The following is a 72,089-nucleotide window of genomic DNA, read 5'->3' as shown; positions in this document are numbered from 1 at the left end:
TGGTGACTTTAATTGGTAAACATCTAAGGAAAACTTGGGCTAATAGCTCTCAGTCCTTCCCAATTAAACATGGCTGAGAGGATGTCAGCTGGGAATGTGGCTTGGTCATGAGTTTTGAGCTCCTTTATCTCTCTGGAAATCTGATCTGGAACTATCTGGTTTTATTTCTTCATTTCACCATGTCTCCCCACCTTCTAAAGTAGAGAACAATAACACAAGAATCTCTTCAGTTAACATTAACTAGATCAGCTTGATCTCTATTTAGTGAGCAAACAAAAATCAAAGTCTTATTTGGGTGGGGCCCAAGCCAAACTCATTAAGGAACAAATATCTTGACTGGCCTCTTCCAGAATGTGATCTTGACAAAAATAGGAGGAATATGAATGAACCACAAACTAATAATTGGTTATTGATATAATAAGATAATATTGATTTACTCACTATGATCAATGCTCCTTTTACCTTTCAACATTGGACATACATTGTAACATTTTACCAAACTGATTGTGCTTAGGGGTGTTTTTCTCTCCTTTCATAGAAGAAACATTATCCTATTGAAAAGGTGTCCTTTCAGCCCTTTTAGCACAGTGCTGATTTAAACATAACATATATACATGTTGCTTTAGCCCCTGGAAATAACTGTCTGTTAACCTATCAATCACTAGAATTTATTTAGTCTTGGCAATACATGTCACCATCAGGAACTAGAATTCTTTCTCTGATATAATTTTTTGTCATTTTCTCAGGTACAATTTGTAGTTTCAAAAATTTAAAAATCCCATATCACATGGGACCGATAACCATGAAATGATTGCACACGTTTTTTGATAAAGTTCAGAGTGGGAATCATGGAAAAGAAATAGAAGTATTATGAAGAGAAATAGAGTAATGTTGTGATGCTACCCCTGCTTCATTGTAGTCCAGAAGAAGCAGCATATGCTTTGCAAAGACCAATACATATTTACAAGCTAAAGCCTTATTAATAGAAAACAGGCTGGGTAGCCAAATGTTTGTCAAAAAGAAGGCCTGATTTGGGATAGTGGATTGAAAAAATAAGAAAAGTTCAGTTGAAACAATAGATATAGTCTAGCTGTTAAGGGCTTCCATCTACCCTATTTGTGCCAGTACAGGCTAGGCAACTTCTATCTGGTATTGTCAAGTCAGTCTCCCATCTGGGATATACAGAAAGTCTGGTACTAAGAAGAGCAAGTCTCTCTTGGGCATCAGATCTTCTATGGTCTCTGTTTTTGAAAGCTGAGCAATGATTTCCCCCACTCACTGATGAACCACTGATTATGTACATATATGTATGTATATAGGTTTATGTGTATATAGTGTATATAGAATGGGTATATATATATATATATATATATATATATGTATATCTTAGTTTAAGTGTTCCCTCAAATTATTTTTGTACCATATCTGGTTTAGAAGTCTTAAAATTCAAATGAAGAAATTTAGTTGTCACATGATGAAAATAAATTGTTATCAAAATCAATAGATCTGTGCCATAAGTAACGTATTTGTTATCATTTATCAGTTTTATCAATATTTTTAGTAAGAAGATAAGGTTTAGACAGCAATTATATAAATCTTTTGTTAGACATAATTTCTCTTCAACTCTTTTTGTTATTTTATGAAACAAATATTTTCCATAATTTTCTAATACTTTACAAGTCTATTTATTTTTGAAAATCTTGTTATTCTTGACTGCTATGTCTTCCTGTTTGGAAGTTAGGTTATGTGTTTGGAAGTTACAGGATTCTCTAGTTTTTTTGGTCTCTCTGTTGTAGAGATAGTTTTACCTAATTTAAACTTTTTCAATAAATGATGATATTCAAGGTCATTTTTCCCCCCTTTTTCTATTTATCTATTTTGGAGGTGTCAGTAGTTTATTTGAACTGGCAAGGTTGCAACTTTTGTAATGGTAAATAATTTCTTTTGGCCAGCATTCACTTTGATTTTGGTTTTTAATTCATTCATTGCCTTGAAACATAGAGCTAAATCTAATATGACATCATCAGCAATTAGCCTTTTTGCTGCTTTAGTCAATGGTAAACATCAGCTACTAAAGAAAAATGGATAAGCCAGTGGCCAAAAAAAAATCATACCCTAACAAACCCAGGGAGGAAGTAAGATCAAACTGAGAAAAACTTGTGTTTGCCTTTTCAGAAAGGAGGGAGTCAAAAAGATTGGATACTGTCCTGCCAAAATATTGGCCAAGGACTCTATGGTAATATTCAAAGTTTTATATAAGAATAAAAATGTGAGAGATAATGTGTATGTGTGGTGTGTGTGTGTGTGTGTGTTTGTGTATGTGTGTGTGTGTGTGTGTGTGTGTGTGTGATTTCTTAGGTCCAGAGACTGAGTAATGATTTTAATATTTTGAGCAGAAGTAATCTTTTATAAGAGATATTTGTCATAAGTTGAACAGGTAAAGGCTATCTCATATTTCACAATTTGTTCCATGTTTCAACAAATAAAATTATTAGGAGTTTTCCTCCCTTTACTTCCAAAGCAATGTTGCTTCTATTTAGCTCTATCTTTTTGAAATCAGCTCTCTTATTGAAATTAAAAGCAAACAATACCTCTTCCATGATAATCTTTCAAATGTTGGAAAGAAGCTGCCAAGTTCTCTTTTTACTTTCCTTCAACTACTTCTCAAATAGCCATATTAAAATTTTTGATTTTCCCTATTCCATGTTCCAAATTATTGAATTGATGTTCTTCCTAAAATACAGTGTCTAGAAATGAATACAACACTACAATTATGGTATGACCATAACAAACACTATCAGGTAATTTTCTTCCTTATTCTGAACATTTAATTTTAAAATTTAAATATAATCAAACATAAAATATAAATCAAATATACATTATAAAAATAGTATTAAATTAATGTAAATTAAGTTAGATATAAAAATACCTTTTAAACCTATGATTCTTAAGATTTCATTAGGTATATTTTCTAAAATATTATATTACCAGCTTAAGGAATTTGTGATTCATGAGAACTCTGAGATTTTTTTTAGAAAAAACTGTTCTATTTAACTTGTGCTATTAGGTTTTTAAAATATTGATTATATTAAATTCTGTCGTACAATATATTAGCTACCTCTCCTAATTTTGTGTTGTACAAAAATTGATTTTTAACAGTAAATTATGCCAAATGAATATGATAATATTCTTTATCAAAAAAAATGCAGTGTCAGAACTTCTGATTGAAACCTAGAACTTCTACTTCTGATATAAAAAAGACAAAGTTTACTAGCCTCAATTCCTCATCTTTAAACCAGGGTATTAAACTAGGAACCTCTAAAATCCTTTTAATGACTAACTTTTATATCTTCTATGATATCATTGTCATACTACACTAAGAGTTCATCCTTTGGCTTTACAACAAAGTTAGATTTAACTTGACAAAATATCCATAAACAAATTAAATTGATATTTCTATTCTCCTTATAAGAATGTTTTTATTAAATTCTTTATTGAAATTGCAGTTATGCAATATTATCAGATCATAAATTTGCTATTATTTGCCAATTTAGTAAACTTGCTAAAAAAGGAATTGAGGTCAGTCTAGGATTATGCAACCTTAATTGATCCATACTAATCATTTCCTACCTTTCTAAGTTCTCCAAAAGCTCTTACCTTGTTATGGAAATCAAGGGAGAAAGTGGTACCAGCAAAAAGAAGGCGGTCAGGGCTATCATATGTTATAAAATGGCCAAGGAGAACGAACACTTAAATTGCCTTTTGGATTTGGTGACTAAGTCGGTCATTGGAGAGAACAATTTTGGAATCATTCTCTCAGATTCTATCTGATTATTTTACAGAGCCATGATAAAAACTCAACTTCCCTAATTCATTTATTTTCTACTCTCTATACCACTCTATTTGTCTATTGTTGTAGAAGTATTTCAATATTTAACTGAATTCACAGTTTATTCTTAATATAAATGTTTAATGAGCCCAGTTGTCTTGTTTATGGAAAAGAATTTACTGTGAAAATTGTATGCAAGGTGCTTAAATAATTCTCACTTGACTCATCATAGGGTTATGGCAGATTGTACTTAGTGTAGGAATTAGTGATTATAATGTTTTTTTTTTCCTTTATTGCAAAATTCAATTCAATTAAAAAAATTTGCATTCAATGACTACTATGTGTCAGGCAATGTGTTATGCTCTGGAATTAACTGTGGGGGAAAAAAAAAAAAAAGAGTCAGTCCCTGAGTTCAAGGAACTGAAAGCCACTGATAGAATATGGAAAGTTAATTGAACATATGATCTGAGAATTTTATAAATGACAGTTTTAGAAGGGGTTTATTGCTCAACCTTCCAGCCCTCCCATGAGAGGGGAAAGGAAACAGGGAGTATCAAAAACTGAGTCAGTCAGCATGGAATTGAGATTTCAGGTGATCAGTTTATCCTGGGTAAAGCCTAATATTCCTAACATAAGTACTGATGGAAAAAAAATGTATCACATATATACATATATATATATATATATATATATATATATATATATACATATATATATATATATTTACTAAATTTGATGAATGTAGTCATGGATTCATGGATATTTATTTCACTAAAAATACAATGATACTATTGCTTCCTACACCTCACTTCCTAAAAATTTAAATATAATTTGCACAATTCTACACATTGCACTTATAAAATCCTCAATACAAGAAAATATAAAATAAAATAATGTAATTCACTGCAATATTTTACAGTTATTTTCATATACAGGATATAGTCAAACTTAAGATAAAACATCATCTCTTTTCCTCTCTATTCCTATCACCAAACTAGTTCAGGACCATTATACAATTTTTTAAAAGCCTATCTCTCCTAAAAGACTGACCATTTGCATTCCCTACACATAACCTCCAATACAGACTGATGTCTGGATTCCTGAAAGATATTCCATTACCATACAAGCTCTACCAGGGTCTACCAAGCTACCTAGACTTCTATTATAGATGAAATAATGGGCTATTGTCTCAGCCTGGCAAGCTAAATAAAAAGAGATTAACAGTTTGGGTTCTGAAAAAGACCTTAGAGAGCATATACTCAAGAATGTGTTGCGAAATGCCTGGTAAATAGTCCTTGGTAAAGGAAAGATGACTATAAATAGAGAGATAGGTAGATAGATAGATAAATAGATAGATAGATAGATAGATAGATAGATAGATAGATAATGACACACACTTTTAACAAATCTGAATATTTAACATTTTCTTCATCATTTTTTAAGTCTAGCTAGAAAACAAAATACTAAATTAAGCTTTGATTAGTTGCATATTTTAATTGCTAAGATATAAATACTCAAACTGAAAATGTAAAAAAAGTGCTCTTGCACAGTGTTTTGAGCTGACTCCAGCACACCTCTACATCTAATTCAACACTATCTCTTTCAAACACACAATTTTATAGATGGGGAATTCAAAGCTCAAAAAGGTAAACATCTATATGTAAGATCACACCTTGTGTAAGTAACAGGTTGCATTTTTAACCTAAGTCCCATGACCCCCAAAATGTGGATATTCACATGGTAAAAAAAAAAAATAGTCCAGAAACTTTGCAATAATTATCTTTGAATTGTAGCTGAAAATAAGAGCTGCTGAAGGGAAAGATTCCTTTTTCTTGCTCATTCAAATGTAGGCTTGACTTTTTATGGGGAAATAAAAATGAAGTCAGAGATATAGTTGAAACACTGTGCCTGCATTCCCATTACAGTTTCCATCTTGGTAATGAATTTGGAAACTGGTGTAACAACTACTTATGTCTTTGATCTGATCCCCTTCTGGAGGCTCCAGGCCATTATCTTCCCTTATTCTCCTAGAAAATCTTTAAAAGGAAAGGACAATTAAATTTTTGTATATGTCCCTAGGGCCCTGCACATGGTAGGAATGAATAGCCATGGATTGAATATCAATCTTTTGTTTAATGACATATATTAAAATATTCATAGAATTGAAAATAGGTTTATCGTCCCAATTTAGCTCTTTTTACTGAAGCTATACAGATCAAAGTATCCAGTAATTGAGATGAAAGACATTATTTTGCCAAATTCTTAAAAAATAAAGAAAGATTCATTTGAGATTATTATGCTGACATTTATAACTCTTTAAGTGATCTGGGCTATTTATTTATTGATAGATCTTTTGGTAAGTGACTAGTATGAGTGGTAACACACAATGCCATTTATACATACAATTTTGGAACTGAACACAGTCTTCCTTTGACTGGTTTCTATTAATCACTGGAAGTTTACTTTGTGGTATGGTTTTGTTGTTTTCCATTGTGAAGTCATGGAAAGAACAGGAAGTACTTCATGAAGCTTTTTATTCATTCTCTCATTCATTCTGCATGTCTATTGTCTGTCTTTGTGTAATGTAATGGAATATCCTAAAGTATGCTTTGTGCCATAGATGAAATAGTCTTTCCACATTGCTTACTAATTTCTGACAGGTGAATTGGAAAGTCAACATGGAAAAAATGTCAGCATCACCAATATCAAGATATTAGTACAGTTTCATTGACTTGATCATGTCTGACAAATTCAATATATTCAGAAACAGCCCAGTTTTGTTGGGTAATTAACAACTGCATTTCATATTTTTAAAGTCAATTATTCAGGAACTGATTCAACATGAATATTGCTGTTTATTTTCATAGAGTCAAGAAAAAGGAGGGATAAATCTCCTATTTAACAACACAGTCCATATTCTACTACTTTCAATAGTTACTCTGCAAATGCACCCCAAAAAGTATATTTCTTTGTCATCTATGTATAAAAATAGTAACATTCACACTCTAAAATATTTCTGATTCTAGGACACCTTGAAACTAGATTAAGAGGGGAAAGTGGCCAATATTTAAACCAATTATATAAATTCTGTCATAGATTTTAAAAAAAAATCTAATGTTTGGCTATGTTTTTGGCACAATTTTTGCACAACCACTTTATCGTGGATTGGTTTACAGACTTGTTTTTCACTAGGCCTATAAAAGAGCTATGGTAACCCTTTTGCACAAAAATCAAATAACTGTCTTCCTAAAGATTTTTTTATTCAACTTTGTCAGACTCTTCATTACCCCATTTGGGATTCTCTTGGCAGAGAGATTGTAAAGCTTTGCCATTTCCTTTTCTAGCTCATTTTATTGATGAGGAAAATGAAAGCAAACAAGGATATGTGATACACCTAGATTCACACAGCTAGTGCCTGAGGTCTCATTTAAACTTTTCTTCCTGATTCCAGTGCTGGTATTCTATCTACTGTTTCACCTCAATTTCCTGGGAACCAAGAGAGAATAAAATAGACAAAATTACCATTGAATGCTAATGAATCTTTGAGATTATTGCATTCAATCCTCTCATTTTACTGATCAGTTCAGCCACTTTTCCAAAGTTATATAGCTAGAAAATGCATAAGGTCATTTCAAATCCAGATCTTCCTGACTTGATCTCCTATAGTCTCTTATTTAGTATTGTTATTGTTATTGTTGTTGTTGCTGTTGTTGTTGTTAGCCACCATTTATACACCATTTCAAGGTTTACAAAGTATTACTTTTTTTTCACTATATCACTCTACCTTTTGTATGTGTATATATATATATATGTGCATGTATACACACAGGCATACATATGTCTATATATTATATCTATGGATATATTTATACATGTAAATAATTTTTATACATATAAATAATTGGATATCTATGTTAGAGATACACACACACATAAAATAAGATGGATATGAAGGTCTTAACATAAAAAAGCCTTGCTTTTTACATACATTTACTATATAACCCTGGGCAAATCATTTTCCCTAGCATTTCTTATAAGTGTGTTGCAGAAAAGTTGACCCTCTTCGTGAATGAAAAGATTTTCCCACAAAAATTATCAGAAAATATATTTAAAAATGCAACTTGTAAAATTAATATCCATTTTATTATTTTTTTTAATTGATGCCTTATCTTCTATATGGGGAGAAGTTTCTGCTTAATGAGTTGTGTTCAATTACATCTGAAGCCCAAGCAGGAGCTTTAAGTTTAACCTCCAGGTAAATGAAGAAGTCTTATTGTAATGATAATTTTTTGTCATTTTCTCCACTAGCCTGTATTTAACCTGTGAAATGGTAATCTGTTAGCTGCTCACAGAGATTACAGCGGGGTGAGGCAGAACAGTTTAGGTCCTGCTACCCTGGCAGGCAGCCTGCATGGATTTTGCAGGCTCTAAATCTACCTGTCAGGAAATGGGACAGAGGTAACAACTGCTAGTTAAATCAAATTGCCTACAGTAAATTGGACAAATTGTGTTAGCCTTTCTCCTACCCCAGTCTTGGTTCGTGTCAGCAAGGACAATGATGTTAAAATAGGAACTAAACTTATGATTGAACAAAATTAATTTTCAAGATGCCACAAGCAACAGGATCTGTGCTCAATTAAAAGCAGCTCAATGACCAACTCTAATTGCTTTATATGGATGTATATGGCTTGTCTCCTAACTAGATAGTAAGAACCTCAGGGCAGGAATCAGGTTCCATAGTACCTTAGATCTCCCAATAGTCTATTACAGATCTGTGTATATAGTATCTCATAATAAAATCCCTAACAAACTGATATTAATGTTTTATTAAGCGTGAGCATGCAAGGGAACACTACACATTTCTCCTTCACTGCTACCTTTCTGAATCTCTGGTAATAAGAAGCACTGCCTTATGTGTTCTGGGTCACTTATCAATTTTTATTTGTCATTTATAGTTAAATATTTAGCAATTATTCTAGTTGGATAGAATAGAAGATCCTAGAAAATAAGATGCAGAATGAGACAGCTATGTTTTAGAAATAGCCATTCTGGAAATTGGTCTTGCTTGACTGTGCATATTTATTTTAAGTGTTTAATTTCTGTTTTTATTATTATCATTGTTATTTTTCTATTGGAAGGACTATGAGGAAGAAAAAGTAAGTGCTTATTAATTGAACAAATAAAATTATATGTGTATTTATTTATATATTTAACTATGTATACATAGACAGACACATATATGCATACTCAATATGAATTTACATGTGCACATGTATATACATATGAATGAATGATGCAGAACACACATGCCAGAATATATGTTGGAGTTTTGTCATAAATGGAAGTAATTTCAGAAGTCAGTCAGCCTCATTCCCTAATTTCAAAGGTGAAAATGATGACTCACGTATAGATTTTTAAAGATGGTAAGAAAATGTTATACATTCTGCTTCCTTTGACTTTCTCAGTAGCTACTCTGAGACTTGAGATAGCTAAAATGGGGTATAAAACAAATGTAATATGTATTATAATATATGTTATATGAAGATATTTGTATATATCATATAATTGAATCATATAAAAGAAAATAATATATTAATAATTCTTTCGATTTTGTATTAATAACATTGCTTATATTAAATGCAATATATAATTATGTATTATTACAATGCATGATTATATATTATGGTTTGATTTGTAATTATATATTTATATATCATAACAATGCATTTTGCATATAACAGTTATGTTATACATTACATCAATGTTAGTTATAAAAGATTGAATGTAATTATATTGTTATATATAATTATGTATAATCCATATAATATATGCAATAAATTATCATGCATAATTATTTGTTGTTATTCACCTATATGAATTGTTTTCCTGATTTTACAAATGCATTCTGAATTAGTTCCTGCAATTCTTCTCAGATTTCTGTAAATCATTACCTTTCTTAATTTCTTATAACACAAGAGTATTTTGTCACAATAATATATTAAACTTTATTCAGCAATTTCTTTATAAATATATTCTGTCCTTTGTTTTTATTAAAGAAATCTTTTATCAATATTCTTATCCACATGAAGATTGGAGATATTTTGACTGAATTTAATAATTCGATAAAAAGTTAAATTAGTTTTAAACATCATCAGTTTCCCATTTCGCAGCATGGAAAGACAAGTTAAAAATGTGAAACCATCCTTTTTCCTAGAAGCTTGCAATGTTACTCTCTTTAATTGTTTTCTTATCCTTGCCTCTTGCCTCCAGATATTCCATTTTTATAATCATCAGCTTCCTTGGTTTAATGCTTCTAGGTGCAGAAGCATCCTAAGGCCTCAATGAAGGTCAGGACTATGTGTTTTTTCAGAGCAAGAGGATGAAAAAGAGTATAGACAGTGCTGAGAGAAGTTACCAACATAGATTTTACAGTGCTCACAGGCAGACTATGGTGTTAGCTCATAATTGAAATCCCATTCTGGAGGGAAAGAATTAAGGGAATGTCTAGGAGAAGATGGGGAAAGGACATTTCTTTAGAAAGAAAGCTTTGGATAGAATTGATTTGAATTCTCCTGCTGTCTTAGATATTATCTATGACTTAAGCATTTTGCTTACCCATTCCAGGACTTGTTTTCCTTATTAGTAAAATGAGGAAATTCAATTTGTTTGTTTCACACAGAAATGCAAATGTTATGTTTTTATTTTCCAGCAAGATGGGGGGGGGAGATGAGTTGAAAGAGATGATAATTGATGTCCTTTTCTATTGAATGATTATCCTCAGTTTTTGTACTTCCTACAGCATTTCATACAATTGAACTTCTCCTTCAGCTACATAAATTTAGTTTTAGTTCTGATTCTGTCATTTTACTATCTTTTATAACTGCTTAATCTATTACAGCCTCTTTGCTCATTCTTAAATTTGAAGAGTTTGGACCAGCAAACCTCTAAGATTTCTTCCAATTTGTGATAAAATGAAGTATCTCTGAGAAATTGGGGGTGTGAACAACAGCCTCACATTCAATTAATCCCTAGGTGATGAGAAATTATGTGTTACTCTAAGGGGTGGGTCCTGCTCTAATCTTTAGTCAGTGATTACAAAGACTGTGGAGTGAGTAACAGCACACAGCTGGCATAAGGAGGCTTTCTAATTAACTTGAATTGGGAAAGAGAATTTTACATCTTCCAATTGGGGAAAAATCAGGAAGCCAGATGGTATGTAAAGTCAATTCAAGGAAGAGAATGCTGTAGAGAAGATGCCAGGTCGAGAACAGGGAGAGTGAAAATTATCACCAAAGTTCTAATCTTAGGAAGCAAATAGGATCTTGATGTTGGTCCTATAAAAATCAATACAGAAGGTAGGAAGGAGTTGTTAAGTGTTTAATGGGGAAGTGGAACAGTCAATTTATTATTATTATTATTATTATTATTATTATTATGCCACCTCATTTATGATAACATTATTTAAAATAATTTCTACTTTTAGTTTCACTTTCTTACTTTGCAAGTTATCATTTTATGAAGATAACTTTATTGTTCTTCTAATTCTTTGCTTGAAATAATTTTGTTGGATGGCATAGCAATTGAACTATTTTTTTTTTTTTTTACTGGTCCTTAATCATGAAGCCAAAAGACAGGTGTGTTTACATGTTTGAAGGGACTTGCTAGTTGGATTTTAGTCTCTGGTGAGAAGTTATTCTGTTTTGGTTTTTGACCTATATAGCCCTTTTCTTTTGTTCCCATCCTGTTTCCTTTTTGCTGGCATATGCTGAATTCCTTTGAGAAAGACTTTGTTGATATTTTCATAAAATCATTCCTATTTTTAACATTCAAAAATAGTTATGGTACTTAATTTTTTAAAGTATATATACATTTAAACATCTGGTTTAAATTGACTTTACAATAAAAGAAATAAAGAATTATAAAAATCCTGCAGAAAAAAACATATAGGTCTTATTGTTTTATTTTAACTTTTTTTACTTTCTGAATGTTTGTGTATTCCCAAAATGTAACCAAACTTTTTAAATCAAAATTTAAGATTAGAAAGAAAATTCTACATAATGGCTATTGTTTTTAAGGTGATGATTCATTAAGTAAAGAGGATGTAATAACTTGCTGGAGGAAAGAGGTAGAGTGGATTGATGACTAGGTTTGGAGTCAGGAAGTTGCAATTTCAGATTTGATTCTATATCTTTACTAGTTATGTGACATATGGCAAGTCACTTGAACTCTTTGCTCAGTGTTCTTTTAAATAGGAATAATAGCATATATCTCTTAAATTTGTTATGAAGATAAAATGGAATAATAATTATAAATTACTCAGCATAGTGTCTGGCACATAATAGGTATCATATAAGTGCTAGTTATTATGATCATTATCATTGCAATGATGGTTATTATTTTGAGTAAGGATGGATTTTCAGAGCCTTGTTAAAATATTATACAAATATTGAATAATTCTTCATTTTGGAAAAAGAAGAAATACAAGCAAAGTATTCATGAATCATATTCTCTAACTTTCCAAGTAAGAATCATCTTTTTAAAATTCTATATTGACAAGTGTTCTTATTAAATTAATTCATTTTAATCTGATTGTAGTAGCTATCCCAATTTAATGCATAATCTTAAGGGTAAACCTTTTGAAATAATAAATAGTTATACAATGTGGATTTTCAAATGTAGGCAATATCTACTTCTAATAATCTATGATTTCAAATCCTACATAATAAAGTTATTAATTCAAAAAAGGCCAGGGAACTCATTAGCATTGCTTTATATGATAGGAAATTGGAATACACAGATATAAATCTTATATATACTTAGATAACGTGTAGAAAATTTGTATTTCTTTAAAAATACATCAGTTTAAGAAAGAATACTTTGAAGGCATAGCTTTTTGTTATATTCTATCATATAATTATATTGATCATAATAATCATTGGAATTTAATTATGGAATATTATTGTTCTATAAGAAATAATCAAGAGGATGACTCCTGGAGAGACTCACATGAACTGATGCTAAGTGAAATGAGTAGAACCTGGAGATCAGTGTAAATGGCAAAAATCAGATTATATGATGATCAGTTCTGATGGATGTGACTATTTGCAGCAATGAGATGATTCAGGCCGGTTCCAACATTCTTGTGATTGAGATATCTGCACCCAGAGAGAGGACTGTGGGAATTGAGTATGGATCACAATGTAGAATTTTCCCACTTTTTTTTTTTTATTCTTTGATTGCATTTCTTTTTTTTTTTTTCTTTTTGATCTGATTTTTCTTGTGCAGCAAGATAATTGTATGTATGTTTATGCATATATTGGATTTAACATATATTTTATTGTGATGTTTGAGCTAGCTTTCTGAAGGTCCTCTGGAAGGGCCTTGGTCTCAGCAGGATAGACACCATGAGAACGGCTAAGAATAGAGTCAAAGTCTTTATTGTCTCTTACACAATCTGTGTCTGTGATTGTCTGATCCAGTTTCCTCCATCAGTCTGCTAGTCTTAACCAGTCTCCCCCTCAGTCTGACTTGGTCTCTAGTTTAAATACCCTATTATAATTACATCATTACAGTATACTAAATATGTATGAACTAGAGAACCATTGCATCACCATACTAAATACTATGTATATGTGAACTAGTCAATTCCACTGAGTTAACACCTTGATTTAAGTATACTTCTCCAGAATTCAGGCTCTCTACATTTTATCATGTTTAACATATATTGGATAACTTGCCATTTAGGGAAGGGGGTGGAGGTAAGGGGAGAAAATTGGACAAGGTTTTGCAAGGGTAAATATTGAAAAATTATCCATGCATATGTTTTGAATATAAAAAGCTTTAAAAAAGAAAGTAATAATTATTGATATTTATATAAAATGATAACATTTTCATAATTCTTAACATTATTTCAACTGAATCACTGAATTTCCTGTAAAGTAAGTTGAATATTAGTATTCCCATTGAATAAATGAGGGCCTGAGATCCAGAGAAACTTAATGATTTGCCATTGAGTTGAGTATCTCAGAAAGGATTTGAAATTAGATATTTAAAATATCAAATCCACTATTTTGTATAATATCAATGAAAACATGTTACATGAAACAAATATATTCATAAATTCAATGCTTAAAATGTTAACTATGAATAATTCAGCTGGAATTGCTTATAATGTATTTAAAACAAAAGTAGAAGAAAATCTTGGCACAGAACCCATTATTTAGTATAAAAGTATTAAAAAAGGGGATAATTTACTTCAATATTGTTATTAAGTTTTCACTTCTTTTCCAATTTAGTTTTTCATTGTTTTCAGTGTTTTTCTTTTTTTTTTTCATTGTTCTTTCTTCTCCTTTTAACTATTACTTCATAGTTATGGCCAATACCTATGCCACCGTATTTCTCCTTCTTTCTCCTTTCTCCTTCTAAGATTCCCTAAAATACCAAGCATTTGTATGGGCTTTGTACGTAAATACTTCTCTTTGTTATTTCATTGGACTGTGAGATTTATTTTATCCTTTTTTGCTTATGGTTGACTGTTTCAACTATTTCTCTCCAATTTTTATATTTCAAAGACCATTTATACCATACAAGTCCCAGAAATATTAATTGATCTAGGTGTCACTATTATTAAGTGGAAAGTTTGATTCTAAGTATCAAAAGTAACTATTGGACTAGAAAAATTATCTAGAAGAATTACATATCACCATGGCCTCCTTTCTCCCTTGTCCAAGATAGGACTACAACATTCTGAAGTGTGGATTAATGAGCTGCCAAGATCTCTGCTGTTTATATTCCCACATCTTCTTTTAGGGGGGTTGTTCCTTATAATTACTTGATGGATCGAAGAAAGTGTGTATAGTGTGTGTGTGGCATGAGTGTTTATGTGCTGTGGTTTGATAAATGGCCCCACAACTATTATATACATTGTACTTATTTTGAATAGTCTTTTCACTTCTATCTGAAATGATATTTTTTAATAATATATAGAAAAATAAAAGTTTTTTGACTATTTCATATTCTACTACTTTAAGTAAAAGTTTCAGATAACAAAAAATTAATACTCTAGAATTGTTTATGTGCCTATCTTATTCTCATCCACACCAAAAAGTGATTGTATTCCTAACACTTTGCTTATATTATTTTGTCAAAAAATTTCTTATATTATTGCAATATATATCATTTCTAGAATTGTGTCAAAATAAAATAGTAATTATTGACATCTTTTCTTTATCCCTTATTTTAGTGGAAAAATGTCTATGTGATTTTAATTGTTTGTTATTTAGATCTTTGTTTTTAAATCAGTAGTTTGCCACATTAAGAAAACTTTCAATTGTTATCTTTTTTATTATATACAAAATAATGGCTTTTACATTTCTGAGAAGTATTTTGTGTCCTATACATCTATATATAATATTGAGAAGTATTAAGGGGGAGGAACATCATAAATAGAATTGTTGGTAACTTTTTATAGTCATGAAATATATTTAAATGTTACATAATTAAAAAATATTACTAATATAAATCCAGTTCTTTCACCATATTTAATCTTTTTGATGCATTGGCCTAACTTCTTTAACAGTATATATTGGCCTAACTTCTTTAACAGTATACATATATATATATATATATATGTTATCATTCATTAGCAATACTTTTTGCTATTTGTTGTCCTCTATCTTATCTCTCTGTGCTCAAGGTTTTGAGATCATATCTGTTATCTGAAAAAAAAATTGATAGTATTCCTTATTTTATATAATTTGCAAAAAAATATTTAAATAGCATTTGCTTAAATTTTGCCTTGAATATTTAATGGAATTCATTTGTATATTTATCTGGGTGTATTTTCTGTGCATTTGGAGATACATTTATGACATTTTCTATATTTTTTATGGGTTACTTAACTGCTCTATTTTTTCATACTATTCTTACTGTTATATATATATATATTATTTTTTAAATTGCATTAAGTTTATTTTTTATTTAATTCATAATTGCTTTATGAATCATGTTGGGAGAGAAAAAATATAGAAAAAGAGAAAAGACATGTCAGAAATAAAATTAAAAAAAAAAAACAGAAAAAAAAAGAAGTGAACATAATCTATGTTAATATATATTACGTCTCCTTAGATCATTTTCTGGATGCAGATGGCATTTTCTGTCCAGAATACATAGGAATTGTTTTGGATCACTGAATGGCTTAGAAGAACCAAGCCTTTCATATTTGATCATCACACATTATTGCTGTTATTGTATACAATGTAATACAGATTCTGCTTGTTTTGTTCAGTATCAGTTCAGGCCTTTCTATAATTAGCTTGTTCTTCATTATTTTAAAATAGAAAAATAGTATTCCATTATATTTGTGTACCACAGCTTGTTTAGCCATTCTTTAATTGCTGAGCATCCATTCTTTTTCAAATTCTTTGTTACCATAAAAGAGATGCTACAAACATTTTTGCACATTTGAGTCCTTTTCTCTCTTTATGTTTTCCCTAGGGCACAGACTCAATAATGGCACTGCTGGGTGAAAGGGGATACATAGTTAAATAGCCCTTTGGAACTAGTTCCAGAGTGCTCTCTAGAATGCCTGGATTGTTTCACAACTCCACCAACAATGCATTAGTGTACCAGTTTTTAGTATACCATTTTCATCTGTCATTTTAGATAATCTGAGAAATGTGAATTTCAGAATTTCAAAACAATCAGAATTTTAATTTATGTTTCTCTAATCAGTAGTGATTTAGAGCACTTTTCACATAACTATAAATGGTTTTAATTTCATCATCTAAAAATTATCATATCCTTTGACCATTTATCAAGTAGGGAATGAATTGTATTATAAATTTGGCACAGTTCTTTATGTATTTTAGAAATGAGATTTTTATCAGAAATACTGTCGCTAAGGATTATTTTGCTAGGTTTGTACTTACTTTTTAATCTCGTTTCTGTTGATTTTGTTTGTGCAAAACCTTTTTTTTTTATTTTAATGTAATCAAAGTAGTTCATTTTGCCTTTCATAATGGGCTCTAGTTCTTCTTTGGTCATATATTCCTCCCTTCTCCAAAGATCTGATAGGTAAATATTCCTTTTTTCTCCTAAATTGTCTATGGTATTATTCCTTATGGCCAAATCACATATCCATTTTGACCTTATTTAGGTATGGTGTGACATGTAGATCTATGCTGATTTTCTGACATATTATCCAATTTTCCCAGCAATATTTTTCAAATAGTGAATTCTTTTTCCAGAAACTGGAATTTGAAGATTTACCAAATTCCAGATTATTGTAGCCCTTGATTATTGTGTCATGTGTATCTAATTTAGTCCACTAATGCACCGTTCTATTTCTTAGCCAGTACCAAATGGTTTTGATTACTGGTGCTTTATAATGTAATTTTAGGTTTGGTACTTTTAAGCCACCATGCTTTGAAATAATTTTTCATTAATTCCTTTGATAATCTTGACATTTTGTTCTTCCAGATGGATTTTGCTGTTATATTTTCTAGCTCTATAAAATAATGTTGTGGCAGTTTGATGTGGCACTGAACCAGTACTCCAATTTTTAAACAGAATTGTCATTTTTATTATGTTAACTCAGCCTAGACATGAGCAATTGATATTTTTCCACTTGTGTAGATCTGATTTTATTTGTGTGAGGAGCATTTTGAATTTTATTTGTGTTGTTCTTAGGTTTCTCTTGGCAGGTAGACCCCAGTTATTTTATTTTGTCCATAGCAATTTTAAATTAAATTTCTCTTTCTATCTTCTTCTGATGGGCTTTGTCAGTAATATAGTGAATTGCTGATGATTTGTTTGAGTGTATTTTATATCCCATATTATTTTACCTCTCTTATTTGCCTTTTGAAGTCTTTTATGAACATTTCCAAGTGGCTTCTTTGGCCTTGAGAACAATTTTTCTCACTCTGAGATTTCTTCTCTGAACATTTTGTCTTCATCTGAGTTTGTGTTTTTGGTCTGCTTTGTCACCATAGTAGCTTTCTATGGTCAAAGTTATTTTCTATTTCTTGCTTGTTTCCTTTTCTTTTTATTTCCTCTTTTTTTTTTTTTAACTTTTTATGGTTGAGCTCTTTTTTTAGAGAAAGGGGGCACTGAACCAACCTTCCTGTGCAGCTCTGAACCTTGGCTTTGAGTACAGGGGCCTTTTGGGTTTGTATCAAGTAGCTTTACATACTTTGTTCAGGAAACAGCTTAATTTCCCAAAGTTTGTCTTCTGAGCTAGCTCTGGAAACTGCCCCACTTATCTGCTCCACTACTGAACCATGACTGAGGGTCTCAGTTACTGATTTTCTGTGGTTAAACCCCTCTCATTAACTTTCCCAGAATCTATCTGAACTGAGCTGTACATGCTTTTCACCCCAGGAAGGCTCATCTTTCGTGAACTTTTTTCTATCTATCTTGAGCTGAAGAGTGGTTTCATTCCATCAGACTCTCTTCAAAACTTGGTTTCGTATGGTTTTTGAGGGAAACAGAGAACTCAAAAAGCTTCCTGACTTTATTCTGCAATCTTAACTCTATTCAAAATCCATTCTATTTTATGTTTTAAAAAGTTCATCTATGTCAACAAAATTCTGTTTGTATGTATGAATATATGTATCTATATTTGTAGATATAATTTTTGACAAATTGATTTCTTTGTTCCATAGTCATATATTCTGAATTCAAATAAATTCTAAGAGACTTGCCATTATTTTTTTAGATCTAAATCTCATGCTTGATCAATTTTATTTTAAAATATGATTGTTATCCTTTCTGTTTGTTTATGACAAATATGAATCTTCCTTTTTTTTTTCCAAATTTGTTCTTTATGCAGCAAATTTTCAAATTACTTTCTTATCCATTCTGCTAACTGTTTAAATGGGTAGTTTCATTGAACCTATATTAATACTTATGATTTTAATTGAGCCTCTCCACTGTTTTTTCTTTCTCCCTCTCCTAACTTTATTAATATATAAAAGAGGATCTTGAGTTAAAAGAAGACCAAAAAAAAGTGCTAAAATCCCTAGTGCATTATATTTGATGAAAATTGCTTCTACTCTACTTTTCTTTGTTTCTTAAATGACGTTCATTTATTATTCTATTGGGTATTTTTTTTTCATTTTTCATTTTTGATTTCAGAATTAGAACTTAGTCTGAGGGCCAGGTTCATTATGGTCTATGAGGTAATTAGGTTTATTTTGTTGTTAAACTGAGGTTTTCATAAAGAGTTCATTTTTCTTTAAGACTTTGAGTAATGGTTCAAGTCACTGCACTGTATCGTGGTGGACAGGGGATATGCTGGGAATTTCCTTAATAATTCAAGTTCTATGGCTTTTCAAATGCCAGTTGATCATTAGAGGGAAATTCTCCAAAGCTCCAAGCATTCTTAGCTAGTCCATTGCCTGGGCATCCAGGCAGAAAATAAACATCCAGGTTTTCTTTGCTTTCCAGTAATTCCACCTTTTGTTCCTCATCAAACTTTCTGTGAGCTACATTTTCATACCAGGCTTTTCTTCTCCTTTGCCCTTATTTGATGCTTCTTATGTAGGTCACCACAATCTGCTATGGGCAACGGGACTGCCCAAATCCTTTGTATTTTTAAAGTCATTATTCACTATGAAATAGTTTTCATCATTAAGAGAGATTAGCTCTTCCATTTTTCATCACTCTAATATTTCGAGGAGACCCCCCCTTCCATTTCCTTTCAAAGAAAAAAATATTATTAAAACAATGCAAAAAGTTATTAGCTGCTTTGCTTTTTACACCAGATGAGCTTGGAAGTTGGGAGAGATCTGCCTTTTCAGTCTTATGACAAGGAACTAGGCAGGAATACAATAAATTTTTGAAAGTATGGTAATTTTCTGTGGAAGAAATGACAATATTATATTTGATAATATTATTGTTTGTTTTAAAATAATTCAGCAATCATTCTCTTTAATTTTAGATAGAGTAAAATATAGAGGCTATATTTCAAACCAGGATATTCTTAATACAGATAGAGAATACCCATCTGAAAAAAAAAAAGGATAAATATGTATGTGTATATTTTATTAACTTTATGTTCCAGAGTAAAATCTATTAATATATAACATGTATATGGTCACACATTCTTCATTGTAAAATTTCTGCAGTTTACTAAAATTTACAAAGTATAATAAAAATTTAGGTAAATATGGTAAAATCTTTATTTTAAAATATCTCTTTAAAAGTAAGCAAATTATTTATGGAAAATTCAAAATGACTAGTAAAATAATGAAGGAAACAGGCATGGTTCTATCTAGGAAACCCTTAGAAGGTAATATTTATAAATATTATAAATATAAATAAATAAAATAATCTGAGTTTATATAATTTTGATCAGTTCACAGAAGAACAAAAATGTACTAAAATCCTAAAATCCTAAAATGAACCAGAAGTAGGTAGTCCAGCCAAACTGTACCACATATAATTAATTGCAGTGATGTTTTAATCCACATATTCTAATGGAACTGCAATTTATTGTCACTAATAACTCAAAATTTAAAGGAGAATCCAAAAAATAAACAGAGCTTTATTTATTTGCTTGTTTTGTTATTCTTCTTACCTTTCCTAATTCATATTGTAGGCATCCCATAGCTGAATAACAGTCAGAGATCCAATCAGTTTGGTTGTAATGAGAATTTATTATTTATAGTTTAATAAGCAGGATTTTTCTATTTTCCAAATTCTTAGATTTCACATACAGAGAACAATGAAAAATGCAAGGAAAAATAGACACATTATGAAACAGTACAACCCAAAGAATTCAATGTAACTCATGAAATCTTTTATATTTAATATAGTTTACTCCCAGATACTCTACAGCTTCAAACCCTCTCATAAAATAATGATACTAATAAGTCACAATTCCCATTTATCTAACATTTAAAACTTTATAACATACTTTACTCACAACAATTCTATGAGGCACATAATTATCCAATTTTCTTTCCTAATAAAAAATCTACTTCTGACTCCCTGTTACTTTTACTTTTGGATGACCATGTCTTCTCTTGTTCTTACATAGTTGCTTCACTCTCCATTATCAAAATCATTTTATCTTCTACTTTGAATTGTTTCTCATTTATTAATCTAGTTAATCTCATTAATTAATTGATCTATTAATTCATGGATTTAACTTGGCCCGCCTTGGACTGAACAAGACTAGTTATTTAGCCTCTTTTTATTCCAGTGGAATATACAGATTGTTGCTGTCATATTTCTACAAAATTCATTGGGTTTCATTAGTTCAAACATTGGATATTATTTTTTTTCATTCATTATTTGAGTCCTCTCAAAATTTCAGGAGTGATAACTAGTTTCATAACAATCATTAGCATATTATGCATAATTAAATACATTCTTAATTAAATGATAAATGCAAACTTTGGTGGTATTGTAATACCTCTTCATATTAGTGTCTCTCAGGTATTAGCATGTACTTAAAGCTTTTTAAACCAAGAGTTTCATCTGATTGGGATTTTTATTTATTTCTTCCTCATATTAACGTGATTTTTCCACTCATGGATGGTAATCAGGGCTTGAATTGGTACCTTACCCATGTCAACATTCCAGCCATTGAAAACTTTTTTTCAAAAAGTGGTAGTACCATAAGAAAGTAGCAGGATGCCCTAGGCATACCCTCTTCCTTCTCTCAAGATCACAGGGGGTCCTAGACCCCTTCAAAAGGAATAGTATGCTGACCTGTATCTTGGGCAAAGGGGATGATGGTCACTCATATAGAATAACTGAATTTGATATAAATGTTGATGACACTGAGCTTTACACTCAAAGTTGAGAAAATAGGACTCAAAAGTCCTATTCATTCAAGCAGAGATATATTCAATGTAAGTTAATTTAGGAACAACTTTTAGCAAACAAGTATGCTTCAGTCATGCTTGTGGCAGAACAAGGTTTGCAAGTGCTTAAGTTCATGCTGCTAAGATTCCAGGTTAACTTAATTTTTATTCATATATGTATTTCTTTATATACATTAAAGTTTACAAGAGCAAATTCACCATAATTAATTTCTTCACACATAATGCTGTTTTTTTCTCTTAAAGTTCCCCTTACATTTTGCCTTATATTTTGAGATGTCACTCATTTATTCTTTACTGGACTCCAGAAATATTTATTTTCTGTTTTTCTGGTTTTTTTTGTTTTTGTTTTTGGTGTATGTGTGTTCATTTTTATTTTTCATTTCTCTAGGGCTCTTGCCTTTACTGCCATTGAGAATGATATGGTATATTTTCATTCAAGATAGTTTTGATTTGTCTTCCATCTTATACTGTCTTTTCTATAGTTTATCTCTATGTAGCCTTATAAAATTTCCTTAAACTTTTTCACCTTAGTTCTTTTACCCACTATACACTTTCTCTTTTTCATGTCACTTTCAATATAAATTTGCATAATTTTATAATAATTGTTTTCATTCAAAGCTTCTAATTTCAACTTCCTTTTATTTTCACATACAAAAATATACAATATGGCACATATTATCAAAACAGCATACCATTACCCTATCTCATTAACTACATCCCACGTACCAGCATCTACATCCCACATATCATCATATTCAAAAACAAATAAACCATAGTATTCAATATTACCATGTTCTATGTTCAGATCCAACTTACCACCATATACATCATTCTCCATGCCATTGTTTGTGCCCATGGTATCACTTACATTTCACATATGGTCACTCAAACCATTCCACTTTCCATAATACAAAACATACTTTATACCATTATCTACATTCTCCACTTCAATATCTCAACCCCTTAATCCCTATATTGTGTTTATAATTTCATAATCAAAATGCATAATATTCCATATAACATAATCCATTATATCTACTTTTATTATAAATTGCCCTTTGTAGACCATATACATCATTCAACATAATATAATCTACATTCCCCCTCCCATCTTCAACATCCCATATACAATTATGTTTAAAACCTCTAATAATAAAATGTATATTATTTTACATTTTATTACCATAGACATACACCATATCAAAATGTATAACATCATTCCCCATTAGATACATCTCCTTACAATCATCTACTTGCCAAAATCATTTTTGGTCATTCTACATACCATTATCTCTCATGTGTTCCACAATACTTAGTACATAACATCATAGTCAATACCCAACATGCCATTATTTATAATATCCCTATACCATAATGTCAAATATTCTACATGCTATATTCTTTCTATCACATTCTATCATCTGAATATTATTCCAAATCAAATTCCAAATATCACAAAGCATTATATAAAATACCATATATCATAATTTGTTATATCCTGTATGCTAGAAACATATTATGCATACTGTGAAGCCTAGGTTAGCTCTCTGGAGGCCTCAGAATCAACCAGAGTCAGAATAAGCAAAAGTCCTTGGTCTTTAGGGGGAGAAGTAAAAGGGATGGACATAACTGCCACAAGCTCTCCACCAACATCCTTCTCCTCATCCTCCTCCAAAGTGAGTCTGGCTTGTCTCACTGCATCCTCTAATCCCTTAAAATTATCTGTATACACCAAAAGATCGAGCCAGCATGGAATAAAGAAGGGCCATTTTTCCTATATGCTAATAGAGTCATTGTCCAATAGGTAATTAGCCTTAAGTGCTCTGTTATCTGATTCAAGTGTACCTATTCAGAGTTTCAGCCCTTTATAGGATACCATCATATATAATTTTATATCTAATATGTTTTTTTCTTATATAATAATACTAAATAATAATTTAAAATGAATTATATAATATGGAAGATGAGGAAACAAAATTTTCATTGACTTTTAATGTTTTCATAGACTTTTTCACTTAAAAGATATTTCACTGTATATTTTTGATATTACATTTGATGATGAATTACTCATAATTTAGAAGATGTGGAATTAGTTTTTTTTTTCATATTTCTCAAACAAATATCTTTAAATACTTATATTTAGCTCTCTCTATGATGATTTCCTCACAACAACCCTGTGAGGTAGGTAATAAATATGTAATTATTCTAATTTGACAAATAAAGGAGCTAAAGCTTAAACATAATTTTTTTTCTGAGGTCACCTAACTATAGTAGTAGAGTCCAAGATTTCAGATTAAATATATTGACTTGTCCAGAGATCATTTTTCTCATTCATCTATGCTGCTTCATTAAGCAGAAAAGCAGGTTAACAATTCAAAAAAAATATTTCTTCATGCATTAAAGTTCATGTAACTTCCAAAATAATGACTGGGTCATTGATAAACATCATAAAGACATCATTATCTGAGAGCACTGATGATTACTTACATAGAATCTTTTAAATGGTAAGTTTTTTTTTTCTTTTCTTTCCAGAAAGGTAATTTAAGTCAATAAGATATATCTCAAAACTGGTACTGCCCTTTTAAATATCAACCCACATAGTCCCCAATTTCACATTTAAGTTACATCCCAGACATTCTTATTAGTCTCATGATTAATGTGTTCCACAATACTTAGTACACACCATCATAGTCAACACCCAACATGCTTGATTTGGATCATGTTTCTTTCTATTTAAATTACCTTTGTTTAGCTTTCCAGCTATATAACTAAATTAGAATCACTTAAAGGCTTTTTTTGTTCTTAACTACATTAAAACTCTGCTACATACTGCTATTTATAGATGAAGAAATTGAGGTTCATAGATATGAAATTATTTCTCTCAGTTCATTAGATAGTTATGAAGTCAATATTTGATTTCAGATCTCTCTTCAAATATTACATCATCACCTATTATAATCCCATCAGATTTGACTGATCCTTGAAAAGGGAAACTTGCAATGATTGGCTTCCAAGGTTTCACTAAATGCTGATAAAAATTGAATTATGTTAAATTTAGAAGAATAATATAATACCTCCTCGTGAGGTGGATAAATTTGAAAGGATCAGTGATGATAGCTTACAGATTTGGATGTGTAAAATATTCTTTAATAGATTCTGGCACCCTAATTTCTTCTACTTGACTTTAAGAATTTTAGAAATAAAGTATAGAAGAGTAAGCCAAAGTCCCCATAAGGAGGCTGATTTTGTATTCTGAAAATTCATCCTTTATGCAACTAATTAATATTCCTTCCATCTCCATGGTCAATTATGTTACTTCTCTCCCTGGGATGAAACTCATCCCTAACAAATTTAACCCATTGCTTCTAGAAAAATATAGCTATTATTCAATATGCACCAATTTACTTGTTTCCATCAGTATAGCTCTATCTTATATTTTATAGGGTATTATATCATCTATGCAACTTTTGGCAAGACAGCCCAATAAAAATGTTTCCAAGACCAGTCTCATCAAAAGTGTGAGGAATGGAGGCTCAAAAATCTTGTGGAAAGGGGAAAACAATTAATCACATAGAAAATCTTACAAAAAAGTATGCTGTGAATCGTAAAAAATAAGGGACCCTCAGTACAATAAAGAAATTCAGTGAGTAGAAAATAAGGCACCATTTACAAGGAGAGAAAGATAATTTTGCAACAATTATTATACTATCTAAAATAATTGTAGAAAGGCAGAAAATATTTTCATAAAATGAAGATACAAAATCAAAAATAGTTTAGTCTTTAAAGAACAAATGAAAAAAGGCAAACTATCAAATTTCAAATAAAGGATATGAAATTTCAACTGCATATATTATGAGAAAGAGACTGATAAATCTTGCATTCAAATATGGTTGCAGTGGAAGAAAGAATATTTTAATACAATCTGAGAAAAGGAAAATTAGAGAAATATGGTTTTCTCTTTAATTCAAAGAAATGGACCTTGAAGACAAATTGTCATAATGTTATCTGAGAACACGATGTAACTCGAATAGTTTTTCAAGACATCATAAAAAAATTATCAGAACAATTTGGAAAAGAGAGGAAAATACAGAATGATAGAATGTGTAGTTCATTTCATGTTCAACATCCTCAGAAATGTAGTCACTATATATCAGAAATTAACTATTAAAAGATGAAAAGTATAAATATGGAAAAGTTATCTTTTTTCTAATATAAAATTAAAGTCAGAATCCACTTCTTTCCATATCTAAATGAAAGAAATAACTGAATTATGGCCCTCAAATCCATAAAATATTATTTTGTACTGCCCCTAATTAAAAAAAAAATCCACATCGTAATAAGTTGTGCTTAGCCAAAAATGGGGGAGGGAGGGAAGGATTTCTAGCATAGGTAAAATTTGAGTACATATATACACAGAGAAACAAACACACACATGCAAACACACGTTATTGAAGAAAAAAAATGAGTTAGACATTTAATATGTAAATTCATCAGTTGAAAGGTAAAATAGTATGTGAAACTATCAATAAAACCAGATTTTATATATTATATACATATATATATGCATATACATATGCACACATAGTAATATAGATAAGTATGAGTATTTGTACTATATATTTATATGTCTATTTCTCTCTGTGTATGTTTCTATGCCTCTTTGTGCATGTGTGTCTGTGCATGTGTGGATATATATAGAGAGAGTGATAGATATAGATATATAGATATAGATAAGTAAATATCTATATATCTATATATAAAACTATCTCTCTATATAGATAGATACATACATACATACATAAACCCATTTCAAGCCATTTAACCTGTCAGTGACATGAATACCAAATATTCCTCTGCATTGAGATATTTGTGCAACCAAATATCTTTACTTGGAACCCCACTATAACCAAGCCTTTAAAAAAGTGGGCACCTTGATTTTTTATGCATGTATAAATATAATATATGGGCATTATATAGAAAGAGATGTGTGAAATTATCTCCTTTTGTTGGTTATTTATAAAAAGAAACCATGCTGTCAAAACTAGGTGTCTGAAAAATAATAAACAAATTTTCATGCTGCATATTACCATAAATTAATTCCCTCAATTTAAAATTTTCTTTTCAAAATCACGATCAATTTAATAGTACTGAGAAGGCTCTTTTTTTTTTCTTTTAGAGTGAGCTCTGCATATAATTAATATCCATATATCTATAACAGTTCTTCCTAAAGCTAACACACTGTGATTCTCTCTGAATTGTCTGGAACTGAATTCATCTGAAACTTCACACTTCCTTCCTATTTAATTTCTCTCAAGGTACAAGGTTATTCTGACACTAACAATCCATTTTACAAGAGAGGAATTTTAAAAGGCAATTTGCATATTTTCTGACTTACCTTAGAGTTAGAGGTTCCCTACTGTTAGTCATTTAGAGAGTAGTTGTACTTATTCAAAAAAAAAAAAAAAAGACACTTTTCCTCTCCATAATACTTTTCAAGTATATATATATATATATATTTTAAGGTTTTTCATTAAGGGTGAACTACCTCTTGATTACACATTTTAGCTGATAAAGTATAGATTGGTAATGGAGGGAATACTCCTGAGAGAAAAATCAGAGAAGACCAACAATATTACACTCTAGAGAGATATAGCTCTTGACTCTTCTAAGAAGAATAACTTAGATTTCCACTTAGTGTAGCTGAAAATCTCAATATGATGGTAATACTTCTATCCTATATACTAGTGGCCATTGTAGTATCCCCTGCTATTTTTCTTAAAAGCAAATGATGTGAAAGCATTTGAGAGGCAGTACACCATAGTGAACAGAGGGCTTAACGTTGCAATCAGGCTGACTTGGGTGACATCCTTCTTGCAACAGGTAAGACTTATGCGACTACATGTCCATCGTTTATCATTCTAGGGACCCAGAGAACCCTCTTAAACTAGAAATTGTAAAGCAGATGCTAATCTTCATTAGGAATGGGGATTTTCTCCACAGCAATTTCCTACAGTAATGAAATCACATATCTGGAATAAGGGGTTAAGAAAACAGCATTGTGGTCATATAGTCAGCTGTACCAGCTAAACTTTTGTTAGGGGCTATTGGACGCCATACTGTATACTACATGGTGAGAATTGTGGTGAAATGTTTTGAAATGATATTTAAAGAGGAAAATATCAGCACACATAAGAGATATTCAAAAATAAATGAATAAGCTTTTGTTAAGTTCCAAGTATATTGCAGACCATGAGGAAAGAATAAAACCATTCCTCTTCAAGCAGTGAGGTTAGTTATATTGACTAGAGGAAATGACATAAGCAAATAACAGAGTAATTACAAGGTGATTATCTGTGTGTGTTGGGTGGGAGGAATAGATTCTATCAGGATGATCACAAAGGGCTTTATGGAAGACGTGGAGCATTGAGTGAAGTTAAGGATTTTAAAAGTCAAGGGAGGAAGTAAATTCCCTCCTAAGGGAAGGATGGGGAATATTCTATAGAAAGATAGAGAGTAAATACAAGGAGGAATATCCTAAGCAAGGCATTTAATGAATCCACAAAAAAAAGATATATTATAATCTTGATAGGTAGGTTGGCCAAGATTTTGAAGGGCTTTAAGGGACAAAGAAAATTTTGTATTTTATTTGAGTGTCAAAAGAGAGACACTGTAACTTTTTGAACATAGAAATAATATGCTTATACTAAGAGTATTTGGTACACATTAATTCTAAGTAACAGACAGAATAGGGACAATTAATTAAATAAAGCTTAACCTTTTTTGGTTTTAACATATATACGTCTGAGAAATAGACATTTCTGGAAAATGACTCCTTTTAGCCAATGTGCCTACTTCTATGCAAAAGTGCTGGGAGGATTGTCAAAGAAACATATGGCATCATTCTTGCCAGGAAAGCTATTTTTGGAGCTAGAACTTATATCCATCAAATATGCAAATAATAGGGGGAGGAGATCATTAAAATGAAGGTAGAACACAAGAGAAACACTTAAAGTCAAAGGAGAAGTGGATCAATTATATATGCTAGTGACCAGAAGAAAGAGGGTTCCTGCCATATCCAAAGCTATCATTATTCTGTTTGGAAACTGATGTGACTTGCCTAGGTTCACACAGCTAGTATGTATAAGAGACAAAATTTAGATTCAGATATTTCTGACTCTAAGCCCAGTATTCAGTTCACTGAGCCTCAAGATGCGCTAGAGTGAGCTAACTACTTTCATTGGTGAAAGCAGCGAAGAAATAATAGTCTAGCTGGGTTTTACCCAGAACAGAGTACATGAGGAACAGCATTATCTAATCCTAGCTGTTAAGACTATATTTGAAGAGAAATGCTAATGAGTTAGAAGAGAGTCAGCAATAAAATGAAGAATAGACAAATTGCAGGACCAGTGATAACTTTTTTTTTTTTTTTTTTTTTTTTTTTTTTTTAGAAATTTGAAAATTTTTCCCATGTAAGAGAGATTAGTCTCTGTAAGTAGATTATTCTGGAGAGCCCAAGCTAAATGATAGAAGCCAGATATTACCTCAATATAATGAACAGTTCATTATATCATCATCATCATCATCATCAGTATTCATATAGCACTTCGAGATTTGCATAATATTTTAGTTATATCACTTATTCCTCACAGCAGTCTTGTCCTTTAGGTAGTATTATTTTCCCCAATTTACAATTGCTCCAAGTGACTTGCTTGAGTTCACAAAGCTAATATACGACTGGGGTATAATTTGAATTCTGTTCTTGCAAGTTTTCTGGCCACTGACTCCTGGTTAGGGTTAGATTCATTAATGCATTAAATATTTTCTAATTCCAGAACATTGCAGATGGAAGTGAGCAGCCTGATTAGGTAAAGATATAGGTAAAAAATGGCAGATGGAATGGGGGGAGAATCACTTGTTCTAATAGTCTTACATTAAGAACATCATTCTGGAAGGTGAAATAGTGCAGCAGAAAAGCCTGAGACCTAACAAGTACATTTTTGCACTTTGGCTATAATTAATTTCCCAGTTACTCTACTTATGAAGCCTGTTCTGATTGTGCTGATCTCTAAAGCTGCAGTTATGGGCCTGTAGACTGCCTTTTTATACTGAGTTAGTAAATGTTATCTTTGCAAATGATTCATCTAGAATATCTAACATTCTGACCACTCATCCCAATGTTTCTTTCGATGGCACTTGAGAAAATCTAGGACTGTTATTTTTCTTTTCAAAGGTTTTCGGGATAGAAGAAAGTCATGGACATTTCTTGAGTTTATTTTAGTTTGACTTTGCATCCTCAATGTCCAGCTCAGTTTTTTTTTTTTTTTCATCATATAAAATATATGTTTATTAAATTTAATTGAATAGGAATAATTCATGTCAGCTATATTATGATGGAGGAAATATTAAATATAGATAGATGAAAAAAAGAAGGAAAAAAGGATATAAGGATTGATAGGTCAATATAATATTATATATATATATGCCTATATCTTATGGACATACAGATGTAAATGCATTCATGCGATTTTTTTTTTCTTTTTTTAGTTTTCAGCCCCATCTTTTAAATGTCAATCAGCTCATGCTAGGTCAGATTATTATTTTAATTTAAATTTCCAAACAGGTGAATATATAAATTATAGTGGCATGTAGGGTTAGGGTTAAAGTCGGGAGTTAGGTTAGGGTTCGAGTTGGGAGACATTTAGGGTTAGAGTCGGTTTCTCTTTGGGGTAAAAAAAAAATGTTCTGAATCCTTTTCAGTGTTATCTTGTGAACTGTTCTATGTGGCTGCAATGCAAAGGACAGGCTTACACAGCTATTTACAGAGAAGCAGCTGTCCTGGGTACATCATTCTGATTTAGTCTTGGAAGAGATAATTTCCACAAGGTTTGGCTCTTATGAGAAGGTCTGTTTCTATTCTCAACTCAGATTGACTTTCCCCTTAGAAAGTAAAGCTTTTTAACCTTGCAGATCTCATCCCCTGAGCTAAAGATCAACCACTTCCAATAAAAGAGGATTCAGTAGAGTACTTCCCCATAGAGAAGCAGGCAGCTTCAAGAGTAGCACTTCAAACAAGTAATTTACTTTTATAAACAGTATAAATAAAACAGAAATGGGAAAGAGAAGTTCACAGACTTACAGCATTTCTCTTTTTACAGCACTCAGGATATTTTATTTTATTTTATGCAGGAGGTCTGCAAGCTGTTGCAGGTAGTTATCTATAGGAGGTCTACAAGCTGTTCAGGTATAATTCAGATAAGTCAAATGTTACTCCCCAGAAGAGGTATTATTTAAGGTGCCACAACAGGATGCTACTTCGCTACCTGAATTATTCTAAATTGGTAACTGTTATTTGTTAGATGTACATATAAAGATAAGAAAATTGGTTTTTTTTAGTAGTTACATTTTTATGTATACACTGAAGTAAAATAATTTGTGCTTTTGTGCAGTTGCTATGGAATTTGGGGCTAGAAATCTTCATGATTAAACTCTTCATTGGACAAGCAGATAATAAAAATGAGGGCTAAAGAGATTTTATCTATATTGTGTATGCCCTGTATTCCTAGTAGTAAGTAAACATTCTTGTCTTATTTTGTATTGAAATAATGGTGCAAATGTCTAGTATATTTTTCTCATGCCTTCTGCTTATGATTATCAAAGTATAATCATCTTCCAAATACTGGAATCCTTGGTTTCCAGCAAATCTGAGCTCAAAGAGCTCAGGCGATCTTACTTCAGCCTATCCCTCTTAGCCTATCTTCCATTTCTCTCTCCTCTCCTCTCTCTCTCTCCTCTCTCTCTCTCTCTCTCTCTCTCTCTCTCTCTCTCTCTCTCTCTCTCTCTCTCTCTCTCTCTCTCTCTCTCTCTCTTCTCTCTCTCTTTCTATATATATATATATATATATATATCTTATATTTAATTACTTATTAGCATATTATCTTCTCCAATTAGCCAGTGAGCTTTGAGATCCTGAACTGGTTTTTGCCTTTAAAAAAATAAACTCTTCTTTTCACAGTATCTGTCATAGAAAACCTAAATGTTGGTTGCTTTGTTGTTTAGCTTACCTCAGTGTGGGGGAAAATTAATTTCTCAATAGGAAATAGATGATTATTATTTTGTTTGTTTATTTTAATTAAGAGAGAGAATGGCATTCCAGATAGAGATCAGGACTTGGAATGAAGAAGAGCTGAATTCAAGTTCTGCTTATAACATAGATTAGTTGTGTGGTCATGAACTACCAAGGGTCCTCAAACTATGGCCTGCCTGTCAGATGTGGCAGCTGAGGATGATTATCCCCCTCACCTAGGGCTATGAATTTCCTTTATTTAAAGGCCCACAAAACAAAGTTTTTGTTTTTACTATAGTCCGGCCCTCCAACATTCTGAGGGACAGTGAACTGCTCCCTATTTAAAAAGTTTGAGAACGCCTGATTGCTGCTAATCTCTTAATCTTTCAATGTTGCAGGAAAATTTTTCAGAGTAGAAGCTATAGGTAAAATGTATATTTTACATAGTGGAAAAATTTTAAAATCTGGAAACTTCCCATACCAATACATCCTCATAAACTTCCATTATTTTTTCCTAGTGGAAATATCTATCTTTGTTAGAAAATATATCACTGAAACAAAACAGACAGCCCAAAATTTCAATTATAAGAAACAATTCTGTAAGCCCAATGTAGACTCCAATTCTAACAATTTCCAGAACTACTGAAACCAAAAGAGCCTATTGCTATCCAATATGTCATACATTTCTAAAACTTGATTCATAATCAGTTATCAAAATTAAAATTAAATTTCACTTACTACCTAGTTGGAAATTCGTTTAAACTTTGTAGAGGAAAGTATTATGTCACAAACTTTGAAAATCAACACATGAGGGTTCCTGATTATATTTGCTATAGGAAGTATTCTCCAACTTCCCCTTCCATTTCTTTCTTCAGTCACTAATTTCCAATTTATTTTATATATAACTTATTTTGTACATGTTTGCTTGTCATCTCTCCATTAGATTGTGAGTTTCTTGAGAGTAACTATTCTCTCTAGCATTATTTTTTGAATACTTAATTATTTAGCATAGTTCCTAGAACATAGTCAATATTTAAGATATAGTTATTGATTGATCAACTCAGAGTAGATTGTATTTAATCTGTTCAGACTTTTTTTTAATAAAGGTAAATTAATTTCATTATTGGTGACAAGGGAAGAAAATTCTGTTTAAAAGCATATGTCTTCCTGAAATTTTCATATTTAAAAATAAATTCCTATTATTCATAATTGTTCATGTGGTCCACATGATCTTCTTTACTCTAAATAAGTTGGGAGAATAGATATAGAATGTGCATGAAAGAATAATAGCATTATCCTTTCTTTGCTTATATTTTTATTTGTTTCTTTTGTCAATATATTTTGTATCAATTCATAGAATTTCCTCACTATAGTTTGGAAGGGATGGAAATATGCACTTAGTCTGGCCAGAATAGTTAGTTCATGCTACGAACTATAAATATTCCATTTGATCCTCACAACAATCCCAGGAAGTAGACACTATTATCTCCATTATACATCTAAGGAAACTGAGTCAGATACAGTTTAACTAACTTTCCTAAGGTCACATAACTACATAGAATTTATACTCAGCTCTTTCTGATTTCAAGCTGTTTGGTCAAGTCCATGAATCATCTTGCTGCTTCAGGAAGACTTGGTAACTCCAGGACGTCTCTCTGATTGGTGTCTTCCTTTCTCAAATTGCTCCTGTCACCAGTTCTTCCATTCACTTTTTACATCACCTTGAATTTTTTTCCACAAAGCAGTATTATGAAATCTCTTCACGGTACGAAGGTGACCCTGGAATATCAAAGGCCTTGTCAATGGATGACAAAAGTTGGCGGCATATGTCAAGCTGGGAAGAATTCAACTGTGGTCTCCACAATAGACTGAATCACTTTTCTGAGGATCGGCCACAGCAAGTAGGGAGGAACTCATTATCGTCAGTCTGGCCAATTAATGGTGAAGCTTGACAACCCTTGAACTTCAAAACAAACAACAACAAACAAAAACAGAAACAAAACAAAACAAACGAAAATGAATGAAGCCATGTACTGTGCAGCCCTTTACTATATTATCAAGTAAGACTGAAAAAGTGAGTGATGAAAATGGGGAGTGCCTTAAATCATAAAATTTTGAATTATGCATAATAACATTGCCTTATGTTCATGAAATATCAGGTTGGTATGTTAAGGTAAATTAAGTGTACATTCAAATACATATTAGGTGATAATAGTAATGATATTTAATGGCATTTTGAGGTTCAAAAATATTTCATAGACATCATATCATTCAATTTTTTTTTGCAGTAAACTTGTGAAATAGATTGCATTTCTCTCCCCCCCAACACCCATCATTTTATAGATTCAGCCAAGTGAAATTAAGAGGAGTTGTGATTCATTGGGATTGTTCAAATGGCTGGTGATGGATAGCTACAGTCTGACTTTCCACCAGTTCTCTACTTCAGAATATCTGTTCACATTTAGAGCTGATTATACCCAGTTTCCTTGAGGATACCTTTGGAATAGATCGCTGTGACCTACCATATGATTAAATCTTTGTCATAATTAAATAAGGCTTTAATTACCTCCCCAGAACCATTGAATGAGAACATTACACCTGTGCAGTTACTCTTCTTTAACATGAAGAAAATAACTTACTGCACTTTATCCTTTCAACCCATATCATAAAAATAGTATTGACATCCCTATAATTTTATGATGAATGCAGGTATAGAACATTTTTATCATTCTTTAAAAAAATGTTTCTTTTTTAAATTTTGTTTAAAAACTGAAAGGACAGTTTTCTTAATACAAAACCAATAGCAGATGTTAAAACACAGGTAAGATTCAACTTAATCTAGCAGCTAAATAGATGGAGGTGTGTTTTTTTTTTTAATATTAGTTATAGCTACAAATCTGTGGTCTAGAAGCTTTCCATATTAGCATAAAAACCTCAATCTCATAAACATTCTTCTTTCTAAATTCACATGTAAAATCCAGAAGAATATATGAATTTCCACTGCATTGTGGGAAGTGGAAGAATTTTTCTCTGGTCTGATCAAAATGAGTTAGTTTCTAAACAAATTCATTTTAATTTAGATAAGAATATATTTTGCTGAAGCCAATCTTCATTTGGGTGGAAATTTCCATATTATGATTTGCCCCAAATCACAAATTAAAAAGAGAACGCAACTTCAGTCAAAAATATATATATTTTACTTCATAATAAATAACATACGGCTTTACAGAAATATATACATACGCACATGTGTGTGTATTCAAATACATGGATGTATAATTGTGTTCTCAGAGCATTGCCACAGCAGGGTTAATATTCTACTTAAAATTCCTTACAAGGATTATTTATTTCTCACACCTCTGAAGGCCAACACAGTGAAATGAACTGAACAAAAGTATAAATTGCCTATAAAGGTTTCTTTTCTGTGTCCCTGACAGCACATGTTCTATTGTGCACTTTAAGAATCTCTTTTAATTTGCAGCTATTACATTTTTTAAAATGTACAATATGTATTTAACCTTTTACCTCCTGAATGTCATTTATATATGTATAATGGTAGCCCCTTATCACAGCTTCACAAGTATCTGAACAAAACTCTTTAATGAAATTGCTCTGCGTTGCCCTGAAGCCATCCATCATCTGTGAATTCTTGATTCATCAACTATCCCGTTGAGCTGGGAAAATGTTAAACACTATGGCTGTAAGAGAAGTCTCTCAAGCTCTCCCTGGTAAATAAGCATTCTATTGCCTACAAATAATTATAAATAGCTTTCTAACCCTGACAACATATTAAATGCTTGCTATGTGAGAATGACACTCATAGCAGATATTTATGATGATGAAACTTAAATTCTAAAGAATTTCCTTTATCAATCTTCAAGACATTGTGCTCTGGAGGATATTCATACTTTTTTTCTCTCAATATATAAAATTATCTTTCTATTCTTTGTCTAGAGAGCCTTACCCCGCTAATTGCTAATAAAATTTAAGTACTTTGAATTCAAGGCTGATTTTGCTTATATAAATTTTCTAAGATTTAGCACAGTGCTTTCTGTGTATAGTAAGTAGATTATATATATATATATATATATATATATATATATATATATATATATATATATATATATATATACACATACACACATACAAAGAGAGAGAAGAGGCAAAGAGAAGAAAAGAGATGAGATTGGAATATTTCTCTGGTTTTGGACAGAGCCAGCAATGAGAATAAGTGAAAATATGGATGTTGTTCACAGACAGAAACTAAAGCAGAAAAGAGAGCAGGGTTTATTTTATTTTATTTTATTTTATTTTATTGGTTGTTGTTGTTGTTGTTGTTGTAAGCATACTCTTTAGCCTGACAAATTCTAACCAACTTGGCACAATGCCATTCTACTTGGTCATATCTAGGAAATATAAGAGAAGGGATCTGGAAATCCTTCTTTTGAGAAAATGTAAGACTTCAAAGTTCTGTTCTCTATAGTATGCGATTTTCATAGTCAATGTATATAGCAGCAGGGTTTTTCCATGAATTTCTGGCTAGGCATGGATTTAGCTGATCTGTGACATAATACCATTTATCTTAAAACATCTAAGTGATTAAATTTCCCCAAATGGTAATACCACTTGAATCACAAACCCAAGCAACAATACATGTATATACATTCATTCATCTGGCCACCAATTTCTCTCTTTGTCCCTCCTTCCCTGCTCCCTTCCTCCCTTCCTCCTTCCTTCCTTCCTTCCTTTCTTCTTCCTTCCTTCTTTCCTCCCTTCCTCCCTCTTCCTTTTCCTTTCTTCTTCCTTCCTTCTTTCCTTTCTTCCTTCTCTCCCTCTCTCCTTTCCTTCCTCCTTCCCTCCCTCCCTCTTTCCTTCCTTCTTTCCTCCCCCTCCCCGCCTCCTTCCCTCCCTTCTTCCTTCCTCCTTCCCTCCCTTCTTCCTTCCTCCTTCCTCCCTTCTTCTTTCCTTCTTCCCTCCCTCCTTCCCTCCCTCCTTCCTTCCTTCCTTCCTTCCTTTCTTCCTTCCTTCCTTCCTTCCTTCCTTCCTTCCTTCTTTCCTTCCTTCCTTCCTTCCTTCCTTCCTTCTTGACTGCCTAACTTCCTGTCTGCTTCCCATTTGAATTTGCTAGTGTTTCCACTAAATGCTTTTCTATATAACATAGAAAATCCTATGTAAAATGTTATTCATTATTATAACAACAAATTTACTTCTTTATTATATAGATTTACCATGTGTACTCAGTCTACATATAGACATAAAATAAAGCTTTTGTGAGGTGTCTACGTTATAGGATAAAGGATTTATTGTGAAAGTTACATGGTCCAAGTCATTTACTTTACAATTTAAGAAAGCAAAACCAGAAGTAAAAGTATTGGTCTATACAATATGTCACTGTAAATTAGGGACTAAAATTTAACTTAGGTTTTCCAAGTCTAGTCCTTTTTATACTCTCTTAGACAATATAACTACTAGACATATATATAGAAAAGAGGATATATATTCTATATAATTCAATTCAATGGAGACCTTTCTATTTAACTTTGCCTTTATAGATAAACATCAACATTGGTAAAATCTGAGCTCTAGATTTTATATAAGTGGAAACTAATTTTTCCCTTTAGTTAAAAATTCTACTATTAAGAAATTAAAAAAAAACCATCATGATCAAAGTCTTATAAGTTATTGTTTATAGTATTGCTTTCTGACAAACATATAATATGTTTTCATATTAAAGTTTTCACCAAAAGATTAGAGTAACAATTTAATTTATCCATTCAAGAGAGAGAGAGAGGAAGAAAGAGTGGGGCAGGTGGATAAAGATTAATTGATTCAACACTACCTTGCAGCCAACAGTTATCATGTGTCCCTTGATACAAGGGATTGTGTTATTCTCTGGGCATAAAAATATATAGAAATCCCTCTCCTCAGAGAAGTCATACTTTCCTAGAGGATGAGGGAACAATAGCATGCTCACTGGGTTTTTACAATACTACTTTAAAGAATGTGTATATGTACAGATAAGTGAAGCAAATTAAATGTAGTTGGGAAAAAAAAAAAAACAAGGAGAAATCACTTTCAGTATGGTTATAGAGAAAGGAAGATATTAGAGAAAAAATATGAAATATCCCAAGAATATCCAAGAAATTCAAGATGATGTTTTTCTTTTTCCCCCTCAACTCAGCTTTTAAGAAATATGAAATGTCCAGCTACTACTCTGTTCAATTTAGACTAATGTATTGCTTGATAATAAAGCAATCTTTGAAGATATACTTATAATTTTATAATTTATTTTTTGTATGATAATATAGTTTAGTGTTACATTTACATAGACATCTTTTTTTGTTGGTCTTTGAGGACTGGACCATTCAGGTATCATTGAAAAGATGACAATGACAGAGTAGTCAGTTCCACCTTGACTTCTGTGCTGCTGTATTTTCTCAGAGATTTTGAAATAAGACTATTCACTCAAAAAAAAAAATTGTGCTTCTTTTTATCTTAAGAAAGTTACAGCAGTTCATCTACTTTTTAATTGTAGCTTACTAATTTTTTTCACATTTTAGTGAAATCCTAGCCAATTCAATTTGCCCTTAGGGCATAAGAATAATCTACATAATCATCTCAAAAAAAGTTCTGTCTTTTTTCAGGAAATCTCACATTATTGGAGGGGGAAGGTGAAGCAAGTGTACCTTAATTAGCTGTTGTACAAGTGGAAAACAGAAGTCTTCATTTTATTTCCTTCCTCCTGAGAAATTCTCAACCAACTGTTTAGGAACAGAAAACAAAATCAAGAGGATAACTTGGGCTCATAATAAGTAAATAGGCTCTAGAACATTAGGAATGAGAACAGCCCTAAATTTCACCTGGGGCTTTTCTATTTTAAAAGGCAACTTTCTGTTGTTAAAAAAGCAAAATTGCCATATGTATCTTTTGTCTCAATGATCTTGAACCTATCATAGTCATTTTGACATATCATATTTAGGCACAAAATAGGCAATCTTAGTCAACTTGCTCATCTAGTAACCAAATGGAAGTATATTAAATGTGTTAGTAGGTTATATAATGTACTTAATATATAGTTGTATTTTTGAATAATATTAATAAGCTGTAGGTTTTAAAAGAGAATGAAAAGCAGGATAGTGAGGGGACTGAAACCATAGCTATAATTATTTGAAAAAGAGAGTATATAGAGGAGAGCTAAGACAGTTTTCTTAAAAAAATTGAAAGATTCATGTATGAAAGAATTGTTGGGCTTGTTTCAGTAAGTGCTTGTGGGTAGAACCAGGAATAAGGGATAAAGTTTCAGAGAAAAAAAGATTTTGTGTCTGTTCAAAGGATGGGGGAGTTGAACCTAACTTTCCCTAAAAATTACAATGGGTTAGACTATATGCAGAATTAGTAACTTCCACTTCACTGGAGGTCTTCAAAGAAGTTTTATTGGTATTTTTTATTGATGCACAGAGGATTCATTCTAAAGAGAAGATTGGACTAGAGAATCTGTCAAATGCCTTTTAATAGTCTAAGATTTCTACAACTATAACAGGTTAATTATATTAAGGAGTATATAGTGGCAAATAAACTTTTCTCTTTTCTTCTGTATCCAATCAGTTCTCAAGATCTAAGTTCTTTCTATGTAAGATTTCTCAACTGTTCCTCCCTTGCAATTCTCATTGCTACCATCTTATTTCAGACTTTATCACCTAGCAAATGAGATAATACTTGTAAAGTACTTGGCACTGTGCCTGAGACTAATAGGCACTTAATTAATGCTTATTCTCATTTCTTCCCTCATTTTCCTCCCACAACCAGACTCCTGAAATAGACTCATGACTTATGTATCTGGTACATTCTGTATTAACATGGGTAACACTAGCATAATCTTCCATACTTCAGAAGAAAAGTTTCTTTAGCGAGAATATTATTTCCATTGTCTTAGTTTCCATCCCATATCTTAATAAGCTTCATGAATTGTAGTGGACAAAAGAATAACCACCAAATCAATCCTCTGTTATTGTACTTCACTGTGTTTATCTTAGCAGCGCCTAAAAACACTTAAGTCCAGTATCACAGAAACCTGGGACCTTTTCTAGGTTGATAACATCTGATTAGCAACAATATGCAAAGAATATATATGTATACACACACACACACACACACACACACACACACACGTGTGTGTGTTTGTATGGTGCAAATGCATATATATGTATATATATAAATATAGTTATACATATATAGATATGTGTGCATATTCTTGATTAATAACATGACACAGATACAATAAGTGATATTTATAAAGATATGATATTAAAGGAATACAGTGTTTAACTGTAGGCCTTTTTTTTCCTATGGTTTTCACCTTTGTAATCTTTTTCACCTAAATATCATAAAATCATAGACTATTAGAGCTAGAATGTATCTAAGAAGTCATTTAATCTAGCACCATCATTTTACAAATGAGGAAATTTGAAGGGCAGAGAAACTAAATGACTTTAATCAGTCACAGAGTCGCTAAGAATACAGATATTTATTACATTCCTCTTACCCCAAAGGGTTGTTACAAAGGTCAAATTAAAATATATTTTTGCAAAGTGCTTTGTAAATTTTAAAGTATCATACGCATGTCAACTCTGAAGTTCATTTATTCTCATGCTATACTATAGTTTTATGATGAGTCTATAATCTCATTGATTTGAGAATTTCTGTCAATTATACTGATCACAAACTATCTGTACCCTCTCATTCTATTTGACTCTTTCCATGTTCTCATGCAATTCCTTCAGTATGTGAGGAATTTTCCTCTAAACACCTTTCAGTACCAGGCTTCCAGTAGGTCTATATGTCAGGAATTGTTTACTCTCACTATGTGATCGGCTTATTTCTTTTTCTGATTACTTATATCTCTGATAATATCTTCTTCACCATTTCTACTAAGGCTATTATGCCTCTCTCCTTTGTCTTTTGGAGAAAATGCAATAATTCTTAGGAGATTATGGTATTCCATGTTCTGCTGTCATATTGCATACTCTAATACTCTTTAAAGCTTATATATGTACACACAGATGCATACATATATAATTGCAATATACAAGGTATAATAAATATATTGGAAGTTATCCATAAAAGTCTTCTTCAATTCCATTAAAAAAGAATTTATTTTGGACAAGGTATTGTGCTGTCTTGGCGATACAAAGGCAGAATCTAATCAGTTCCTTACTTCGACAGTTTTGTGTATTATAGTACAAAAGAAATGGCTATTGTTTCCTTTAAAGATTCCACTTTGATTGTTGGTGTAATTATTTAAAGAACATGGCCATTATTTATGAGAATTTATCATTTGGAAACTAATTTCTGAGGCATTTTAAATATCCTTAATATTGGCAAATATTCATGTTTCATTAGTGGATTTCATTTTTAGAACTATCCACAGATCCTTCAGATACCAAGTCACATGAAAAATAAAGATTTGATTATGAATAGAGATTTTTTAAATGCTGACCGAAAGTAGAGATTAAAAGTGAACAGTGACAACCATTTCTTTACCACTGATTTCCACTGAGTTTAGAAGTCAACTGAAATATGTCAGGGGTATAGCCAAAATGGCAGAAGAGAAAAAAAAAAGGCTCAGCTGAACCCTCTGAACATTCCTCTCCAAACAAATTTAAAATTACTTCTCAAATTGACTTCTATCAAAACAGAAGCAAAAACAAGTCTGGATAAGACCTTTTTCTAGCCCATGACAATTTAGGAGTTAGGGAAAAGAGAACTGTTCCACAGGGATGGAGACTGTCCCAGAGCTCACATGGACAAAATACTAGTAGCAGGAGTAGTTGGTGGCCTCAGAAATTTTGGAAATTATGGATAATAAGATGACTTGGACACTGGTAAAGAGGCAACTAAAGAAACACCTAGTGCTAGTGCTGAACAAGGCAATGAGAACTCGTTCAACAGGTTTATTTTCTACACCCACATTTAGGTTATATTACAAGGGCAAAGGAGGTGAACACTTTCAGTCAAGAGGGAATGGAAGTCCCAAGAAACAACAATGCTTCCTGCTTCAAGGGATTGGGGATCACCAACAATAATGTTGATTGTAATCTCAATGGATCAATGACTTTACTCAGAAAGAAACACAGTGTGGATCAAGGGAGTACTTATCATACTTTTCCCCAGATCATATCACTTTGGAAGTAGTGAGAAAGTAGTGAGTAGAGAGAAAACATGAAATTTAAAACAGTGTTCCTCTAGTTTACATAGTAGGAAAAGGGAGCAACACTAACATAAAGTTCTTTATCAAGAAATAGGTTAAAAAAAAAAACAATAACCAAAAAAGTACTTGGAAAAAAAAAAAGTACTATTGTGAAAAGAAACATCAAGGCAAAAACAGATAACAATGAAATAAAAACAGCTAGAAGCAGTTTCAAAATAAAATGTGAATTGGACACAAGACTTGCAAGTATTCATGGAAGAATTAAAGTAATTTTTAGAGTGATAGAAGAAAAAATATGCAAAGAAATGAAAACCAAGGAAGAAAATTATAAAAAAGACAGCTTGGTTTAAAAAAAACACAAAAATATTAAAGAGAATAAAAGCTTAAAATGGAATTGGATAAATGTAAAAAGAAGTTTAAAAATCCAATAAAAAAGAATTCCTTAAAAGATAAATGACCAAAGATGTACAAAAGCTCTCTGGGAAAAAAAAAAAAACACTAAATATGTGAATTAGGCAACAGGAAATTAATGAACTCATGAGATATTTTAAAAACATTAAACAAGTTAAAAGAATTAAACAAACAACTGAGAAGTAAAACAGATTAAGGAAAGACAATTTAAGAAATATCAGACTGCCTGAAAACCATGATGAAATATCAAATTGCAAGGAATTATTGAGTAAATTTGTACTGACACTTAAATCCAAAGGGTAAAATAGAGATTAAAAGAATCCACCAGTCACTTTTTAATGCAATGAGGACTAAATTCTAACTCTTAGTTGTTACCTTATACCTATCAAAATGGTTAAAATGAAAAATAAAAGAAAAAGACAAATGTTGGAGATGTGGAAAAGCTGGAAAACTAATTCACTCCTGGTGGAATTTTGAACTAGTACATTTTTTCTTAAGAAAATCTTGCAACCTGCCCAGAGATCTAGAAAGCCTGCATACCTGTGATAGAATAATACAAGTAAAAGGTCAATGACCCAAAGATATTTTGAAAAAAATGGAAAAAAGAACTTATTTGTACAAAAAAAAAATACAACAGGTTTTTGCTTTGTTTTATGTTGCTGTTATGGAAAAAGATTAGGAATTTATAGGATGTCTATCAATTGAGGAATGGTTGAACAAGTCATAAATGTTTGTGAAAGAAAAATTGTGCATAATAAGAAATGTTGGATAGAAAGATTTAAGAAAAATTCAGTGATATAAATTCATTCAAAGTGAAAGGAGAAGAATCAGCACAACACTGTACACAGTAATCACAATATTGAAAAGATATTACTGTGCTAACTTCATTGTTCTGATGTAAGTAGGAACTCAACACAACTCAAAAGGACTCCTGATAAAAAGTACCATCCAACTCTAGAAAGAGAACTGCTGAATTCTGAATAGAGAACCATACTTATTTTCCTTCTCTTTATTTTTATTGTTTTATTTTTTTTCAACACAACTAACACTGAATTAGATTTCTATGACTAAACATATCTAATCAGTAATATTTGCCTTCTCAAGGGTAGTGGGCAAAATGTTTTTTTTTTTTTTTTTTTCATCTTCAAAGTCACATCAAGACTAAAAGTATTTTTTTAAATGAGTAAATCTACTAGTTTTCTATTGTTGCTAAAAGCCTGAAATTCATTTTAAGATAATTTTTAAATGATGAGGTGAAATGATTTAATGAAAGGTGATGATTTTATTAAACAATAGTATTTGTAAAGAAGAAATCAAGCCATAAAAAGCTCATCTCTCTCTCTCTCTCTCTCTCTCTCTCTCTCTCTCTCTCTCTCTCTCTCTCTCTCTCTCTCTTCTCTTTCTCCTCTCTCTCTTTTTGGATACGGTCACATACTGACAAGAGATATTTAAGTGTAACTACACTGTTTGCAAATATTTATTGTATGTAAGCAAGAGAGCCCATCGCATTATAAAGTGATTTCATTCATTCTGAATACTTTGTTGTTTTATACTTTTAGGTTATATATTGTGACTTCTACTGTATTTTAATAGTGACAAATTATATAATGACTGAAACATTATCTTGTTCCATATTTGTTTAAAGATACTCAACTCAATAGTCAATACTCTTTTCCTGAACATATGTAGACTAATCAGAATTTCTCATTTTCAATCCTCCCAAAACTCAACATCAAATTTCTTAATGTTCAAATCACTGTTTTATACTTTGTTATGAAGTCAAAAGATCGATAAAATAAATATTCCCATCAGAAAATGAAAAGTTAAAGTATGAGTATAGTTTTTTAATTGTTTTATTTTATAAAACTAGAAATATCATTGACATTTCTTGTGAAGATTCAAACTATTTCCATCCACTCAACATGTTTATTCCTTTATTTTAGACATTTCTAACAACCCTTGTCTATATTCATAAATAACCAATTTTATGTATACAAGGGTATATTAATTAAAAAAACAAACAAACAAAAACCAACAGTTATGTACCTAAGCATAAGCATGATGGATACCATCTAAATCATTGAAGGAAATGTTTACTCTGGGTAACTCCCAGAAGGCATTTTCTGAGAAAGCATAAAAAAAAAAAAAAAAAAAAAAAAAAAAAAAACTTCCCTAGATGAACGTTCCCCTCTTCCTACACATTTTAGAAGTCATTTTCTTTGTAGAAGTAAATTTTGATGAACAATATGGAAGAGTAAGATAGTATGGGTTTCTGAGAGACAGGAAGTCTAAGGTCTAGTAGCCCCTGTGTTATTTACTGGTTCTTGGGATTGAGCAAGTCAGTTTTTCTCTCTGGAGTTTAATTTCTTTATTTGTCAAAGAAAGGAATTGAACTAGAAAATCTCCAAGTTCCTTCCAAACCTTAAAAAGATCCATATTTGCATCTTGTTTCTAGATTATCATGGCTCTACATTCTTTGGTGGAAGAAACATCCTCTAGGAACTGTGCAGATCCTATAGGTTCTATGACTTAGTAAATAAGTCTGAGGATGTTTGGTCAGCTGGGTGCTAGAGGGAATAGAGTACTAAAGATGAAGTCAGTAAGATCCAAATTCAAAAATAGTCTCAGATATTTACCCAGAGCACTTCCGGCCAAGATGGCGGAGAGGAAATACACTTCTGTGTAATCTCCGTGTTTTTCTCTCACTATTCATTTCATTTCATGCCTCTGAATTAATGCTCGACTGAAAAAAAACCATACAATTACTTACCAAGAGAAACCATCCTTGAGACTCGTCAAGAAAGGTCTGTTTTTGCGCGAGGGCGGGGACGGTATTTGGAAGCAGTCTGCGGGCAGCAGCGGCAACCAGAGCACAGATAGCAGCTCAGAACCAGGTGGAGCGGAGAGGGGGTAGGACGCGATCGCAGCCGTCTCTGCGGTGAGAGCTTTGCTATAGGAGCAAGTCAGCAGCCCAGCAGAGAAGCTAAAAACACCGGGGGTGAAGAATACAATCCCAAACAGCTGGAATTTCTCGGGACCTGGCCACCCCTCCCCCACAGTGTCTTAGCCCGCTCGGATCTCAGAGCGCTCGGATCTCAGTGCGCAGGCGCCATAGCACAGTAGGACCTGTGCCTCACGAATACCCTGCCCCTCCCCAAAGAAAGCAGCCTCCATTCAAGGGGTTTTTTTTCCTTCTGTTTCTTTGATAGTTTGTCTTTGATAAATAGACAGAATGAGCAAGAAACTGAAAAAGAATTTAACCCTGGACAGCTTTTATACAGATAAAGAGCAGACTCCAAACCCTGAGGAGACTAAAAACAAACAGTCCCCAGGTGAATCCCCGAAGGAAGAGACCTTATGTCCCTCAGCACAGATGAATCTCATGGAGGAAATTAAAAAGGCTCTCACAAGGGAGCTAGAAGAAAAATGGGAAAAGGAGAGGGAGGCTCTGAAAAAGGAGAGGGAGGCTTGGCAAAAGAGCCTGGAGAAGTCAGTTAAAGAGAGAGTGGATAAAGAAACCAAATCCTTGAAAAATAGGATTAGTGAACTGGAAACAGAAAACAGCTCTCTAAAAAACAAAATTGGCGAAATGGAAAAAAATTCCACAGAACAAAAGAACTCAATTGGACAATTAGAAAAAGATCTTAAAAAAGTGAGTGAAGAAAATACCTCACTGAAAATCAGGGTCGAACAATTGGAATTGAATGACTCGAGGAGACAAGAAGAATCAGTCAAGCAAATCCAAAAAAATCAAACAATGGAAAAGGATGTGAAATACCTTCTGGGGAAGACAACAGACCTGGAAAACAGATCCAGGAGAGACAACCTGAGAATCATCGGACTTCCAGAAAAGTATGATGAAAAAAAAAGCCTGAACACTATCTTCCAGGAAATTATCAAAGAGAACTGCCCAGAAGTCATAGAAACAGAAGGTAAAATAGACATTGAAAGAATTCATCGATCCCCTACTGAAAGGGATCCTAAAATCAAAACACCAAGGAATATAGTGGCCAAATGCCAGAACCCTCAGGCAAAGGAAAAAATACTGCAAGCGGCTAGAAAAACCCAATTCAAGTATCAAGGAGCCACAATAAGGATCACCCAGGATCTGGCAGCATCCACATTAAAGGATCGAAGGGCCTGGAATATGATATTCCGAAAGGCTAAGGAACTTGGTATGCAACCAAAAATAACTTACCCAGCGAGATTGAGCATCTTTTTCCAGGGAAGAAGATGGACATTCAACGAAATAAGCGAATTTCATCTATTTCTGATGAAAAAGCCAGAACTTAACAAAAAATTTGATCTACAAGCACAGAACTCAAGAGAAATCTAAAAAGGTAAAGATTAATCTTGGGAACTATATTTCGGCTGTAAAGATGTATAAAGAATACATGTATACCTTGTTCTAGAAACTAGTTGTGGAAAGGACATTGTACTAGAAAAAAGGGAAAGTGGGGGTACTACATTTCATGAAGAGGCAAAGAAAACCTAGTAAATCTGAGAGAAAGAATGGAGAGGAATGAAAATAGTGAGTATTTTACTGCTTTCAGAATTGGCAGTAAGAGAAGAATTTTAGACATATTCAATCTATGGTGAAACTTCTCCCACCTCATTGAAAAGTGAGAAGGAAAAGTGAAAAAGGAAGGAATAAGCTAAGTGGAAGGGAATACGGTAACTGGGAGGGAAAGGGGTAAGTTGGGGGGGGAACTTTAAGGGGGGGAGGGATACTGAAAAAGGGAGGGCTGTGAGAAGCAAGGGGAGCTCACAAGCTTAATACTGGGAAGGGGGGTAAGGGAGGGGGTAAGGGAGCAAGAAGGGAGAAAAGCATAAACCGGGGTTAACAAGATGGCAAGTAATACAGAATTGGTCATTTTAACCATAAATGTGAACGGGGTAAACTCCTCTATAAAGAGGAAGCGGTTAGCAGAATGGATTAAAAGCCAGAATCCTACAATATGTTGTATACAGGAAACACACCTGAAGCGGGGTGATACATGCAGGTTAAAGGTAAAAGGTTGGAGCAAAATCTACTATGCTTCAGGTGAAGCCAAAAAAGCAGGGGTAGCCATCCTGATCTCAGATCAAGCTAAAGCAAAAATTGATCTAATCAAAAGAGATAAGGAAGGGCACTATATCTTGCTAAAGGGTAGAATGAATAATGAAGAAGTATCTATATTAAATATATATGCACCAAGTAGTGTAGCATCTAAATTCCTAAAAGAGAAATTAAGAGAGCTGCAAGAAGAAATAGACAGTAAAACTATAATAGTGGGAGATCTCAACCTTGCACTCTCAGAATTAGATAAATCAAACCACAAAATAAATAAGAAAGAAGTCAAAGAGATAAATAGAATACTAGAAAAATTAGATATGATAGATCTCTGGAGAAAATGTAATGGGGACAGAAAGGAGTACACCTTCTTTTCAGCAGTTCATGGAACTTATACAAAAATTGATCATATATTAGGACATAAAAACCTCAAACTCAAATGCAGTAAGGCAGAAATAGTGAATGCATCCTTTTCAGACCATGATGCATTGAAAATTACATTCAATAAAAAGCCACAGGAAAGTAGACCAAAAAATAATTGGAAACTAAATAATCTCATACTAAAGAATGATTGGGTGAAACAGCAAATTATAGACATAATTAATAACTTCATCCAAGAAAATGATAATAATGAGACATCATACCAAAATGTATGGGATGCAGCCAAAGCGGTAATAAGGGGAAATCTCATATCTCTAGAGGCCTATTTGTATAAAATAGAGAAAGAGAAGGTCAATGAATTGGGCTTGCAACTAAAAATGCTAGAAAAGGAACAAATTAAAAACCCCCAATCAAACACTAAACTTGAAATTCAAAAAATAAAAGGAGAGATCAATAAAATTGAAAGTAAAAAAACTATTGAATTGATTAATAAAACTAAGAGTTGGTTCTATGAAAAAACCAACAAAATAGACAAACCCTTAGTAAATCTGATTAAAAAAAGGAAAGAGGAAAATCAAATTGTTAGTCTTAAAAATGAAAAGGGAGAACTCACCACTAACGAAGAGGAAATTAGAGCAATAATTAGGAGTTACTTTGCCCAACTTTATGCCAATAAATTCGACAACTTAAATGAAATAGAAGAATACCTCCAAAAATATAGCTTACCTAAACTAACAGAGGAAGAAGTAAATATCCTAAACACTCCTATCTCAGAAAAAGAAATAGAACAAACTATCAATCAACTCCCTAAGAAAAAAACCCCAGGACCAGATGGATTTACATCTGAATTCTATCAAACATTTAAAGATCAATTAACTCCAATGCTAAATAAACTATTTGAAGAAGTAGGGATTGAAGGAGTCCTACCAAACTCCTTTTATGACACAGATATGGTACTGATACCTAAACCAGGTAGGCTGAAAACAGAGAAAGAAAATTATAGACCAATCTCCCTAATGAATATTGATGCTAAAATCTTAAATAAAATATTAGCAAAAAGATTACAAAAAATCATCCCCAGGATAATACACTATGACCAAGTAGGATTTATACCAGGAATGCAGGGCTGGTTCAATATTAGGAAAACTATTAACATAATTGACTATATCAACAACCAACCAAACAAAAACCATATGATCATTTCAATAGATGCAGAAAAAGCATTTGATAAAATCCAACAGCCATTCCTAATAAAAACACTTGAGAGCATAGGAATAAAAGGACTTTTCCTTAAAATAGTTAGGAGCATATATTTTAAACCTTCAGTAAGCATCATATGCAATGGGGAAAAACTGGAACCTTTCCGGTAAGATCTGGAGTGAAGCAAGGTTGCCCACTATCACCATTATTATTCAATATTGTATTAGAAACACTGGCCTCTGCAATAAGAGCCGAGAAAGAGATTAAAGGAATTAGAGTAGGCAATGAGGAAACCAAACTATCACTCTTTGCAGATGATATGATGGTATACCTAGAAAACCCCAGAGATTCTACTAAAAAGCTATTAGAAATAATTCATAATTTTAGCAAAGTAGCAGGATACAAAATAAATCCCCATAAATCCTCAGCATTCTTATACACCACCAACAAAATCCAAGAGCAAGAGATACAAAGAGAAATTCCATTCAAAATAACTGTTGATAGCATAAAATATTTGGGAATCTACCTACCAAAGGAAAGTCAGGAATTATATGAGCAAAATTACAAAAAAGTTTTCACACAAATAAAGTCAGACTTAAATAATTGGAAAAATATTAAGTGCTCTTGGATAGGCCGAGCAAATATAATAAAGATGACAATACTCCCTAAACTAATCTATTTATTTAGTGCTATACCAATCAGACTTCCAAGAAAATATTTTAATGATTTAGAAAAAATAACAACAAAATTCATATGGAACAATAAAAAGTCGAGAATCTCAAGGGAATTAATGAAAAAAAAATCAAATGAAGGTGGTCTAGCTGTACCTGATCTAAAATTATATTATAAAGCAGCAGTCACCAAAACCATCTGGTATTGGCTTAGAAATAGATTAGTTGATCAGTGGAAAAGGTTAGGTTCACAAGACAGAATAGTCAACTATAGCAATCTAGTGTTTGACAAACCCAAAGATTCTAAATTTTGGGATAAGATTTCATTATTTGATAAAAACTGCTGGGATAACTGGAAATTAGTATGGCAGAAATTAGGCAAGGACCCACACTTAACACCACATACCAAGATAAGATCAAAATGGGTCCATGACCTAGGTATAAAGAACGAGATTATAAATAAATTAGAGGAACATAGGATAGTTTATCTCTCAGACTTGTGGAGGAGAAAGAAATTTGTGACCAAAGATGAACTAGAGACCATTACCAATCACAAAATAGAAAATTTTGATTATATCAAATTAAAAAGCCTTTGTACAAACAGAACGAATGCAAACAAGATTAGTAGGGAAGTAACTAACTGGGAAAACATCTTTACAATTAAAGGTTCTGATAAAGGCCTCATTTCCAAAATATATAGAGAACTGACTCAAATTTATAAAAAATCAAGCCATTCTCCAATTGATAAATGGTCAAAGGATATGAACAGACAATTTTCAGATGAAGAAATTGAAACTATTACCACTCACATGAAAGAGTGTTCCAAATCACTATTGATCAGAGAAATGCAAATTAAGACAACTCTGAGATATCACTACACTCCTGTCAGATTGGCTAAGATGACAGGAAAAAACAATGATGAATGTTGGAGGGGATGCGGGAAAACGGGGACATTGATGCATTGTTGGTGGAGTTGTGAACGAATCCAGCCATTCTGGAGAGCGATCTGGAATTATGCCCAAAAAGTTATCAAACTGTGCATACCCTTTGATCCAACAGTGTTTCTATTGGGCTTATACCCCAAAGAGATACTAAAAACGGGAAGGGGACCTGTATGTGCCAAAATGTTTGTAGCAGCCCTGTTTGTAGTGGCTAGAAACTGGAAAATGAATGGATGCCCATCAATTGGAGAATGGCTGGGTAAATTGTGGTATATGAATGTTATGGAATATTATTGCTCTGTAAGGAATGACCAGCAGGATGAATACAGAGAGGCTTGGAGAGACCTACATGGACTGATGCTAAGTGAGATGAGCAGAACCAGGAGATCATTATACACTTCGACAACGATATTGTATGAGGATGTATTCTGATGGAAGTGGATTTCTCTGACAAAGAGACTTAACTGAGTTTCATTGGAGAAATGATGGACAGAAACAGCTACACCCAAAGAAGGAATACTGGGAAATGAATGTGAACTATTTGCATTTTTGATTTTCTTCCCGAGTTATTTTTACCTTCTGAATCCAATTCTCCCTGTGCAACAAGAGAACTGTTTGGTTCTGCAAATATGTATTGTATCTAGGATATACTGCAACATGTTTAGCATATATAGGACTGCTTGCCATCCTGGGGGGGGGGGGAGGAGGGAGGGAGGGGGAAAAAACGAAACATAAGTGATTGCAAGGGATAATGTCGTGTAGAAATTATCCTGGCATGGATTCTATCAATGCGAAGTTATTATTAAATAAAATAAATTTTTTTTTTTTTTTTTTTTTTTTTTTTATAATAAAAGATATTTACCCAGAGCAAAACAGTTAATCCCATTCAACACTAGTTTTCTCATCTACAAATGTAAGTAATTTTATTTGATCATTTTTCTTTCTGAGTTTGGGGTGGGACAGTTAGCCAATTCACATTATGATTAAACAACTTATACATTTTCAAGATAAATTGTTGTAATAGTTTTACAGATATGACAATATATAAAGTAGTATAAGGCAATTGATAATAACTTCCTTCTTTTCTTTCTCTCCTTTCCCTTCTTCCTTCCTTTCTTTTTTCCTTTTTTCCTTTCTTCCTTCCTTCCTTTTCATGAAGAACTGCCTTGAAATATAGATAAGCAATACAATCTTTCTGACTCCCCACTTTTCCCCTTGTATCACATTATATCTCATATGATAAACACCATGACTAAAACCCTAATACAGTCCCATCTCAACAAAATAATAATATATATTTTTGTTATGTGTCAGATGCTTACTCTGAACATCTATTTTTTATGAAGTGGATTTCATGAGTGCACTATGATGACACAAATTAGATAAGTCTTTTTTTACTAGATATAGTCATGGCTATAATTATCAGTGACTATACCACAATTCTGTGAGGTTCCACAATGAGAACTTACCCAAATGTGAGTGCATCTTTTCACTTGCTACAGTGATGACACCAGGGAAGAAGGTATGGGGAAATTGTAAAAGAGCAAGCTGAGACTCAGTGGAGAAACAAAAACTAAACCAAAACAAGAACATAAAATCTTTTTTAAATTATTAAACCTGTACAAAATTAAAAGGAGCTTCCTAGAGAAACGATACATTCTTTTTCCCTGGAAGCCTTCAAGCTTAGGCTTAACAACCACTTGTCAAATAGAGTAGAGTTTCCATTTATAAAGAATTTGAATAGATGGTTACTGAGTTCCTTTCTGACTCTTAAATGCTGTCATTCAGATTCTGTGATTCTAAACCACCAGAAGCTCTAAGATCACTTCATTGCCCAAGTTTGATCAGTCTCTCCCTTGCAGACACCACATCAATCCTTCCTATCACACACTGGGCAGTTTGATTCCAAGATCAATGAGCCAAATTCTCATTATAGCATTCCCCCAAATGACTTGCTAGAAGCGGTAATACTACCATCTGGTATTTTTGTTTCAGTTGATCTAAAGACTTGATATTTACTGTCTTCATCCTAGGGCTCTCTCCAGGAGAATCTTACTCGCAGTGCAAAATGCCTTTTCTACCATACCTTTCAGCAATCCCATCTCCCCTACTGGATGATAGTTCTTAGGAATGTCCTAAAAACTTTGATTTCCAAAAGTTATGAAATTCACTGTTAAGGAGGTAAATAGATGTTCCTTTGTTGCCCTTAAGGCAGATGGTTTTACTTTTTAAAAACCTTTACTTTATTAGAATTCTCTTAGCACCAAAAAATAAAAATAAAAACAAAATAAGAAATTCACTATTTTATGACTTCAAACTATCAGCACTTTCCTGCACATCTCACAATAGTTAATATGAATTCACATGCATTCATGTTAAAATGGTTTCATTTACCATGCTGTGAATTTAAAGAATTCCAAATTAATATTTGTGAATCACTGGAAAGATATTTTACAAATAGTTCATTTCACATCATCTTGCAATTCATGGCATACTTTACATTTTATGTAAAATTGCAAGTTTTCATCAGATAACTGAAGAAGAATTTAATGGTTACATAAAATTTTAAAATGTAGCTCTCTATATTAGCTCTAACTACCAACATACATTTTTACAACCTAACAAGGCTCATGCCATTATTCAGTACCAATATAGGATTGCAAAGCTACTAAACAAGTCTCCTAGCTCCTTTTATTAACTTTTTCATATTTCTGATCTATAACTTTCCCCTGGGCTTTTATTTGATCTGGGAACCAGAAACTAGATATGCATTTTTGCAGGGGAATGCTCAGGGCAGAATTTTATATTCACTCAGCTTATGTAAGTAAAAAGTATTAATTGCAGATTCTAAGTCACAACTATAATATTTTCCTTTCACTGGACAGTGTTTATTTTAAAATTATCATCCATCTTCAATGTTTACATTTGTAAATTTAAGTCTACAAAATTTGAATATTTGTTCTAGGTCCATGCTTGCTTTCTTTTCATAAGTTAAATAATTAGAAAATTTTAATAATTGCCATTTTAACAATTGAGATATTCACTGAATTACCTGAAACACCTACTTTATTTTTAAAACTATTATTGTTGTAAGTTTCCTTTTTTATTATTCAACATAGATCAGTGTCCATAGATAACCTCCTTCAGCTAGTCCTTATATTGTTCCATCTTTGCTTTGAAAGACTACATTTGAGTGACAACCCCCTAACAAGGCCTCTAATTATTATGGATTTTTTTCTTTGATCCACATTGTTGTCATGTAATAGCTCAACTGATATCATCAACTCTTGGCATGTAGTCCACTGGAACAGTAATGACTTCTGGCCATTGCTAAACTAGATTTCGTAAGAGAGAATCCCTAGAGCGATACAAGTTTACAATCTGAATTAATTACATTTTGTTAAAAATGTTTAACAAAATGACAGAAAGGATCATTTCTGTTCTAATCATTTTCTAACATACCCTTTCACCATTCCTTGAATCTATCTAGCTAAAGGACAGCTATAGGAAGTAGTTATGTAAATTAAAGGAAACATCAAAAAGAAGGGCACATATGCTGTAGATATAGAGTAACCATGCTAATGAATTTGTTTTTTTAACTAAAAATAATGCAAGTTATATTATTATTACATATTTCCTAGATGACTTTAGGTAAGTCATTTTAAGAATTTTGACTTCATTATTTTTTTTTCATCTAGAAAAAGAAAGAACTGGACTTTATGATCTTTAAGTATGATCTAGTCCCAAAACTATGGGACTCCTTTGAATGATATTTAGCAAAAGAAGTAAAAAAAAAAAAACCTTCTCATAAACTTGAAAAATTAAATTCAGAAGTGAGAGAAATTAAGTATACTTAGAAGAGCATAGAATTATAACTGGAATGAACCTCAGAGATAATCTACCTTCAATCCCCTCATTTTATAGAACTAAAATCAAAGGCCTTCATTGGTACAAGTCAACCAAAGTTAGTTGTAACTGTCAGAAAGATCACATCAAACAAGATGATCTCATCCTAGAGATCCTTTTCACTCAACCCTACTTCATCAGGATAACGGACACTACAGATGAGCAACAACTTTGATTAGAAAAATCACAACACAGATTAGAAACAACTTTAAAAGGAATTTATGAGGATTGCTTTTATCAAACCATATCTATTTGTTATCTTTTCTATTGATTTATCCATTTATCTATAATTACGTGGACCTTTTCATCTTTCTAAATGTTTTATCAACTTAGTTTTGGAGTTTTCGCCATATTACTTATTCACTTTTGGGGGGAATACCAATGAAAAACATGGAAGATGACAAAGTCTTCATTTTCATCCCCCTTATGAAAAGTTTGGAAACTCCAAAGATTCAATATCCTACTGGAACAGTACATATCACACTTTGAATTGTAATAGGAATGTATATAAAGTTATTCTCTCAGTATTCCTCTTTCCAAAGATGTGATTATCAAAGAGTCATTATATCTTGCTAGATTCAGTGTTAATTTCATTCAGGTTGGTCCAATGATCACCCTGGGTATGGATTTCCACTTCTTGCAAAGATCTTAACTAGTAATTTTGGCAACTAGATTAAGCATCATAAAATGTCCTTGAGAAAAGTATCATAATAGTCACACTCAAGTAAACATTTTATTTAGTACAAATCAGTTGTGGAAGGGAAATGAAGATTCTTTGAGGAAATACTCTACATTAAAAAATATCACGTCATATGTAGACTTCAATGAAATCAAATAAATATAGGTCATTCTTGCCAACTGTTAGCTTCTATAGTTGTTATACATTAATACATGAATGCTTTTCCCACACTGATGGTAAAATGATACTTCATTGTATCAAACTCACTTGGCCAGTTATAATTTATCGATATCCTGAAAGACAAATTTTCTACTTCATGAGTGATACAATTGCACTGATTACTTGGTATATTTCTTCTTCTCAGTGGTTCATATAATGTTTGACAAAGTTCTTCAATACACTATCCTTTCAAACAACTTATTAAAACTATGAAAAGTATACACAGTATTTATGGAAAAAAAAGGGTGGTTTTTAGTAGCTTAATTGCAATTACGAGAAAGAAATAAAAGAAATGTAATTGGTAGATGGATACTATCTAACGTGGCCCTAGTCAAATCTAGATGAGAAAGAAAACTTCTATTTTCTTTTCCTTGTTCTTTTCCATTTCTATTCCTTGTTCCCCAAAGCCTTCTGGGTCTTGGATAAAGAAAACTTGGCCTAAATAGAATTATTCTCTTATATTTGATAGGAATTTCATAAGTCTTTTAATTCAACCTACACTCATTTTAAGGATGGGGGATTGTGCAATTACTTAAATAGCACATACATAGACACAGCACAATTTATATTACAGCTATGTTAACACTTCTTTCCTATTGTAGTGCAGAAATAAAAAAAACAAAGAAGAAGGTTGGGTTACATTTAAAAAGTCATGTTCTAATTTTATCCATCCCAATTTGCTTCTTGACACAAGCAAACAAAAATACCTCTTCTTAATGTCAATATTCATGTGGAGAGGCTACATAATTATGATTCATGGACTACCATCACCTTTAAAGAAACAAATTATATGTGAGTTAAAGTAATGAGGAGACATATTAAATTGGTTTTAGTACATTAGCCACAATGTTTTTATGCACAAGAAGAAGTATAAAATGTAGGATTTAGGGAAGGTATGGTTAGAAAGGAAGTATATTAGTCATGTAGAGATGGTAAAGGTTCAAATACTGTCAAGAGTATTGTATTGCTACTTGTAAATTGTTAAATAATGTAGAGGAATTCATCCAGTGCATTTGGTAGATTTCCAATAGCAGGTACATGAGAGGACATAGATTCAAACAGGGTGAGAAAACTGGGACCCATTGTGATCTTCATGGTAGGAGAAAAAAGAGGGAAAAGAGAGTATAAATCTACTGAAATATTTGGTATTTAAAATAAAGAAATAAATGAAAATATTCCCCTAGCTTAGGAAAATAGACAAAAACATCATATGGAAAAAATAATTATCGGATCATTTTAATATATGTCAGTTAGTGAAATAATGAACCAAAATGGCCATATATTTTTAACCAGCATTTGGAAATGAAACAAAGACACTGTTCTTCTTCCATGGGACAGCAAGATTGAGATAAGGAGGGTTGTAAAGAACTCTTCCTATATGCTCAGGAATATAATAGCTTGGCCTATTACTACTCTATTGGTGCCATAGTCTCTGGGCAACTTATTTTAGTGCCAACAAAGGTAGAAGTTCTGCAGACTCACTATATAAGTTCCATAGAAGGCTTAGACCCAGTGGAAAAGTCTCATCAAAACATCCTACTTCAGATTATCTGAGACTATGAACCTATTTTGGGAGATCTCAGAATATGACTGTTAGCTTGGGGCTATCAGAGCAAGAGGAGGAAGACTGTTATACAACCCCTGCCCCAATTTTCCACATCTTCCTTTCTCTCACTCCCACCAGACTTTTTGGGATCTTTATATATAGATATAACTTCACACTAATTTTTTCTCATATTTTGATTATACATAAACATAATTTACTCATGACTACTGTTCTCTGCCTCTTCTATTTCTAATTTTGTATATTTTGGAGACAGAATTTGTAGGAGTGAAAATGAATTGTCTTATTTTTCTTCATTATCCTGCCCCCAATTATGGGTGTATCTCTTTTCTGCATAACTATGGAAGAATTTTTAGAAGGTGCATAATCGATCTAAATAATATCAGGGATAATGAGTTGGCACAGTGGATAGACATCATCTCTGGAGTCAGAAGGAACTGAGTTCAAATCTTATCTCAGTAACATCACACTTTCTAACTGTGGGACATTGGGAAAATCATTTAACTCCAATTGCCTTGTGCACATACACACATGTATACACACTGAATCGATATCTAACATTTTATATCTGTTTTTAGTTTTATGAGATACAATGTTTTGAAAATCATCACCAATATATATTCTCTGACTTCCAGTAATCTCCACTGGCACATAGTGTGACAGCTTTCCTCTTTAAGATCATGGTCTAGAAAGTGAAAACAATGATCTGAGCTCAAAATGTATTTGATCAATTAATCAGAATTTGAGGAGATGGATAGCCTCACACCCACCTTCCTGATGATAAACCATTAGAGGCCTTTTACTTTTTTTTTTTAAGATCATAAATTTACTCCACTCTACCTTTTCCCTATGTTGTGCTAGCTCTCTCTCACCCTCCCCTGTTCTGATCAAGACAATGCCACAGGACAGTTATAACCTATGACCAAACCAAGCAACCAGAAAAAATAGATGTACTGGTGCCTTGCAAAAATTGACCCAACCTTCAACTCTCTCCAATGCTTCAGTGAAGTGGCTGGTAGGTAATAATCCTAATTTCTCCCTTTCAGCTGTGGTTAGGGCAGAGTGAGTTATAAAGGATGAGCTCATCATCTCTATCTCATCCTTTTAAATTTTTCTTTTGGTTTAAATTTTATAGTTCATCAATGTATATTTAGGATTCAAAAATGAGTAAATATATGTCTATTGGAGACAAAACTCCCAAGTTGTGTTATAGGGGTGTGTGATCCTTTACAAAAATAAAATAAAAACTTAAGCCCACTGTTCTGGGAGTCTTTCAGTGAATAAGGGAAGTATCTTGGGCAGCTCTATCTGGTTCTTGGTATGGATCCAGTTTGGATTTAACTGACACTTGTCTGTTTAAAATACTATTTACTAGAGTGCTTAGTAACAACTAAACCAATTGCCATTTCAATATGTTATATGAATAGAAAATATATGGAGGGGTATTTTTCTCATTTGTAAAAAATATTTCTGCATACCCATAAACACTAAGGGGATTATATTAAGATATGTGACAAGAAAAGAGTTATATGATGTGTGTATATACATGTATACATATATGTCTATGTTAAAATATGTATATGTACATATATAATTCATATAGCACCTTAGTTATGTTATTTTCCTGCTTCAAATCCTACTATTAATAAAGGTATGCCCTTCAGAAAGGAATACCAAATTTGGGTCCTTCATTTTATATGAAAAAAAAATCTTTTGAAAGCACAATAATGGAAACATATAAAATAGTCGTTCATTCTGTGATACTAAGTACGGGGGGAAAGCTGTAAAAATACAAATAGAGGTTTTGCACAGAGATGTCAAAATAATAAGCTAAGTCACTCAGACAGGTTAAGTGAAATAAGTCAGTCAAAGAAATTGGCTAGTCAATTTAGCCAAAGTGGTAAATCTAATCTCATACAATTTTTCTATTAGAAGTTATTTCTTTTGCTAGTGGGGCTTTTATGTGGCATCCTTTTCTCTCCTTCCCCAGAGACTAGCTGAATCAATAGAACTGAACAAAATTGTTCCTCAAAAGGAAGCAGAATCCTTGAAGACACATCCAAGTAGAAATGCCTGCTATATTGCCTTGCAAAATTGATACAAGGGACAGTTATGTGGCATAGGAGAAAAAAAATTCCATTGCTACTGTTCCTAAATCTATACATAGTGGCACTTCTAAGCTGCTTCAGATAGATTCTTTAGGCAGAAATCAAGGTCAGCCAAGATCACTTCAATTGCTCTGGAAGGATAGAATGAGAGATGAATAGCATAGCAATTCTATAGTACTCAAGCCTCACCTGTGAAATCTTCACTCAAGTCATAATTTCAGATTGTGATTCTATATCAAATTCCTCTATTCATCAATTGCTGCCCAGAACACATCTCCCAGCTTCTTTCTAAAGCCTCTCAAAATATGTACTTTGTAGATCATATGCTGTTATGCTGTTATCTCATCTTATTCTTTTTCTATTTTTCTCTGTCTCACTATTTCTCTGTCTCTGTTTCTGTCACTGACTCCATCTTTCTGTCTGTCTCTGTCTTTCTCTCACATACACATACTTATTTAGAAATATAAGTATAGATAGTTAGATATAATGTATCTTTATAGATTTTCTGAATATTAGAATTTCCTAATTATCAATATATATGGATATGATATATTATAAACTAATTATTGTTGGAGATTTTTTTTTTGATGCTTCTTTATCCCTGGAAAAAATAAGTAATAAATTGAAGTAGGGAAGGAAAGAAAAGAAAAAGAGGATCATAGATTTAAAACTAGCAAGGGTGTTTGAAATCAGGTCATTTTACACTGTAAGTTTGCAAATGAGGAAACTTACAAAGCTCAAGTAATTTTTTTTCAAAATCATAAGTTGTCTAAGTACTGTAAGCAGAATTAAAAAAATTCAGAAAAAAAAACATAGTTTCAGATACACTTAATAACAAATTATATAAAAGTGAAATGAGTAGTTGAAATTCATTTGAGTGGGTGACTCTTGTAAACTGCATTGTAAGGAAGAAACATTGTTCCCCTTGTAGAAGAGGCCACAAGATAAGAGAAATTTGCTTGTAGTATGTCCTCTGCCCAGGAATGGTGCTGGAGGCAGGGAAAGGAGATCTGACTTAAACAGCCACTTGGGAGACAAAGTGTGCCAAAGATTAACTATGAAGTATATGGATAGAATATGACAAGTAATCCTCTGAATGAATACATCTGTGATCAGGAACTTTCCAAGTTCTCTGCATATCCAGTCTGTTCTAACTGCCTCCTTTTCATCCAATTCCACCTTGGTTCATTGGATAGTGATGCTACAACTGTCTCAACATCGATCATATTGTTTCTCTGTGAAAAGTGAAAGTGACAGCTAGAAAACAATCTGGCAGTGTAATTTTTCAAAGAGATTTTAAGGACATATTTGTATCTAATTGAGGCTTTTTCCCTAATAGAATTAGAAACTATTGAAAGAACATTAGAAAAAAGAAACTATTAATAAATGCTTTTTATATTAAATTGAACTAATTTCACAACCAACAAAAGAAATTGATTATTAATTCACACTGAAGATAAGAGGCCTCAATCAAGAGGAGTCAATCTTGAAGATGAGACTTTCTCAGCAGAGAACCCCTTTATATTAAGTCAAGTTATCTTTCTATTGTTCTGTTTGTGAGCTCAGTACTTTATCCAAAATGGAAACTCATAAAGCAACTCATTTGCCAATAGGCTGGAATAGTTTGTAAATTTCTGTTTCTCTTAGAGAGGAATAAGAAGGTACACGGCTCAATTATGGTGGAGAGAAGAGGAAGCAGTGGGCAGGATGATCTTAGAGAGAGAAAAAAAAAAAGGATAGAGAGAATGAAACAGGACCTTGATGACCTGCTCAGTTGCCTGCTTTGTTCAAGTATATTTCAAACCCACTGAACTTTCACGGCAGATGAAAATTTTTGGTCCTAAGAACATCTGTCACCCTGCTTATCTTTTCCCAATAGTTGAGTAAACTTCTCTTTTTTTTTTCCTTATATGATAAGGCACTATATCACAAATTAGGAAGTATGATTTTTTTACTAAATTACAAAATATTTTTTGGTGCAGTAAAGAGTAAGCCATGCTGAGAGATGAAAAGATCTAGTTTTAGGTCCTATTCTTGACACATACTTGTTGTGTGACTATGAATGAGTTATTGAAAGTCTGTGTGCTCTTGGAAACCTTTTGTCTTTAGGAAAATATTTCATAACAGCTGCTGCTCTAACTGGAAGATAGTATTTTCTTATCAGTATTCCCTATACAATATAATTCTGGACAATATAAAAGAATATAAAATCTAAACAACAAAATATTCATTCTTTATAGATTCTGAAATGTAGTTGTATTTTCTGAGATACATTTATTTCCACCCATTTATGTCATGAATGATGTCAATCTCAAATGAAATTTACTAGGTTAAAAAAACAACAACCCGCTGCCAGATTCCTTTTTTAAGCTTTCAATGTCTTCAAATGTATAGTTAACTCCCTTTTTCTGCTTTTGAATCATATAAGCAACTCCATTTTAAAAATTTACTCTATTGGATTTGAGATAGTTTGTGTGTAAAAACATAATCATTCAAAGATAAACAATTTTCTAGGAAACAATCCACAAATTGTGCTATTCTAACATCTAAATATATTGCAGATCTATCTGCTCCTTGATAAAATTCTTCCTTTGCCTAAAATTTATTCACACTAATAAATCACCGCAACTATTTTCTTTTAAAAATAAAAAAAATGGGTTTTTTGGTCTAATTTAAGATTCACCTATTTGGGAAACAAAGGTTTGGAGATATCTCTTTAGGATACTACTCTATCTATCTATATATCTGTGCTTGTCTTCTTTCAGATATCACATAAATTTGCTGAGATCAGTGCTTTACTCAGTTATATCCAGTTAATTTATCTCAGTTATCATTATGGATGCACTTATTTTACTTTCCTTTTCAGATTTTTTTTTCTTGAGAGACTTTGATATTATAATGTGCATTTCTTTGTATTCTTCACACTATGAATTATATCTTGAATATAGAGGACACTAAATATATTTTGAACTGAAATATCCAGAGTATCTGTAGCATGTAGGAAGAAAGGAAAGGAGACTCTATTAATTGCCTCCAATATTCCAGGCACATCAGTAGGTGCTTTACAAATCATAACTCATTCTTGCATCACCCCTGGAAGGTAGATGCTATTGTTGTCTTCATTTTTCAGGTAAGGAAATAGAGACAAAGTTAAGTGACTTACTCAAGGTCAAAAACTGCAAAGACAGATTTGATCTTGTACCTTCCTGATTCCAGATCTAGAACCTCTCCAAATCATAAGTTCTGCATTCAGATTCTGCCTACTGGCTGTATGCCCATTGGTTAAAGGATTGTCTTTCAATTTCTTTTTGCCTCAGGGAACTTGTTAAAAATTATACACTACAGTTTAAAATCTAGATTGGTGGCATCCATTCCACAAGTGAAAGAATTGACCTTATTATTAAAAAAAAAGTAAGAATCCATTAGGTATTACTATTATCTTCCCACTTCCATCTGCTAATATCACGTCCATTTTAGAAAAGAAACTGGGATTCAGAGAAGGTGAATTGGTACAAAGTTAGACAGCTAGCAAATGGAAGGAAGGACTTGGACTGAACTCCTCTTTTCTGACTTCAATTCCCAGGTTTTTTCCATTCCAGCTCACTCTCTTTTATAGAGCTAAACTTAGATTCTACACAGCCAAGTGAAACAATTTACAAGACAATTCTAATTTATATGTATGGCTTTAGAATGGAAACAAGACAACCATAAACCAAAGATGTATACATATTTCCATTCTGATTAGATACAAGCAAAGAAATTTTGGTTTTCTGATTAAAGAGCTCAGTGCTATCCTTCATAAAAATGTTTTCCACATATATATCAAAAGACTTATCTTCAAATTTAACATTCTTATAAGGCAAAATCACATTGCAAAAGTGAGTTAAGTTCTTTCCTTCAAGATTGTATTTATTCCTTTAACTTACAATATTTTTGAGCTGCTTTCCATATCGTTTCAGTGAAATGCTTGGAGGTTACAGGGCAATCTCTAGCCTCTTTCTTTCTAGATACTCAAAACTTTTTATAACATTACTTTTATTAACCTATGTGACATTATTGAGAGAAAGTAATGAATAGAATAAAATCACCTTGCCTTAACAGCAAAAATAAAAGCTACTTACCCATTTACTTCATATGCTTAGGAGAGACAGTAAACATGGCTTAATGGAAATAGCAGTTGGTCTATCATCAGGAAATCTGGTTTCAATCCGAATTATGCTCTTCATATATGCAGGTTCCAGATCAAGTCACTTCACTTATTTGGATGGCAAGTTTTTTTTTTTTTTTTTTTGTTTGTTTGTTTGTTTTGTTTTTCTCTACAAAATTAGAGGTCTATGTCATCTAATATTTCGCCTTCCTCTGGGTCCTTTTCTGTGACCTATTTAAAATTAAGATGATAAAAATAAAAAGGTGTTTCCTTCAAGGATCATCCTCAAAAATATGTACAAAATTGAACAATGAATAGTCACTAGGGGATGGTAAACAAAGAACATCAAAAATTTTACAATTCAGAGAAGTTCACAGTGTCCTTGGTACCATCTCCAACACTCATCTTGCTGAATCCTGATTGATTACTTTATAAAGTATTTCAAAGTAATTTTATCATGTATGGGTCATGTAAAATATTTCAAATTCACAATTATTAATTATGCTCTATCCATATTTGTGACTTATGTACCTACTCCCCTTGAACAAAATTTACACACTGACAACTTACAAAGTAGATCACAGTTTTTACATAGGAAGAAATGATTTTTAAATTATTATTATTTTAAACCAGTTTTAAAACCAGCTTTTCCAATATTCTCTAGAGAGAAGAGTCAATGAGGTAACACCTTCATATATATTCTTATGCTCCCTTTGTTAGTTATAGAAAAACAGGATTTAAAGCACATTTTCCATTGAATGCCTCTGTTGCTATTGGATGTCTTCTCCCTGAGAGCCACAAGTAATCAGAGAAAGGATGACTGATTAGCATTTGCTAACTTCCTTTGATTCAACACATGGGTGTTAATTGTCTGATCAATGATCTGGCCCTCAACTGACAGTGATGAATAGATGGGCATATTTGTAATGTTTGGGTGGTAAATTATTTTAGGTAAGAAATCAATTTCACTTTCAATTGATATTGTGCTTTTAATCTAATACTGTAGAAAACAAATCTTTGGTTATTGCAAATAAATTCCTTGGTAGAAATATATACTTTCTGTGGTTTAAAGAAAGAGAGAAGTAATAATTCCTCATTGTAAGAATAATCATTGTGAGATGAATATATATATACATATATATATATAGAGAGAGAGCACACTTATATTTACAAATATATAGACATATAGTTTATTTTTTATCTGTTGAAATTATTGTAGCTGTTTTAAAATGAATGTACTAAAATATACTCACCTGGGACTACCCAAATTTGGTCTCTGATTTCAGCTTTGTAAATAATGTATTGTGAATCTTTGGAAAAGACAGATTATCTCTCCTGGCCTCAGTTTTCAGACTAGAAAATAAAAGAGCTAGTTTAGTTTTCTTTAAGGTTTCGTGAAACATTGAAATTTTGTGATTCCATAGTTATATTGAAATCACATTATAGGAACTGTGAAAATAAATGTGTTTATGGATTGATTAGTTGTGCTAGTGCTTCAAAATTAAGGGAGAGGTTGGGTAATTATCTGGAAAATATGGACTAAAACACCCTAGATTTCCTTATTTTCAAAGGTCAATAAAGAATGATACCTATATAAAGAAGGCATAATATTAAATGAAATTCATTCCTGGGTGACTTTAGCATGGTCATTCCTACAACTTATATTTAATACCTTATTGCAAGATTTCCATTTTGTGCTACTTAAGGAAGATTTGAAATGATTTTCAGGTTATGTCTTGTTTACTTTAAAGGATATTTTACTTGGAGAAAAAAATATCTCTACTTTTCTTAAATCTTAGCAAATTATGGTATTTCTGGACCATATTGCTCTCATCTGTTAAATATGAGAATTATACTAAGGAACTCTTGAACTTTGATATTCTATGACTTTTCCCCAGTAATGCATTATCAGCCAGTCAGTCAATAAACATTGCTTAAGCACCTCTACAATTTGATAGGAACTGTACTAAGTACTGGCCATACAATATAAAAGGGTAAGAAGGGATATGGAATTATTCTGCTTCCAAAAATCTCCATCTAATGGGAAAAACATAACATAAAATCTGAATATAAACCTATTGGAAGACTGAATAGGAAATAATTCACAAAAGGAATTGATTAGAATTAAGAGGGGATTGTAAAAACTTTCATGTAGAAGGTAGACTTTTGATGAGACTTGAGGAAAGCCAGGAAAAGGCAAAGGAAAGACAAGAAAGGGAAGTCTTCCAAGTTTAAGAGACAGCCATTGAAAAACCCCAAATTTCCTCTTTGAGTCTTTTCATTCAGTTAGTGCTCAATAGATTTTTTTTTATTTAAAAGAATCTAAGAATTAATTAAAACATATTCTGCGTGCTTCATTGATAGTCACCAGATATTGAGGTCTAGAAAATGATTGCACATAGATGCAAAGAATTTATAGAAGTTAGATAAGAATCATCCTTGACAAGAAGAAATGGAAGGATATGAAGTAATTTGGATGATTCCATAGGTATTTACATTAATGAGATCCCATATTAATTTTGACTACTATTAAGTAGGTACTTATTTATTTTCTATCTACATGCTATTATCCTGGGAATAATCATAGCACTAAAGTAAAACAGGCATAATTCAAGTTAATTTCAATCCCAAAGTTATTTAACACATCCCTAAATAAATAAGAACTCTGAGAGCTAATACCATTTCATTACACATTCCATAGAACTAATAATATGAAATAAAATGGGATATATTATAAGAGTGAGGGAATTGGTATCTAAAAAACCTGCATTCAATCCTTCCTCCAGACTTTTCCTTGCTTTGTAACTTGGTAAATTACTCACTTTGTTAGTTTAAGTTACCAGAAATAAGGACAATACTCATCTTCATTGATTCAACTAAAAAAGCTTACTTCTTTTTTATTTGTTGCTTAAAATCTGCTAATTTACAAATAAGTATATGTTTAACTCAATGAAACTATTTTTAAAAAAATCATTCGAAAAGTCTATTAGTCAGTAGTATACTTTTTGCCCTCTTTGGACATAGGAAACTATGTTTTAAACTAAGAGAACTAGGACACATTCCTATCTTATTCTTCCAGAAACTGGATTCAACCCAGTTAGCTGATTTAAAGAGTGACTCCAACTCTACAACCCATTTGGTATGTGCCATCAATCCCTTCTATATCTGTATTTGCAGATTTTTAAGCAGTTGGATTAGTGATCTTTACTTACTTTCATTTCTCTGCATTTGTATTTTTTCCAACTTCTAAGCAACCAGTTAGACACAGCTGAATGAAATCTTCTCTCTTTGAGGAGTAGTCCATCATCACCTAGTTCATATGGATGGATGTGGTTGGGACCCACTTCTTTATAAGCGTATGTCTCTTAGTTACATGGCCTAGATCGTGTGTTGCTGTTTAATAAATGCAACTTGTTTGTTTAATAAGTGCATTGCCTACGTCTTCCACAGGGTAGAATCAGGTCATAGAACAAAAGAGGAAATACACAAGTCTTTCTCCCATGGGATAGGATTTAAGTTCATCAGGATTATTGTCCGGAAATAAAAGTGCTTGGTCATTGAATGAAATGGAAAATTCCATGCAGCCTTTTGCTACCAGCAAACAGAAATTCAGAGATAACACAATGCAAAAATTTGGCAACTCTTTATCAGTTAAAGAATGACCCACTATAAACTCATTCGACAGATGAGCAATGTGTCACCACTTATGAAGACTTAAATATACCCTGCCATTTCCTTGGATCATAAATGTACTTTGAAGGCACAGGCCAGTTGCTGTGGCTAGAAAAATTAAGGATGACTTTAGGAGCTGAGACATTTTACTCATAATCAGGGGTTAACATAAAAAAAATGCTTCATTTAAAAGAAAGTATCATGACCTGGGAATCTAGATATCAAGTTTATTTCCAGGCCAGATTTTCATTGATCTGTTGTGTAACCATGAATAAAATACAAGGTTTTAGTTTCCTCACATGCAAAATAATCAGATTGGACTGGATGATATCTAACGTATTCTTGAGCTCCATGAAAACAACACTATGAATGAGCACACTTTGTGTGTGTGTGTGTGTGTGTGTGTGTGTGTGTGTGTGTGTGTGTGTATTCACATAGAAGTCAGAAGCAATTCCAAGAAAACATGTCATTCTTTAGGATTCAGAATTATCAAATGTTATAGCCTATGGTGTTTTTCTTCTTTAAAAATAACAATATGATGGTTCTCCCTGGGAGAAAGCAGGTTTCTTGGGGAGGTTTCTGGAGCAGCCTTAGTTTCAGTTAAAAGTAATAATCACTCCAAATGCAGCCAGCTGGTAAAAATGCAAACAGTTATTTTCTCCTTCCAAAATAGCCCGGTTAGTTGAGGCCTATCTCTCTGCTTGGTTCTAAGAGCTCTTGCCGCTTTGTCCTTTGCTTCTGCCTCTGCTTTCTTCAGCCTCCAGAGCTAGCACCAAGTTGAATCTGTCTTGCCTCTGAGAGAGGGCTTCTGGCTCTCAATCTCCCAGAGTGCTCCTCTCCGACCCCAGTCAATGTTCCAAAGTAAAACTCCTCACTCAGAGAGAGCTTCTGGCTGAACTCACTTGACGCTCTCTTCTCAATCTAAATTCAATTGAACTCTCCTAACTGGGCCTCTGCTTTCTTCTTTTATATCAGAGAGTGGGATTATAGGTTTTTTCCCATAGTGCTCTCTGGCCCTAAGAGCTTCAAGGGAAGTATGAATTCAGATATCTCACACTAAATCCTGAAATCTCCCAAATGTGTGAACTCCAATGAGTAAAGGTATGAACACAAGCATTGTATCAATTAGTTCTACTTAATACCTTGTTTCAGGTTCTGGCCCAAAACATCTCCTTGTAAGATTAGATCAGTGATACTGAACCATGCTAAATTAGATAATTGTTGTCTCTATCAACTCTAATGACTTAACAATTTATAAAGATTCCAACAATAGCTCCTTCAAGTAGCCACACTTGTAAATCTATTGGACAGAAAAGCAGAATCCAATTGTAGAATTGGGACCTATGGGAGCTCAGGAACACATTTTAGTATTCTCCTGCATTTTAGATTCTATGAGGTTGATTCAGGTGTGAGTGAACGGTGTGAGCGAATGAAGCACTTGTGTCAAACACTATGCAAAATTCTGAAGATTTTATACACACACACACACACACACACACATCAAAAAAAAAAAACAAACAAACAAACAAACAAACAAACAAAAAAAGCAGTAATAGTCTCTAAGATAGGAGTGCTTCCATTCTCATGGAAAACAACAGGTATTGAGGAGGAATGACCAATGTTCTTTGTTCTAGAAGGTTACAGGGATGATGATTCCATAGTGGACTAGATCAGCTACCCTAGTCAGGGACAAGGGCAGAGTTGAAGTGTTCGCATTTTATGAATCTAAAATTGGAGGATATCAGGAAAGAGACAATTGATAAAGAAGTTGAAGTCAGGTTACTAGAGATCAAGACTGAATTTACACTTTACTGAAACTTTACTGAAATAGTGCTGAAACAGGTAGTCACCACTCAGAAAAGTGAGGCTCAAGGGAGAAAAAATAGATTTATTCTACCAATAGGAAAGGGACTCAGATTGTTCCCTTAATTTTCTGATAACCAGATTGAAAAGTTGCATTGAGATTAGAATTTAAAATGCATTTATTCCAAAGTATAGATTTTTTGGGGAATGGATAAAAATTCTACTTTGAGAACATTTTTGATATTTGTTTCTAGAACTCATACAATCAGTGTTTCCACCATCCTTTTTCTAACTTTCTTTCATATTCTGACTAAAGTAAAAGTTAGTCAAACTTCCACATGAAAAAAAAAAAAAAACTGGCTCTTGTAGAACTGGACCAATGATGATAACTTCAATTTCTCTTCTCTATTTTCTCTCAATCATGGATTGATCGAGCTATCCTTCAGGATCAATAAGATAATGATCTTCCTCATTTCAGAGCTCAGGGAACAAGGAAATGAAAAATTCTCCTTATTTTTTGGGCATTTTTGCCTTGCCTTGGCATTGTTCAGTATTATAAATTATCTTTGTTCCTATCTTAATGTTTGAGTCATTCTGACATTGCCCATCCTTGTGCTAATGGTGAATCAGTGCTCCAGGATAACAGACTGAGAGGAAAAGATTGTTAAGATCATCTTCCAAGATGTCCACAGGCTAACACAAAGTCACATTTTCTGGTTCAAAAGGAGAAAGATCTAACTCAGATTTACTTTTTCCCAAGCTTGAACCAGGATCCCACTACAGTAACTATTAGGAGGCATTATGATTCTGTGCAGTGTGAGGTACTGAATTGATAACCTAAGAGTAAGAAAAAAAAGTTACTCCTGAAAATTGGTAATCATATTACCATGGGCAAGTCAGTTAACTTATGTTTCAGTCTGCTTATCATAAATAAACTGAGCCTACAATACAGAGATTGATTTCAGGGAGAAAAGCAGATTAACAATGTCCTTGGAATAGTGAAAGTGACATATACACTAAGAAATACATGCATACAAAGTATATAAAATATGCAAATATATATTTATATAATAAAGTATATGTGTATATATGTATCCAATTCAATAAACATTTATTAAGTGCTTATATGGCTCTGTGCCAAACTCTGGGAATAAAATTAATCAATAGATAGACTAATCCCAATCCTTAAAAAAAAGACTTCAACCTAATAGGGGATATGATAGGGACCCACCTATGCAACAATTTTTGTGGCAACCCTTTTTGTAAGTCAAGAAACTGGAAACTGAGTGGATATCCATCAGGTAGAGAATAGCTGAAGAAGATGACATTATATAGATCTCAAAATTTCTGATTCCCATATTGTCTTATAATATTAAGCTTAAATCTGTTCCGTGACTTGAAATTTCCTTTCTAGTCTCTCAAGTAGATTATGTCTTACAATTGCTGTGTTTTCTTCAGTATAACGAACTTCTAGTAAGAAAACTCTTTTTGATTTAGATGTGAGAGTGATGTGCAACTCTGTTTTGAAGAGTTGGCAGGGGACAGGTTACTGGTTAAGGGACATCCCCATAAATAGTTCAGGGATCCAAAACAATCCCGATAGATTTTGGACAAAAAATACCATCTGATCCAGAAAAAGAACTGTGGAAATTAAACATAAATCAACACATGGAATCTTCACTTCTTCTTTTTTTTTTTTTTAATCTTTCCCTCGGTTTTCCCCTTTTGCTCTGATTTTTCTCTCCTAACATGAATCATAAAGCAATGTGTATTAAAGAAAAAAAGAAACATCCCCATAATCACACATGCATGTGTGTATGTAAGAAAAAGTGAATATAGGCAGATATTAAGAATTTAAGATCAATTTTCAATCTTGAGTATGGTATCTCAGATTAGAGTCTAGAGTCTCCAAATTAGCAATTTTTGGTGCTTCTATTGAACCACTTGTTACTTTAGTGACTCAGGCTCTCAAAGTGCTTTTACCTATATGATGTAAGCTTTATGACTTTTACCTTTAGTTTGTGATATATTCCTTTTCTCATTTTTGCTCAAATCTCCAATAGTAAAGGAGAGGATTAATCAAATATGATGAGAAATATAAGAATTTCTCATTCAATCTTTCTAAAAACAAAACAAAACAAAACAAACAAAACAAACAAAAAAAAAACTGTTTCCTCTCCCCTTGATCCCTCTGTCCTCAATGGACTATCTTCATGCAAATTTAATGATTATGCATATTTAGTCCATTTTTTTTTGACACACACACACGCACCAGATACAGAAAATATATCAAATGTAATACAATTCAGTCACTACTTGCAGAATGAATCCCTTCTACAACATATCTGACTCTTCCACACATCCCCACCACATCACTTAAAACATATAATGTGACCTCAAAAAGAACTGGTACTTTAGTTCAAGAAAAAAAAAAAAGTTATGTCAAAAATAATCATAAAGAAAGATATGAAAAAAAAAAGATCGGTACATCACCCATAAAGAATGATGAATAACCAATGAATAGTTTGCATTTTCCATTATTATGCTTGTGACATCTAATGACCCAAAGAAGTCTATTAGTCTATTATATGGCTTCTCTAATTGTTAATTTACAGGAAAACAAGGAACAAGAGGGTTGCATGGGATGGGAGCAGCATTGATGATTGTAATCTATATCACTTAAAGTAAATTCCATATCAATGAAATCAGAGACACTGAAATATTACATACCAAGAATATGTTTTGGTCTACATCTGCACATTTTTATTTTCCCCACTCATATTTTAAATTTGTAGTAGAATCCAAAGGAAAACTTTACACTATGATGGTTGCTAGCAAAAGACTAACATATATATGTATGTATGTATATGTGAGTGTGTGTGTATATATATATATATATATATTTCCATTTCAAATGGATAATTCTGCTAAAATAAAATATTCAAAACAGTTTAACCATTTCTCTTTTTTAGTTGATAATCCTTGGAGGTATACATAATTGTATAGTGGCTATAACCTATTACTGGGACTTAAAAAAAATATTAAACCCTTACTGTGTACCAACATTAAGATTAGCACTGTGGGGATTAAAAAAAAAGAAAGGATTTCACCAAAAGTTTATATGCTAGTTTTGGAGATTACTTGGACAAAGAAGAAAGGCATTGTAAAAACCACTAGATTTTATATCAGGGAACATGGATTCAAAGGTTGTTTTTCCTAAGTAGCAACTCTACCTAACTGTTGGTTTCTACAAGTAGTCTACTAAATTCTGTTTGATGTTTTGAAGTTTTAAGTCAATGATGCTGTGAAAAATTTAGTCTTCTTTCTTATGAATTAAAAAAATCTTTGAGGAGAACAAAAGGGTTTCTCTGTTTGCTGTTTTTATCGGGGAATCACATTTT

General features: G+C 32.3%; 1 long non-coding RNA gene across 1 annotated transcript; it reads right to left on the bottom strand.

Moving 5' to 3' along the window:
- Window positions 1–33,136: 33,136 nt before the first annotated feature.
- On the bottom strand, window positions 33,137–66,595 carry LOC127542082 (uncharacterized). Its single transcript, XR_007948547.1, has 4 exons — window positions 66,426–66,595; window positions 64,467–64,566; window positions 63,188–63,444; window positions 33,137–33,689 (listed from the first exon to the last, which is right to left on the bottom strand). It is a non-coding gene; the product is annotated as an uncharacterized LOC127542082 (long non-coding RNA).
- Between the last annotated feature and the right edge of the window lie 5,494 nt (window positions 66,596–72,089).

The sequence above is a fragment of the Antechinus flavipes genome, chromosome 6 (genome assembly GCF_016432865.1).
Source record: "Antechinus flavipes isolate AdamAnt ecotype Samford, QLD, Australia chromosome 6, AdamAnt_v2, whole genome shotgun sequence".
In the NCBI taxonomy this organism is placed as follows: domain Eukaryota; kingdom Metazoa; phylum Chordata; class Mammalia; order Dasyuromorphia; family Dasyuridae; genus Antechinus; species Antechinus flavipes.
Note: the sequence above shows the minus strand (reverse complement) of the source record. Positions and strands in the feature narration are given on the sequence as shown.